This window comes from Rosa chinensis, chromosome 3 (genome assembly GCF_002994745.2).
Source record: "Rosa chinensis cultivar Old Blush chromosome 3, RchiOBHm-V2, whole genome shotgun sequence".
Lineage (NCBI taxonomy): Eukaryota > Viridiplantae > Streptophyta > Magnoliopsida > Rosales > Rosaceae > Rosa > Rosa chinensis.
The window spans coordinates 26,494,339-26,565,299 of record NC_037090.1 but is presented as its reverse complement, the minus strand read 5'-3'; the positions used below and the strand labels follow the sequence as shown (position 1 = coordinate 26,565,299).

The 70,961-nt window shown below is 36.7% G+C and overlaps 5 protein-coding genes and 1 long non-coding RNA gene across 14 annotated transcripts; 4 read left to right on the top strand and 2 right to left on the bottom strand.

Moving 5' to 3' along the window:
- Positions 1-6,566: 6,566 nt before the first annotated feature.
- On the bottom strand, positions 6,567-11,479 carry LOC112191734 (protein cornichon homolog 1). Of its 2 annotated transcripts, none has more exons than XM_024331134.2 (4): positions 11,248-11,478; positions 10,630-10,811; positions 9,171-9,293; positions 6,567-6,899 (listed from the first exon to the last, which is right to left on the bottom strand). In XM_024331134.2, the coding sequence occupies exons 1-4, from the start codon at positions 11,320-11,322 to the stop codon at positions 6,839-6,841; spliced, it is 441 nt and encodes a 146-aa protein (XP_024186902.1). In that variant the 5' UTR covers positions 11,323-11,478; the 3' UTR covers positions 6,567-6,838. The 2 variants fall into 2 exon arrangements, with proteins under 2 accessions (XP_024186902.1, XP_024186901.1); XM_024331133.2 differs by lacking the exon at positions 6,567-6,899 and adding an exon at positions 8,710-9,045 and having other exon boundaries at positions 11,248-11,479.
- A 14,586-nt stretch (positions 11,480-26,065) lies between these two features.
- LOC112193595 (UDP-N-acetylmuramoylalanine--D-glutamate ligase) lies at positions 26,066-32,005 on the top strand. 2 transcript variants are annotated; one of them, XM_040516866.1, is made up of 10 exons: positions 26,066-26,450; positions 26,541-26,696; positions 27,048-27,164; positions 27,271-27,381; positions 27,549-27,610; positions 27,695-27,821; positions 29,517-29,733; positions 29,930-30,058; positions 30,789-31,106; positions 31,457-32,005. In XM_040516866.1, exons 1-6 carry the CDS (start codon positions 26,343-26,345, stop codon positions 27,696-27,698), a joined length of 558 nt encoding a protein of 185 aa, XP_040372800.1. In that variant the 5' UTR covers positions 26,066-26,342; the 3' UTR covers positions 27,699-27,821; positions 29,517-29,733; positions 29,930-30,058; positions 30,789-31,106; positions 31,457-32,005. The 2 variants fall into 2 exon arrangements, with proteins under 2 accessions (XP_040372800.1, XP_040372798.1); XM_040516864.1 differs by having other exon boundaries at positions 29,464-29,733.
- A 714-nt stretch (positions 32,006-32,719) lies between these two features.
- LOC112194576 (OVARIAN TUMOR DOMAIN-containing deubiquitinating enzyme 4) lies at positions 32,720-36,853 on the top strand. Of its 3 annotated transcripts, none has more exons than XM_024334797.2 (7): positions 32,720-32,946; positions 33,887-33,944; positions 34,186-34,764; positions 34,918-35,039; positions 35,467-35,507; positions 36,170-36,268; positions 36,367-36,853. In XM_024334797.2, the coding sequence occupies exons 2-7, from the start codon at positions 33,920-33,922 to the stop codon at positions 36,536-36,538; spliced, it is 1,038 nt and encodes a 345-aa protein (XP_024190565.1). In that variant the 5' UTR covers positions 32,720-32,946; positions 33,887-33,919; the 3' UTR covers positions 36,539-36,853. The 3 variants fall into 3 exon arrangements, with proteins under 3 accessions (XP_024190565.1, XP_040373082.1, XP_024190566.1); XM_040517148.1 differs by having other exon boundaries at positions 32,721-32,946; positions 33,887-33,925; XM_024334798.2 differs by lacking the exon at positions 33,887-33,944 and having other exon boundaries at positions 32,721-32,946.
- Positions 36,854-37,829: 976 nt separating this feature from the next.
- LOC112193032 (WD repeat-containing protein 55) lies at positions 37,830-41,574 on the top strand. 3 transcript variants are annotated; one of them, XM_024333041.2, is made up of 15 exons: positions 37,830-37,967; positions 38,078-38,221; positions 38,317-38,381; positions 38,467-38,554; positions 38,651-38,723; positions 38,825-38,931; positions 39,037-39,079; positions 39,177-39,233; positions 39,343-39,419; positions 39,566-39,614; positions 39,700-39,746; positions 39,831-39,904; positions 40,217-40,272; positions 40,539-40,709; positions 41,187-41,574. In XM_024333041.2, the coding sequence occupies exons 2-15, from the start codon at positions 38,094-38,096 to the stop codon at positions 41,340-41,342; spliced, it is 1,191 nt and encodes a 396-aa protein (XP_024188809.1). In that variant the 5' UTR covers positions 37,830-37,967; positions 38,078-38,093; the 3' UTR covers positions 41,343-41,574. The 3 variants fall into 3 exon arrangements, with proteins under 3 accessions (XP_024188809.1, XP_024188810.1, XP_040371857.1); XM_024333042.2 differs by having other exon boundaries at positions 37,830-38,221; positions 40,589-40,709; XM_040515923.1 differs by having other exon boundaries at positions 37,830-38,221.
- Positions 41,575-46,617: 5,043 nt separating this feature from the next.
- LOC121052145 lies at positions 46,618-48,247 on the bottom strand. The gene is made up of 3 exons (XR_005808178.1): positions 47,770-48,247; positions 47,429-47,632; positions 46,618-46,702 (listed from the first exon to the last, which is right to left on the bottom strand). It is a non-coding gene; the product is annotated as an uncharacterized LOC121052145 (long non-coding RNA).
- A 15,339-nt stretch (positions 48,248-63,586) lies between these two features.
- On the top strand, positions 63,587-66,936 carry LOC112195071 (OVARIAN TUMOR DOMAIN-containing deubiquitinating enzyme 4). 3 transcript variants are annotated; one of them, XM_040516377.1, is made up of 6 exons: positions 63,587-64,258; positions 64,790-64,960; positions 65,096-65,217; positions 65,787-65,827; positions 66,489-66,587; positions 66,669-66,883. In XM_040516377.1, the coding sequence occupies exons 1-6, from the start codon at positions 63,817-63,819 to the stop codon at positions 66,736-66,738; spliced, it is 945 nt and encodes a 314-aa protein (XP_040372311.1). In that variant the 5' UTR covers positions 63,587-63,816; the 3' UTR covers positions 66,739-66,883. The 3 variants fall into 3 exon arrangements, with proteins under 3 accessions (XP_040372311.1, XP_040372310.1, XP_024191188.1); XM_040516376.1 differs by having other exon boundaries at positions 63,589-64,258; positions 66,692-66,936; XM_024335420.2 differs by having other exon boundaries at positions 63,592-64,258; positions 64,862-64,960; positions 66,692-66,936.
- The last annotated feature ends 4,025 nt before the right edge of the window (positions 66,937-70,961 follow it).

Sequence of the window (70,961 nt, the reverse complement as noted above, 5' to 3'; positions counted from 1 at the left end):
GGAAGCTCAATCAAGATTGTGAGTATCTTGCAAAAGAAGAAAATGGGTGTGGTCTAGAGAGATAAAGAAATAAAGAGCAATTTTTTTTTTTTTTTTGGCATCTCGACCGAAATATTCTTCACATAGTGGATATTTACGATTCTTTAACTGAAAAAAATTGACGGAATGACTAAAGTAAAAGACAGTATCAAAGTTGAGTGACTAAAATTATATATTTGACAAGTTAGTGATCGATTAAAATATCGAATGAGTCAAAGTTCAGTGACCATTTGTGTAATTCCGTCTTCTTCTTTTTTAACCATCCAACAACAAGTTAATTTACTTTGATACAACAAATTTGATACCTTAGTATATGAAGCACAATGGTCATCCATGGACCAGCCTAGATATCGTAAAGTAAGTCCATATAACCTAAACTTCATTAGGAATCAAGAGAATTTAGGCACAAACTTAAGTCTAGGAAATAACCCACAAGAGGAGACTTAACAAACCATGTATGGCTAAAAGCCGGCCAAAGTATGCCCACGTGACCCAACCAGCATACATTCCAAACCCTAACGAAGCCAAGCAATACCATTGTTCCACCCAATAACAACTTAAGTGATGGCAGTCATTAGTGATACAATCACCGATAGATTAGTGATATCGCCAATTAATTAGGCTGAAAATTAGCCGATTGGCGAGAATGTTTTTCAAGTGATTGTGTAGTAGTTGTAAGGTGAGGTGGGGTATGTCACTTGGTTGGTCGGTAAGATCATCGATAAATCAGTAAGGTTACTAGTCTGGTGGTGGTGGAGGAATTTGTCAAACCATTGTGAGATTACAAACCAGACAGGTTGTTGGTCAGTCATTGGTAGATCAACAATCGATCGACTTAGCGAGATTGTCGATTGATTGACAAGGCAGTTATAAGTTGGTGAAGTTACCAATTAGCTGGTTCTAGAGTCATTGGTGAGGTGTAGTGGGGATTGTCAGTTGATCAATTACATCCCTGATCAGTCATTGACATTGACGGTAAGTGGATGAGGCAAGGTTGTTGAACAGATACTTACAAACCGGTGAGGGTGGAGTTGTGGTATGAAAGGGGCTGTTATTTTACAAAACATAGAAGGAAAAAAAAAATTCTTTTATTTTCTAAATTTATTTTTTGAAAACATTAGAGCATCTCCAACAGTAGAAATTGTTTTTTAGTTAAATTTAGCTAAAATTGTGAAATATAGCTATTGATTTAGCAATGTTACTCCAGCAATAGTAGCTATTTGTAAATAATAACTATATTTTACCAAATCGTAAACTGACATGTGGACGAAAAAAGAGAGAGAAATATAACTTTTGCTTTAACTATGTAGGATACTCTAGCTAAATATAGCTAACCATTTTAGCTATAGTTAAATTTAACTTACCTATAGCTAGTCTGTTGGAGCTGAATTTTGCATTAGAAATAGTTATATATAGCTAAAAATTAAATTTAGCTACTCCGTGCGGATCTACATAGTAGGCTATCTGGGCTATAGTCCAACCCAAAATTATTATACTAATATATAAGAGATAAGTACACAACAATAATAATAGCAACTTTGGTTCAGTTGGCAAACTAGCTAACCCTAATCCCCTTAGAAGCAAACGTGTATCTTTTTATCCTTTTTCCCCATTTTCTTCTTCCTTTATTCTTTGGTACAAAACTACAAACCACACACTTCTCCTTCCTTTATTCTTTGGTTACATTACCTTCATTGTCTGTTTTTTTTTCCCCTTCCCATTTTCTTCACCTCCCTTCTTCGGTTAAAATATTTTCTTTCATCGTTTTGCCAATTTTCCACTTTTCTATTAGCATTTCTTTGAAGGAAATTTTAAAATATTTCCTTAAGTAGTTCTACACTTCCGTTCGTGTTTCTTTAAAAGAAATTTTCCTTTAAAAATAAAAGGAATTTTTTTTCTTATTTAATTATCAGTTTCTATTTTTAGAAGTATTGTCGACAAAAAAAATATGCCTACTAAAATTAGCCCACCCCAATTTTATATCCTAAATTCTGCCATTGATTCTACCAAATATATTTTACATCTATTTCTGTATCAAAAACAAAAAATTGTTTCACAAACATTCCCAAACACGCCCTACTTGTAAATATCTTAACAATTCAACACAAATCAGTAGGCTGTATAGTAGCTGCATGGGGTTTGACCATCGGAAACTGCTCCGGCTATCATCCTTGGCATTTCCCGCAAATAGATTGTGGGCATTGATTTGCAGATATGTCAGTAGTAGTAAAATTGACCAATTTCCAGAAGTTAGGTTTTGGACCACAACAAACATAAAATAGAATCCAGGATCATCCCAAAGGCAAGAGAACGTCGCCTCAGTGGGCGTTCATCTGCGTGCAGTCCACGTGAAGATGGCCCATAAGCCCGTTTAGAGTAATATTTGTTTTCGTATTTTGTGTCATTTTCTGATTTAGATCAGAGGAATACAATAGTGTCATACACACTTGGAGAAGACATAAGTATACTTCCAATTATGGTTGGTAAAGCTATTGAGCTATTGAGCTATTGCGCTAGATGGTGTTGGCTTTAATTTATGACATAAAACTCTTTTCCCAAAAAATACAAAAACAAAACACAAACAATACAGAATCTGCAACATAAATTAACACTATGACAACATAACATATAGTCTTTTGCTAAGACAAATTTTCTAAATTTGCAATTCAAACATAAAAGAACGATTTTTGCCACAAGAAAACACAACAGTGAAAGATAACATTTTAAGAGCAACTCCAATTGCTTTCCTGTAATTTTTGTATAATAGGATAACAAAAGTCAAAGCTTTAACATCTTTTTCTTCTCCAACTCCAACAGATTCTCTATTTTACAGCAATCTCTAAAATCTTCATATTCTTTCTTAAATTTTAGAGATTGCTGTAAATATAGAGAATTTGATTTTCTCTTTCCTCACTTTCTCTAAAATAAGGATAATTATAGGAAATCAGTTGGAGCAAAAGAGACTTATTTTTCCCTAAAATAGAGAAAAATCAAAATATGGGGAAGCTGTTGGAGTTGCTCTAACAACATAAGATATCAAATTATTCTAAATCCGCTATTCAAACATATAAAAAAAAAAAAAAGCAAAATAGTCATATTACCCCCTAACTTTTCTCATGACTGCCGATTTACGCCCTGACATTTCAATTTTGATTATTTATACCCTCACTTTTCTAAATGTTGCCAATTTACACCCTATAGTCAAATTTTAGACTTTCCATCAAATTTCTCCGTTAACTTAGTTAGCACGCGAGGGGTCTTTTCGTCTCTGCAATTGTCACCCAAAAAAAAACAAGAGTACTGTTATTTGTACCGAACAAATCTTAGTACAACCCGGCCAACTATAAATTTTTTGCCTCTAATGTTCCAATATTACCCTCATATATTAATAAATCAAGAAAAAAAAATACACAATCACCTTGTTAAAAAATAAAATAAAAAATACTATTATTCGTCTCCTACAACTGTTTTTTTTTTCCCCTCATCCTCTCCTCTTCTTCTCTGTCTATCTCTCAATTATCTTCTTCTCAGCATGACCTCTTTCTCTATGTTCCTTTTGTCAAGATCAATATAACACAATCCCAACTTGAATCAATCAAGATGACCTTCACATGCTTACTGTAATTTTAATTTTCATATTCCATACATATAAATATTTTAGTTTGTTCGATGACTCTTCAATCTTATACATGCATAATACAAACCCCTCTAACTGGAAACATGGAAGATCAAATTCTCATATGAATGTTTGAAATATTAATGTAGTATGGCCTTCAAAGAAAAAGAAAACCAGAAACCTAAATGATCAAAGATGGTTTCTCCTTCAGTGATATGATCATCCAATCATTTGATATAACTAGCAAATATTAATTAAGCGATCAGTTGCAAGCTAACAACCAACCTTGAAATAAAGAGAGTGAAGAAGAAGAAGAGATGAACAAGGAAGAAGCGACAAAGGGCAATTTTTTTTTTCCTTCTTTGTTAGTTTTGTATTTTTTCTTTTCTTTTCTTTAACGATGTATTGGTTTGTTTATTTATTTTTTGTCATAGTTGAAAAGACGAAAAAGCCCCTCACATGGTAACCAAGTTAACGGAAAATTGGATGGAAAGTCTAAAAAATAACGATAGGGTGTAAATTGGCAACAATTAGAAAAGTGAGAGTGTAGATAATCAAAATTGAAATATCATGGGATAAATCAGAAGCTATGGAAAAAGTCAGAGGGTAATTTGACTATTTTACCTAAAAAAAATAAAAAAACCATAAAGCACCGCTGGGCGCTGGCCACCACTCCCCAGCCAGAAAATCCAACAGTAGAAGTGTCTAATTCCAATGGGACCGCCTGATAGGTCATTTTACACCCCAAGTTGTTGAAAGAAATAACTCATAACCCAATCCAATTAGGCAATGGCATTTTCATTTGTAAAAATGTCCCCGTCAAAAGCAGACCACAGAATAAGGTGAATCATAAATTTGGTAGCAACTACACTATATGAGAATCGTACATTGCTGAAGTTGATACGAATTAATATGTCAAACATCTACAAAAATTTGCAGAATCCTTCGACACCGATAGCCCTTCCCAGCTTGATGCAGCAATGCAAGTGCAACATAATGATCTAAAGGCCTTACTGAAGGAGATAACAGTAACAACCACGATATCATTATTAAATTTGGATAATGTACCCTAGCTAGTGTGGATAGAATGATTTTGATCAATGGAATATTTTAGCCATAAAAACATAAATGCCAAATAAATATAAATGCTATAATAATAAATAATGTATACCATGAATATAAGACTTTTTCGATAACACTGGAAGCAAAGGTCTCTCCTAATCATAAACTATCTTCCCAACCTAGCTCACCACTCGAGCTATTCCCAAGGGCTTTTTAGTTACTTCAAGGTAATATTGCCAAAAAAGAAATAGTTACTTCAGGGTTAGGAATTGAAGGGATTGAACCCTTATTACTAATCATAACCTTTTTCTTTTCCTTTTTTCTTTTCTTTTCATCCATTAAGCAAATACAAATTCCAGTGGCACCTTGCAACAACGATCTAGCATGCACTAATAAACAGTATATGGAAACTCTGTAAAGAAAACTGAAACACCAAACACCTATGATTCCTTTACCTCAGAAAAACAATGAACCACCAATTTTTTAAGGGCAGCTTGTGAACATAAATTGAGTTCATCATATCTTAGAAGTCAGAGAAGAAGCCCATACCTTCTTAACATGGGAGTGGAGGATGTAGGCAAACCACAAACAGAACCTTGTCAAAATCATTTTCCCAAACAGCAAAAGGGCGGCAGAAGTAGGTTCCACAATACTTCTCTCTCAGTTAACCAAACAGTCCTTGGGGTAAATTATTCGTAATACATCGGACGGTCAGATCACTCAGATGTTGTCCAGCTTACAGGCCCACTTGATGGTGACCCATCTAGATTAAGATCCCCCTCGATAAGGCCTTCATCATAACGGGCCCAATCCAAAAACAGGCAGACAACTCTAGTCAAGTTCAGGGCCCAGAGTACGACCAGACATGCTAAAAGTCACGGACCAATGAGGGTAGTGGGTCATATACATCTGTGGTTAAAGATTTCCCATCAGCATAGGACCCACTTCGAAGTGGACACATTGGGCTGGATGTTTTCTGGTGGGCCTAGTCTAATATTATTAGAGCACCGTACAAAGAAACGCAAGCTGTTGTCAAGCTGCCTAACACAATGTCGGGTCTGGCAAGCGGCCGAGTGGAGGACACACTGGAGTGAGAAAGCACGGACCCCATTTTGATGCCTTGGTCACTCTCAGATCTTAGCTGCATATGAAGCCCTACACGGTTTTTAATACCCGGACACACAACCAATATAAAATATCTAGAAAACTCTCCACAGACTCTTAACATGTCCACTACAGCTACAATCACACGCATAAGGTTTGGGTATAGGCGTATGGCAACTAAAAGCCCAGATCATTAATTTTGGGGCTGGAATTGTTCCGGAGACTTTAGGGGAGGATCTACCACAGTTCATGGTACCCCTCTCATACATCATGCCTAGCTTACAGCTAGATATTATGTCTTGAACCTGATTTACAAGCATGAGTTTTCTCCACATCACAGGTCCAACAATGGAGTCTTTAAATGCGAATGAGGAAGATAGATGCATTACGATAGATCAAAGTCAAAATATTCAGCTGAACCCAAAACTAGCAGTTCAAAATTATAGGTAGCAAAAGATATATGTGGCCACACACTTGCAACCACAGAATATTTAATGAACTAAGAAAGTTTAAGGCCAGTTTCAGCTGCAGAAATGTGCTGGGCAGTATACTACCATATGTAGGGTTTTGGATGCATAGGACGACTATAAAAGATTCTTCATGCATTATTCATCAATAGTTATCATAGTATGGATCCACAATTTTAAGTCACCGAATAAGTAGATGGCAAATCCACGTAGATGGCAAATCCACATAAGTAGATGGCAAATCCACATGGCAAATCCACATAAGTACATGACCACAATTTAAGCAGCTTCAAGATAAGTTGACAACTATACAAAAAAATCCAATCCACAATCCACATTACCAGTTTCTATCAGTGAATGGGAAAATTTCAGATATCAAAACAACAAAGATATGGTTGCCCACTACTTAAGAGTTTGCTGAAATTCATTCTACCTTTTGAGCTGTAATTATCTATTCATTGTGCTAGAAATCATATTTTATAGAGTACAAATAGAACATATGGAACACAAACTTACATGCGTGGCTAGCAAACTGTCAAGCAGAGAGTAATCAAAAAAAATCCACAGCATGTTCTTCATCAGTCAAAGAATTGAAAGTAGATATTGTAAGCCTGCAAATTAGGATTTGTCATCAGCATTCAATAAGTGACTGAGGGATGCCAAAAATATAAAAGCAACTACTGACCATCAATGCTGCCTCGACATTGAACAAGAAAAGTTGGGCAATCAACAAATTGTCAGCTACAACAATTTATTTGATTAATGAGTAAAATTGGGGGCATGGTGTATAATTTAATTTTGCTGTTGACATTAGCTCAAGTGGTGAGGGGGGTTGGGAATTGGGTTACGACTAGGCTAGATCAGGTGTTCGTTTCCCCTCCAATATAAATATATAAAATTAAAAAATCCAGATAAATCATGAAAGATTTCAGAATCCAGAATACACCCCAATTGTTCAGTTCTTAGGGTTTTGGAAAAATGTAAACAGACAAAAATACAATAAAAAGTAATTACTTTGATTGAAACATCGCAAAAGATGATGCTACTAATAAACAGCAACTAGACTCCAAAAGCTTAATTCATTAAGGAGTAGACGAATAAAATACAACAAGCTAACACTCCTAATCCCATTTGGTACATGAAAAAGGAGGCAGATGCAAAAAAAAAAGAAATATATAAAAGGAACCTATATAGCTGCAATGGAGATTATATGTTTGATCAGGAAATCAGTATCTACCATTGTCTAATAATAATACTAGTCATGGAAAAGTAAGTATTTATTGATAGGAGATATAACTAGATAGGAAAATCACCTTATGTACAAGTAATTCATACTTGATTTTGATCTTTATAATAGACCCAGGCATTAGCTGCATTTGCAGCATGCACAGGTGAAGCCATCACTCTATGGCACACCCATGCACTATCTGCACTAGACTATAGCAATCTGATCTCTCCATAAAACTAAACTAAACAATCACACTTTTGCACACCTATGCATTATCGCACTAGAGATTAGCAATCTGCTCTGTTCATGAAATAATATTGAACAATCACACTGTTCCATACAATGACAATCACATTGTACACCTGCTTCCCAATCTCATTGATGCATATAATATGTCTGAATAGCGAAAATCAGAAAGTGACCCTCTTTTGCATCTTTTGGTATTTGTGGCTCGAACAAAGCAGTAAAGCTTTTTTAATGGGGCAGATCATTACTCAATGGGACATAACTTTGAGGTGGCCTTTTTGAGTGAGCAAAGAAAACGCCCTCTGGCTCTCTCTCTCTCTCTTTTAAGAGTAGAGCGGTTGGGTAATCTTCCATTTGTTTCAGATATTAAAAGTTCCTCCAAAGCTAACCAATAGCATGTAAAATTTTCACCAGGGGAACAAAATTGAAAAGAAAATAATGTTAATGAAAACTGGTGAGTTTCCTGTTGACATTAAGCTCCACATACTATTACAAAATAAACCCGTACTTTAATAAGTGGAAACTCTCCTTTATCTGACATATTAAGGTTTGTAATATATTGGATTCAAACTCCTAATAGAGAACATCTTTTAAGAAGTGACTGAATCTGCTGATTAATAATTGTATAGCTAAAAAGAATTTAAGCATGTTTAATTAGATTTCACTAATAGTAGTGCTTTTATGATAACCTAGAGAATCACATTTCAGAAACTTATTGGTTCAGAGTGAGATGATCAAGTGCTGGATCATCTCACTTTTAGAAGGGAGGAAAATGAGTCTTTAAGGAGGGACTGAATCTGCTCATTGATATTTGTATATATAATAAGAAATTAATCATGTTTAATTAGATTTCACTAATAGTATGTGTTTTTGTGATAAACTAGGAAGTCACATGTCAGAATCTTATTGGTCCAGAGTGAGATGACCAAGTGCTGGATATAAGTCAATACAATCAAGAAAAAGAGAATGACACTAGATACCATGACTGCAGGATCATCAAAAGATTTTGTTACGACCATCTATATAAAGCAATTTCTAAAAGTTACTAATATAAGGATAAAAGAAATATCAGAAACTCAATTACAAAATTTATGCAAGATGGTTTTCACAATACAAGAGTGAAATCAGTTATGTCATTAGATGTTAAACTATCTCGGAGCAGGGAAAGATATATATGTCCAAACTAGATTACAAAGTGTCAATTTTAGAATTCTAGAAAAGAGGCGCGAATGTCTAATTCTTCAGATCCGGACCACGGCACAAATATTGCAGAAATGAGAATTCTATAACCAAACAGCAAGACACAGGTAATTAGAATTAACAAACCAATTAATAAAGCAAAGGCTAATCTATATTTTACTACAAAAAGATAAAACAGTTCTGTCTATATATACAGTAAAGAACAAACCTGATAATGATTATAGCGAGGAGACAAAAGTAGACACCAAGCTTGACAAGCCGGCACTTCTTCTCAGTATTAAGAACCCTGAATACTTCAGTGACATCAATAAGATGCTTTTGTTTTACAAACCTGAATTATAGAAAACGGATGGTTAGGACTTGGATGGGGGGTAATGCTATTTCATCTTCCACCAATACACCAAGACATACATAGAGGCAGACATGTAAATAGACACTATAAGGCAAAATGAAAGCTTATTTTGTGAGGATTAATTAGTCAGTCCTTTGTGTTTCACAACCTGTTCTAACTGGAACAATAGACAAAAAGTCATAATCATCACAAGATGCACCAACCATAAACTGTCCCAACCCCATAGTTGTGTCACTGCAAATAGCATTTTAAAGAAGAGATGTTCCAAAACTAATGTGTGTGATGTGAGTATAAATATAAATAACTCCATGCTATTGGGGCAGGATGTGAGTAGTGAAAGACAAAGGTTGGTGCCTGTTTTCATCATTTTTTAAGGTAAATAGATTGGTCCAATCAAAGGTTTCAGATCTCAGATCAAAATTAGGGAGGAAAGAATAAAGGACCTACATATAATGGGTTGTTTAAAAAGGAATAGAGTGAAAATAGAGAAAGGCACTCCCATTCACCATCAACCATCTGTTTACTAATAACAAGGAGAATCAAAGTGCATGAAGAAATTAAACAGGCCAGTTAAAGTAACAGAAAGTCTTCTGGTCACCATCTGGTTCTCTTTCATTTTCCTCAAAACATGAAAAGCACTTTAAAATAATATTTACACCATTGATTGTAAATAAAGTCGAATAATGTTTATAAAGAAAAACTGCATACAGTTCAGATGTATTCTAAAAGAAAAACTGACGCAATGGCAAGTTAACTGCTTGAGATATCTGGCACAGAAGTTTTTACATCACAGTTAAATTATTGGATTAATCCATTTTTAGTCTACTTTTTACAGACTAGCAGCTTTGACAGGTTTTCATGTTGTAAGCAATACTAATGCAAGAACTTGAACTCTTTTCAAAAATGAAGCTGAATGAACCCTGATCACAGTTTCTCAGAAAAAAAAATATATATAAAAAATAAAGAAAAGAGGAATACCAACTTATTCCATCAAACATCACACAATTTCAACAACTTATTTCACTTTTTTTCTAGTAGCTCAGCTTCTGCTTCTTTTGATACCTACACCTTACAGATTAAATCTATAATCTTTGATAGGTATGGTAACATTATTTTTAGGAGCTACTTTAGATCTTGCTGAAAAAGATATCAAACAAAGCTTAGCTTGTTCTACAATATCTCAAGCACTCGATTGGATTACATGATGTTAGATTTAGGTCTGGTTTCTTATCCAGCTGTATTATTTCATTTGATTACACTCATGCTTCATTGTACTCTTTTATGCACACATATATCGATAGCAACTGATACTTACAGCATCACGATATAGTAAGTAAGGGGGACTGTGAAGAGGAACATGAACCAACGCTGTGCCAGGAGGAACAGAGCACAGAACACTCCATGCACAATGAACTCAGGGACGACCAATTGATTGATGCGAGTCGATAATTCAAACGGATTGATATAGTCTGCCTCCAAATCCGTTAGCATCACATACTACAAAACAACAGCGGGGCAATAGTTAGCGGCGTTTCACTCGAGGTTCAGAAACATGACTTACAATAATGCTGCTTAATACAATGCCACGAAAATCTAAGCTGCGAAAAATGCGAGCAACACGAGAACAACACATAGGAAGCTAGTTCTTTGGACAGTATCGCCCTTAACATTTGAAAATCAAAAAAAATTGCACTGATTTTCAGCTAATTGTATTTACATGAATAACTAGTGATTCGAGGGCAGTCCATTTGTGTCAAGTAGGTCTGAATTCTAGTTGGTGTACTAAAATTTGGTAACAGTTGGGCTAAATCCTACTATGCTTTACTCTATGGAGGTCAATTGAAAACAAAAATTGCGGAATCCTGGCATGAATATTCTGAGAGAAGAGAAAGCTCTTTCACCCGTCGAGTTTCGAGTGTTGCGATAAGTATACCTGATAAAGGCTTGAAGCGAAGAGGGCAATGTCGATGCAGAAGCAGAGTAGCCAATAGATCAAATCCCAAGCCATGTTCGGAATCAGAAGAAGAAGATGGAGTCTGGTGAGTAGAGTCGAGTAGAGGAGAATCTAATCCGTTTCTACTGCTGCTAGTCTGGTACTGTTGGTAAGGGCTCGACTCTGGAGCCGAAGGGACTTTCACTTTAGCCAACATACATCAATAACACTTTTTTCTTTTTTGAAAGGACATCAAGACACTTTTTTAAGTTTAAAATAAAGTGACTTTTCTTCAAAAAAAAATCATTAACTTTACACCTCATGGTAGTATTGTCACATTATACCCCTCTTTTCACCGATTTTATATCTAATATAATCCTTTGCTGATCAACCAATTTTTTTCAAGTATTTAAGGCGTCTCCAACAGTTTTTTGACTTTTTTCTTCTTCTAAATATATGACTCAATAGTTAAAAGAATTTTCTTTTTTTAACGTATATTGTATTAAATAATGTATTGTCTAAAAAATTGTATTATTGCTTGGCTCTAAATCCAAGTTTAATGACCTAGCGCTCTCTACTAGGGTTTGGAGAGTAGTAGCTCTCATGGTTCCGCTGTGCTCTGTACCTGCTCCATTCTTGGAGATTTCATCAGGCTTCGACCTCTATTTGTTTATCCTTGTTGTTGTCAAAGGCAAGTGGATAGTTTTGGGTGGGAACTGTGAATGGTGGCTGCAATTACTTGCTGATTGCTGATGGCTGCTGTGCTGGCATGGATAGTCCGTTGGCGGTCGCAGATGGCAATGGCTATTACAATAACAGGACCCATACCAGATTTCACTCTAAAACCTAAACCAGGCTTGCCGGGCCCACCCTTAGGTAAGGTTTTACTAAAAATTCAGTAGAACTTCCCTTAAAAGTGGATAGCCCAAAATAACAAAAACCTGGACATAAAACTTAAATCAACATACCACCAACTAGTTCTACATTCCAAATATATACATTCCAAGTACCACACTTCTAAACATACTTAAACAATTTGGTGATCAAAGCAACTACAAGTATGTCAGGTGTAGGCTAAACAATAACCTACATAGAAAATGAAGGTGACGGGCACTATGCCTCGACTCCTATGCAAACTTGACCTCAACTACTCTACATACTGGGCACGAGAAACTGAAAAACCCAGAGAAAAACATTTGAAAATAGTTAGAGTGAATGGACGAAAAAAATAAATAAATTTAAAGGAATTAAAAGAAGATTTAATGGTTTCCCACTTTATTATCTTCAACCATTCAGTAAGGTCTTGTGAAATACTCTTAATCCCCCTCTTTATTGAAATCTCAAACTGAAATCAAACCCTCTGTAAATCATCTCAAAATCCTTTCAAAATCTCTCAAAACTCTTGAAATCTCAATAAATACTCACAGGAAAATAGGCGATGACTAGAGGGAAACTGTCGACTAGTCATCTCATGCCACCTGGAGGGGACTGCCGACCAGGGACACATTGGAGGGTGTTGCTGACCAGTATATTCTTGAGGGACTGCCGACTAAGTAATGCATGCATGCGCTATCATATTTACCTCCTCAATTCATAAACTGAAATCAACTCAGGAAATCTCGATAATTCATTTATATTCAAATACTAGAAAATCATACTCATATTATTTAAATATCCATTTTATTCTCAATAACTCGGTACTTAGAATCTCAATAGAAATCATCATAAAATCTCAATAATTCAAATATCAGCAAAACTCTAAAAATCCTCCATAACTCAAAATAAACTCATTGCCGATAAATCATAGATAACTCGCAGGAAACATGAATCATGAAATCTCGAGAAATTGATATTATAAATAACTGTTTCTTAATAATCGAAATTAAATTGACGATAATAAAATCAAAACCCTAAAACCGATAATTCATCGGAAGCTCGAAATCAAACGAGCTCAAACTTCATATGCTATGTTAACTCAATAATTATAACAACCTATCTAAAGCTAGGGTCGATCCGATGATTGGATCTTCCCGAATTGAACACCGAATTTCTGAAACTTCATAAATTCCTATCAATCCCATGGTTCGTCATATAGCTACCGAACTACACCCACATGCTCGTAACGATAAGCTCAACCTAACAAACCAAAATAGGACGTTGGAAACTGTTGGGGGGGACCCCACGCGCTACCACAGAAGGCTGCAAGTGGGCCCATACGCCGCCTAGGTCACCAAATTTCCTCAACATGTTCATCTCTTCATTCTTAAAAACTTTCTCAACTATGACAAAGCTCAATTTCAAGTCTATTTATCAGAATTTACCTTGAAAGTCCTAGATTCCTTCTCGCCATCAATCCACCTTATTCCTGCAAAATTGAAGCTACCCACTGGTTGGGTTCGAACCCCGAAGAAGAGAGCTTCAAGATGTGGGTGGTGTGCGACCTGAGGTGGCTCGAAAACTGAGATTGTCCGGAAAACCGAAAAACGCGTTGGCCAGAGTTCTTGCTTACTGCGCCTTCCACCGCCACACTCGTCATACCCCGCTGCCACATGGAGGGAGAGGAAAATGAGGTGGTCCAGATGGGATCGGTTTCACGGCCAGAGGTGATCGGAATCGGTGCCAGCATCCGGCGGCGATTTTTCTCTCTATGGGCTCTCTCTCTCTTTGATTTTTCAAACTAGAAATCACCCTAAAAATAGTAATTTCTATTTCCGGAAGCACCTAAAAACACTTCAAAGAGTTTCCTAACATTACAAATCTGCCATTGACTTTTACCGTTTATAACTTATTCGTTACAACTCCGATTCTAACGCGCTGCATGTCCATGAACTCGGTTTAATGTGTTCTACAACTTTCTAGAATAAAGTTGTCTAAAAAAGTCTACAAAACAAAAAGTCAACCTTTTGACCCACTAAAAGTTTGAAATGATGGTAAAAAGTAAGTACAATTATCGTTTACCATCCAAATGACTGGTAAACGACTAAATTTGGATACGGGACATAACATGCGGTGTAATAACCCGAAAATTAGTGTCAACTATAGAACACTATATTATTAACTATATTCGAAAAATCTTTGTTATTGAGCTCAAGACTCTCATCTATGTTATTTTTGTGATGCATGACATTTTAGTACTAATTATTGTAATTTTTTTTACCTTAAGAAAGCACTAAAGTTCTTTACTTATTAATTAGGTAAATGTGCATATGGATGTGTGAGTGTACATACATACATATATATATATATATATATATATACAGGCGGGTTCTGAAGCGGACGTCCGCACTTCGCTAAAGTGCGGACGCAGGCGCTGCAGCCCAGCTCAGGCGTCGACGGCGGCGCGAATCGGGCCGGAAGGAGGCCGGAAGCATCCCAGACGGCTTCTGGGCACCGTTCGAGGTCGGGGTTGCCGGTTTCTGGGCAGCCACCTCACCTGCAACTGCAGGTTCTGTGCAGCACCAGAAAACCCGTCGCCGGCCACTCCACTCGACCGCAAACCCCTCCGCACGACCCCTGGCCTCCCTCCGGCAAGTCGCGCCGCGCCGTCGTGGCCTGAGCTGGGCTGCAGCGCCGTCGTCCGCACTTTAGCGAAAGTGCGGACGTCCTCTTTGGAACGCGTCCGTATATATATATATATATATATATATATATATATATATTTAGCAAGTGGATTTATGCTTTCTTTCTTTTATTACTTTTTCTTAATTTTATCTTATCATTTTAATCATTTAACCTAAATAGTAATTAGTCACTCACCTTATAATAATTAGCCACTTACTTATTTTATGCTTAATTCTAGCCTATATAAACACATGATCTCTATCATATTTCCTACAAGCTTAAAAATCAAGTGCAAAACTGATTTGAAGCCTCCTTAGTTGTAGAGAAAACTCAAGATTCTCACACAAATCATTCATCCTTTTTTCTCTTTAGAAGCTCCCTTTGTTTTTCTTAAAGAAGTCCAAGCTTGAATTCAAGACCAAAATCTTCACCTCACCTCTGAGTTTCTTAAGTAAGTACATGAATACATTTTTATGTTCTTTTGTCTTTAAGATTTATCAAACTACATAATCAATGATAAGATGGAAAAGGATCTGCTTTGCTGCAAACCAGTATTTTCGTATATAAAAAAATCTGTTTTGTCAAAACTATTTACAGTATTAAATTCCTCATCAAAAGTTCTTCAATTTAGGCTTTTGAATCACTAAAAAAGGTTAAGAAATGAAGAAGTTATGGCTAATCAAAGTTTTCAACTTTTAAACTTGCTGAAAATCTCATTAGCCATCACAACTTCAAAAATTCATATCTCCCTCATTTCTTATCCATTTTCTACAAACTTTATATCAATTTGAAGCTTAGGACCTCTACTTGTGATCTGGAAAGTTTGAGAAGTAATGGTAAAATACACAGTACGTAATTACTTAGACATCAAAGGACAGTATCAAAAATATCGGTTTCTGCACTGTTATGGTTCTTCACCATTTCTGGACTATATCACTCTGATTTGGACTACATGACTTATTCTATTAGATTCCTTGTGAAAAACCCTTTGAAATGGTGTACTCAATTGACTAATTCGGACTTGTGATGGACAACATAACACATCTTGAAGTTTGATGACTCTAATCGGAGAAACATGAACATGGTTGATGAACTTCAATGGATTTGGACATAAGGACTGAAATACTAACTATAATATAATTTTGTTAAATTGTTTATAGTTACTTATTTAATGCTTGTGCTTTATTATTACCTATTTTACTTGATTTCAATTATGTATAAGCTTCTTTTTAATGTTTATACTAACTATAATTTAATTTTGTTAAATTGTTTGTAGTTATTTAATGCTTGTGCTTTATTATTACCTATTTTACTTGATTTCAATTATGTATAAGCTTCTTTTTAATGTTTATACTAACTATAATTTAATTTTGTTAAATTGTTTATAGTTATTTAATGCTTGTGCTTTATTATTACCTATTTTACTTGATTTCAATTATGTACAAGCTTCTTTTTAATTATGTTGTTTGTTAGTGAATTTATTTATTTGTGATATACAATTATGTTATACATGTTTTCATATGAGATTATTCCTAAGTATATGTATCTATATGTGTGTGTACATATACATATATACGATCTATAATTTATAAAGATTGTATGTTGTGAATTTGATTATGTCTGAGAAGTACAATTGTGAAGCCGGGTGTTATCTACTACCCCGTGCTTAAGTGAATTATTGGTAAATGTGTTTTGGTGTTATGTGGATTCCCGTGCTTTGGTATTATGGACCCTAGTACGTGGATTTATGAATTGATACCAGTCAACCTGGTTTTCCCGTGTTTTGGGTATAGTATGTCGGACCCTAACACGTGGATTTGTGATTTGTTACCAGTTAATCTGAAAATTCACTAAGAAGAGAAGTATACAAATATTTATTTTGATCAAATATCTATCTATGATATATTTTTAATATGTGATGGTGTGAGTAAAAAGAGAATCAAGCATGTATTGCTTTAATGTTATTTCACATATTAATACTACAATATTTGTTGGTTCAATAAGGAGATGTGATTAAGTGATTTATTACCAGTCTCATAAACCATTCACATGAATGAATAAATTTGTATATGTGTGTGTGTGTGTGTGTGTGTGTATTGTGTGTATATATACATATTTAAGAATTTTGTATGAACATATAAATGGTTCTTGGTACATTTTAATTGGTTGTTCAGTTTTGATTTCTTATAAGACACATTAATATAAGAATGTAAGTTGTGTACTTACTGGGCTTGTGTTGCTCATGATGCTACACCTTCTTGTTTTCAGGTATTGAGTAGATGCTTGGGAAAACGGGATGAACCTACTAGATAAAATAATATTTTTCTACTACTATTTCTAGTGAATACCTGTACTGATTCGAATTTTGCTTAACTTTAGTTATGTAAATATTTTACTGATATTTGTTTTCTAATAAAAGTACTATTCAAACATGTATATAATTTCTTTTACTTCCTGTTGATTTATTCAAGAAGAAAATTTTATTTGTTTTGACTCACGTCACAAATTCACGAGCCATATTTCAGTACAATATTGGCCTTGGATTTGGGGGCGTGACATGCGGAATGTGGGATCCGTGTGATACTGCTTTCTATCCTCGTGATTGTCACGCCCCCAAATCCAAGGCCAATATTATACTGAAATATGGCTCGTGAATTTGTGACGTGAGTCAAAACAAATAAAATTTTCTTCTTGAATAAATCAACAGGAAGTAAAAGAAATTATATACATGTTTGAATAGTACTTTTATTAGAAAACAAATATCGGTAAAATATTTACATAACCAAAGTTAAGCAAAATTCAAATCAGTATAGGTATTTACTAGAAATAATAGTAGAAAAATATTATTTTATCTAGTAGGTTCATCCCGTTTCCCTAAGCATCTACTCGTTACCTGAAAACAAGAAGGTGTAGCATCATGAGCAACACGAGTCCAGTAAGTACACAACTTACATTCTTATATTAATGTGTCTTATAAGAAATCAAAACTGAACAATCAATTAAAATGTACCAAGAACCATTTATATGTTCATACAAATTCTTAAAATATGTATATATACACACAATACATACACACACATATATACAAATATATTCATTCGTGTGAATGGTTTGGTAATAAATCACATAGTCACATTTTCTTATCAAACCAACAAATATTGTAGTGTTAATATGTGAAATAACATTAAAGCAATACATGCTTGATTCTCTTTTTACTCACACCATCACATATTAAAAATATATCATAGATAGATATTTGATCAAAATAACATAAGTACACTTCTCTTTTTAGTGAATTTTCAGATTAACTGGTAACAAATCACAGATCCACGTGTTAGGGTCCGACGTACTATACCCAAAACAAGGGAAAACCAGGTTGACTGGTATCAAATCATAAATCCACGTACTAGGGACCGACATACTATTCCCAAAGTACGGGTAAGCCGCAGCATACCAAGGACACAACCAAAGTATGTATACTCAAAGTAAGCACACTTCCTAAGAGTATAATAGTGCACTATCTGAAGGGACTAGGGCCCACAGCTTAACAACCACGAAGCACCACGAAACACCAAAACACATTTACCAGTAATTCACTTAAGCACGGGGTTGTTGTAATCACCCGGCTTCACAATTATACTTTTCAGACATAATCAAATTCACAACATACAATCTTTATGAATTATAGATCGTAATATATGTATATGTACACACACATATAGATACATATACTTAGGAATAATCTCATATGAAAACATGTGTAACATAATTGTATATCACAAATAAGTAAATTTACTAGCAAACAACATAATTAAAAAGAAGCTTATACATAATTGAAATCAAGTAAAATAGGTAATAATAAAGCACAAGCATTAAATAAGTAATTATAAACAATTTAACAAAATTAAATTATAGTTAGTATAAACATTAAAAAGAAGCTTATACATAATTGAAATCAAGTAAAATAGGTAATAATAAAGCACAAGCATTAAATAAGTAACTATAAACAATTTAACAAAATTAAATTATAGTTAGTATAAACATTAAAAAGAAGCTTATACATAATTGAAATCAAGTAAAATAGGTAATAATAAAGCACAAGCATTAAATAAGTAACTATAAACAATTTAACAAAATTATATTATAGTTAGTATTTCAGTCCTTATGTCCAAATCCATTGAAGTTCATCAACCATGTTCATGTTTCTCCGATTAGAGTCATCAAACTTCAAGATGTGTTATGTTGTCCATCACAAGTCCGAATTAGTTAAATGAGTACACCATTTCAAAGGGTTTTTCACAAGGAATCCAATGGAATAAGTCATGTAGTCCAGATCAGAGTGATATAGTCCAGAAATGGTGAAGAACCATAACAGTGCAGAAACCGATATTTTTGATACTGTCCTTTGATGTCTAAGTAATTACGTACTGTGTATTTTACCATTACTTCTCAAACTCTCCATATCAGAAGTAGAGGTCCTAAGCTTCAAATTGATATAAAGTTTGTAGAAAATGGATAAGAAATGAGGGAGATATGAATTTTTGAAGTTGTGATGGCTGTATGAGATTTCCAGCAAGTTTAAAAGTTGAAAACTTTGATTAGCCATAACTTCTTCATTTCTTAACCTTTTTTAGTGATTCAAAAGCCTAAATTGAAGAACTTTTGATGATGAATTTAATACTATAATTAGTTTTAACAAAACAGATTTTTTTATATACGAAAATACTGGTTTGCAGCAAAGCAGATCCTTTTCCATCTTATCATTGATTATGTAGTTTGATAAATCTTAAAGACAAAAAAACATAAAAATGTATTCATGTACTTACTTAAGAAACTCAGGGGTGAGGTGAAGATTTTGGTCTTGAATTCAAGCTTGGACTTCTTTAAGAAAAACAAAGGGAGCTTCTAAAGAGAAGAAAGGATGAAGGATTTGTGTGGGAACTTGAGTTTTCTCTACAACTAAGGAGGCTTCAAATCAGTTTTGCACTTGATTTTTAAGCTTGTAGGAAATATGATAGAGATCATGTGTTTATATAGGCTAGAATTAAGCATAAAATAAGTAAGTGACTAATTACTATTTAGGTTAAATGATTAAAAGGTAAGATAAAATTAAGAAAAAGTAATAAAAGAAAGAAAGCATAAATCCACTTGCTATATATATATATATATATATATATATATATATATATATGTATGTGCACACACACATCCATATGCACATTTACCCAATTAATAAGTAAAGAACTTTAGTGCTTTCTTAAGGTAAAAAAAATGGCAGTAATTAGTACTAAAATGACATGCATAAAAAAAATAACATAGATGAGAGTCTTGAGCTCAATAACAAAGATTTTTCGAATATAGTTAATAATATAGTGTTCTATAGTTGGCACTAATTTTCGGGTTATTACAGTGATCTAGGCGGCTGGGGCTCTGGTGATAGTAACGGGGCTTCGAGCAGGTGGCGGGCAATCAGGTTCGATCATTGCTTGGCTGTATCGCTCGTTTCTGGGGTTGTTTCGGCAGGGCTGGAGGTCGGATTTCACTGGTAGACTAGATGCAAGGGTTCACACCGATAGTGGAATTGGAACACACATCAGGTTTGGAACAAGAGCAGTATGATTCGGATTTGGGATCCGGGCGGGCTATGGCCTTAGATTCCAACCCACTCTCGACTTTGGGCTTGGATTTTGGCCCACCTTCGTTGTTAGGCTTACGTTCCAGCCCACTCTGTTTGTTGGGTTGTTTTTCAATTTTTGGATTGTCTTGGGGCCTCTATTTGTTACTGGAATTGGATTTGGGACCCCATGTTATGGTATCGGTTCGTGAAAGATCGTCTGCGAATATGACCATGTTCTGACACCCTTGGCCGGCTTCGATCTTTAGGTGGGAGAGTGCCCTCATTCCAACGCCAAATTGATTTTGATCAATGTGTGCGTTGGAGTTGCACGAGAAGTCAAACCACCGACTACTCAAATCACGGCTGCAATCTGTAGTGTAAAATCATCACTGCTTTTCGACGTTGTTGCTCTGGCTTTATTAATTCTTTGTATTTCAGATGCAATTTTTGCATCTTTTTCTTTCACACTGTTTATTTCTTTATTGATGTTTTTTGGCATATAATCTTTCAATTTCAATAAAGGGCTAACCTCATTTTACTCAAAAATGTATTGTCTAAAAAGACACATTGAAAAAAGCTGTTGATTATCATTCTACAAAAGATAACGTGATGGCAGATAGTAAGCGCATTCAAGTGCATCGTTTGTAATTATTGGTGGAGTTGGGGACTTCGAACGATAGACTCTCGGTCTTGATTACTAGTTGGTTTCTGGGAAAGACCGATGCTAATTGATCGAATGAATGTAGCGCCACACCAACATCCTTCACTAGTGAAATTAAGGGAGGATGCCAATAATGGTGTCATGATGGGCTTTAGAGTTTAGAGTTATAGATCATAGGATTTTAGTAATGAGAATTAGATTATGTGTTTTTGATAATCAAGTACTAGAGAGGATTATTCGCAATCAACGCAAGAAAAACTAGACTAAGTTGAATACTAATAGGATTAATTTCAGTTTACCCTCCTGAGGTTTGGGGGTGTCATCATTTTACCCCCCAAACTCTCAATTTCACTTTTTTACCCCTTGAACTTTCCAATTTTTGTCTTCCGTGTCCAATTTCTATGATTCCGTCCAAATTGGACGTTAAGTCTGACTATTGACCAACTTTGAGGCTGAAATGGTCATTTTAAGGCAAAAAAAAAAACTCAAAACAAAAACTAAAAAAACCTTTTTCCTTCACTCTCTCTCTCTCTCAGAGATCTGCATCATCTATCTCTCTCTCTTGACACCTCCCTCACGTGCCTCGCTGCCGCCAACTCCTCCAACCCCTCCCCTTCCTTCGAGTCCACCTCCGCCTTCCTCTCCTGCTTCCCCATCTCCAAGTCCTCCGTCAACTCCCAAGTGGACTCACCGATCCCACTCACCTCAAACCCTTCCTCGACCAAATCTCCGCCTCCATCTCCGACCTCGAGAAGCTAGTAGCCAAGAACTCCTACTCCCCTCGTACAAAGTCCGATCGTCGCTGAAAACGGACGACCCAAAGAAGCTGAAGAAGATAGCGGCGACGGCTTACGACTACCAGAACGACCTGAGATGGGCCGACTACTGGGCTAACATCTTCATCCCTCATCACATGGCCTCTAGCCCCGACGCCGACGAGTTGGAGTGCCAAGTCACCGAAATGGCGGTGAAGATTCAAGAGTACCGAGCCACTATACCGGAGCAGCTCAAGAACACGCTGCCTTCCATTATCGAAGCTCAGAGACCCGTTTCGGCTGATGGGTCGGAGCCTGGGAAGTCCGGGGATCCTAATTCGGGTAAAGGTCTTTGCTTTTTGGGTTGTTGAGTTATGAGCACTGTGGGTTCTTAGATCTTTGTTGTTTCGTACATTTCTGTGAGTGAGTTTGGATTTGGAATTGGAAATTTGGGTTTTGTTCTTGATATGTGTATTTGGGGGTTTAGAAATTTCAGAATTTTTGTTTGTGTGTATTGTGTTATGAAAGTGAAGGACATTTATTTTGGTTAGTTATTAAGTGAGGAAAATTGTGGGCGGATGAGGTTCTTGGCCGCGGAAGAGGAAGAAGGAGGAGAGAGAGAGAGAGAGAGAGAGAGAGAGAGAGAGAGAGAGAGAGAGAGAGAGAGAGAGAGAGAGAGAGAGAGAGAGAGAGAGAGAGAGAGAGAGAGAGAAACCCCCGAACGTGAAAGAGAGAGGGTTTTTTGTTTTGGCTTGAAATGAACATTTTAGCCCTCAAAGTGGGCCCCATTATCTGACTTAACGTCCAATTTGGACGGAAAATGAGACATTGGCACAGAAGACAAAAATTAGAAAGTTCAGGGGGTAAAAAAGTGAAATTGAGAGTTTGGAGAGTGAAATTATGACACCCCCCAACCTCAGGGGGGTAAACTGAAATTAATCATTACTAATATTTATTCGTATGAATGTAATTGATTAAGGGAACTTTGGCTCACCCCTTAGGCACATATGGAAAAAAGAAAAAAGAAAAAAGAAAAAAGAAAAAAAAACGACTTTCTGGAAGAAGCTTGCATGTGTCAAAAGAAATTCGCCTTGAGAATTTTACATTAGGAACACCTTGAACTGGATTTGTAATTAATTAGTAGTTTTACATCACAAATCAAAGTTCATGGAGGTTGAACAAAAATGGAAGATCAGGCACAAAAATGAAGAATGAATAATGGAGTTAAGGTGAGTAAATTCACCTCTAAGTATTTATATATTACAAAGATTGTATACTTTGTATGTAAATTATATTTTTTTGGAAATTACTTACATCCAACCAGTTTGGACCTGTGGTGTCCAAAGTCCAAACTCTCTCTTATTGGCATACATTCGGCAATCTAAGTTAATGATTTAATTATTCAGAAGTTAAATCAATCATTAAAGATCATCTTTGCAAGAAAATCATTGTAAACAAAATTATTTAGTCATTCAATTGCATCAAAGAAGTGGATGGTTTCACCGTAACTATTCATTTGTTTGATGTAATTGAATGAGTAAACGATTTTTGTTGACATTAATTTTTTGAAAAAATAATCTTTAAATGTTTATTTAACTTTTAAACAGTTATGTCATAAATTTAAATTGTCGAATGTATGTAATAAGAGAGTGTTTGAACATACAAAATTACAGATCCAAGCTGATTTAGATGTAAAAAGAAGAATGTCCATTTACCCCATTTCTAGAAAGTTTTTTTCCACTTACCCTGTTAACACGTTTACTTACTTGGAATTGGAGAGAATGATTACGGGATAAAAATATTCATGCGTTTACTAACACATAAAGGAATCGGAATGGTTCCGGGTAAAAGAATTTCTACGTTTACTAACACATGAAGAAATCGGAATGGATGTAGGTCCCACCTCCTTATCAGGAATCGATTCCTGAATACTCAGGAATTTGATTACGAATGGGGGAGATGAGTTTAGGAATCAATCCTCCGGAATCAATACTGATTCCTTTCTTCTCCCTTTCCACTTGTCTCCGATTCATAATTATTTTTCATTCCAAGTAAGTAAACGTGCCATAAGTTTTTATAATTCTCTCTTACCCTAAACACTCTAAGGAGGTTTTCCCTAATACCCCATTAAGATTTTTTTTTTTTTTTTTTTTTTTTTTAATACAATTTTACCCTCACCCCTTTGTTACTTAGAGAGAGAGAGAGAAAATGGAAGAGAGAGAAACCATAGGAGACTTCATCGGAGCCTGGTCATCGGCCGCCGGATTCCGGTCACCGATGGTGGCCGGATTCCTGCCAACTTTCGTCAGAATTCTGTCACCAGTCACCGGTCGCCGCCCAACGGACTTTTCTGAAAACCTCACAGGAAATGTTTATTACCCCCAATAGACATGTATTGACCCCTAATAGATGTCTATTGCTCTCCAATAGAGGTCTATTGTCTTCCAATAGAACTTCGGTTGCCAGAATATGAACTAATCTCCCTAAATTTAAACAAATAAAACTTTGTTTAAAGAAAAAAACGAAGAGATTATATCAATTTAAAAACGTCTATTACCCCCCAATATGTGCCTAATTGCCCCATAATATACTTTTAACACACTTCTATTGCCCCAATAGAACTTTTTTTTTTTCCTTTTTTCTTCCATTCTGGGCCTTCTGCAGTTTTGCCCCCATTTTACCCAAACAAAAAAAAAATTTACCAAAAATTGATTTGGGCACCTAGAGAAAATCTCTAGGCACCCAATCATCTTTCTCCTCTGCCACAAGAATTGAATGAGGTTGAGAGATTCACGGCGTTGTCTTCATCCAGGTTAGCGACCCTTGCTCCGACCACAACTGCTGGGAGAGGCCAGAAGACATGGACACATGGCGCACGGTGTACAAAATCGACCAGAACAACTCGGGATCCAACGTGGCAGGCGAAACAGCCGCTGTGCTTGCCGCTGCCTCCATCGTGTTAAGGTCACGTGACCATCGATCCACCAACATCGGTGACGATCGATGGCGCCGGATCTGCGCCTTCACCGAGAATCACCTCCATCGACGTCATCGTCGTCCTCGCCATCTAGACCAGAGAACGGAGCTGAAGGCCGTGCACTAGTTCAGAGAGAGATAAAGAGAAGAGAAGGGCATGTGGTTGTAATTCATTAATTAAACTAAGGGTAAAATTATTATTTCAATTCAAATTTGATTAGTGGAAATAAAAGTCTATTAAAGAGGTAAGTGAGATAATATTTGCTCATTTTGAGGCTTTTGGCCAAAGACCCTTTAAATTATATGATTTGTTATGTTAATGGACAAATTTAGAGAAGTTTTAAATACACACCCTTCATTACTTAATACACACTCCTTACTCAATACACCTACCATTTAATTTCTCATTATAATATTTTACTAAATGCACAACCTAAATTACCTAAAATATCCTTAACCTAAAAAACCATGAAATACACTATTATTTAACTACATTAAGGTTACTATTTAATTTGATTAGTATATATTAACACATTAGTGTTTTATAATTGATCATATTAATTAATTGTGTTAGAAACAGGTTTTGTATTATTAGAGTTCTCATCCACCAAACACCATATTGATCAAGTATAAAATTTTGAATCGAACATTCAACCAAAACTGCATCAGTAGTTTATCTACAATAGAGGAACTAAGAAATTGTCATTGGATGGTCAAACAAATTAACAATTACAAAGTTTTATACCTCTGATGTTTTAACAAATTAACAATTACAAAGTTTTATACCTCTGATGTTTTATATTAGATAATAAATTGACTAATCACAACTTTTAGAAGGAAAAAAAAAGGACTAAAAGTGGAAGTAAAGCGATTTGTTTTAAAAACATTTAATGCCATTGATTTTGAAATTCTAAATTATATGGTTTCTCACCCTATTTAGTTACATTTATTTAAGGAAAATTTAAATTAGATGGTTTCTAGCTTTATTGTTGTTTTAAATGAGGATGCATGTATAGAAATGTATTGTGTTTATAATTATAGAATCATATAAGGAAGATATGATTAATATTATTTTTCTTCTTATACATAGATGTCTATTTTGGTCATTTAATCTACCTATAAAATCTGATTTGAAATATAAAATAATAGGGATGTGTATTAAGTATTTTGGGGTGTGTATTTAAAATTCCTCCCAAATTTATTGTTAAAAAGAAAGACCTTTTCTCTCTCTCATTTGGAAAACAAAAACCTTGACTTTACCGCGCTATCAAGCAAAACCCAGCAAGCAATATGTAAACACTTCAACACCATGAAGTTGCAGTCTTTGAATTCGGGATACGAAATGCGAACTCTCATTGCCAAACCCAATGGCTTCTCAATGCGCAAAACCCCAACAACTATCCAATCCTGCTCTCTCCAACTCACGACCTTCGAGGTCAATCCGTCGCCTTAAGCTCTTTCAATCCCTTCCCTCATCTCAGCATCTAAATCATTTCAATCCTCCAACCAAGTTTGAGTTTTTCAGATGATCGGATTGGGAAAATCTGGTAGAGCTGCGGCGAGGCTTGCTCTTGCCAGAGGTGCCGCTTCAGTTTTAGCATTTGACCACAACCCCACTTTGGGCCTCTTAGAGGTAATAATAATACCCACAAACCCATTTCTCTTACATTTGTTGTGTTTAGGATCTTAGTAGCTCACTGGTTTCTGTGCTAATTCGTTGCAGAAAGATCCCGTGTTTGAGGTGCATGGTGGTGATAATGGTGCATCGAGAACAATTTTGGGCCAATTTGATGGAGAGTTACTTAACAATGTGGACAGGGTGGTGGTGTCCCCTGGGGTTCCGCTACGAAAATATGGTCTTTCGTCTTTGTTGCAATCGGTGAGTTAATGTTTATGAGGTATTGGGAGGAAAAGATCCTATATATGTTAGTTGTTAATGAATTAGTATCTGGGATATACATAATCTCACTTTGTTTCGTATATTGGAACATTTTTTTTGTGTGCATTTTTCGTATCTTGAATCTCGACGCTGTGGTTTATTCTTCATGAATTAATGCACTTATGCATGTAAAGGCATTTGAAAAGTGGACTTGCTTAGGGAAATAAGCAGCCTCATTTAGTTTGTATGTGGACTGTTGTTCTTTAACTGCTACTCTTGAGATTTTGTCATCAATGTTGTTTGTTGTCTTCTTGAACAATTTAGTGCTTTTGTTTTGCTGTCAAAATGCAGGGAAAACAGGTGATGTCTGAGTTGGATTTTGCAGCTGAAATTCTCCCAAAATGTATCAAGATCTTAGCAGTGACAGGGACTAATGGAAAATCAACTGTTGTCACTTTTGCTGGACAGGTACTAATTTTATCTTTCTTATGCTTATTGCTTATTCATGGTAACTTCAGTATGAAGTTTCTTCTATTGTTACTGATGGAAATCTGTTTAACTCATCTGAAGCCAGATGCTTAATCATTTGGGTATCAACACATTTTTGGGGGGTAATCTTGGAAATCCACTCTCAGAGGCTGCTTTCCATTGCTTACAGAACCCCCTTCTAAAACCAAAGTTTAAGGTAAGTCTGCTATTTTGGTTGCATTCTCTTCCAAGGCAAGATTTATGATAATCAATTTCATAGTTGAAATGAATCTATTAACTTTGAACTTGATGGGTCAGATTGAGAGTCTTTGAAGCCGAAAGCAGACACTTTTGACATATGTAGATATCACTACATTTTTCCAGGTTGCTGTGGTGGAGGTTAGCAGTTACCAAATGGAAATTCCAACAAGTAATTCTGCCCTTCTGTAAGTGGGTTGTGAAGGTTTCCTTCCCTATGGCCTTGGCAGCTTCATTAATGTTTTCACACTTTTTTATGGGCTACTTTGTAGGTAGCTGTAGTGTTAAACCTTACACCTGATCATTTAGAAAGGCACAGGACAATGAGAGATTATGCAGTGACTAAATGCCAGTTATTTCGTCACATGAGTGATGCCAAGCTTGGGCTTCTTTGTTTTGGTACGTACTTGACATTTCCTTGGTAAATGCACTTCGGTGTCTAAAGCATTGTTCTAAGACTTAGTTTCCTTTGAACAGTAGGAAATAATTGAGAGCATGCAAGAAATAGAGAATAGTGTGGGTGGGTTGGACATCTCATTGAATGCATGATAAGCAAACCTCAATTTCCGATTGCAATATTGAACTTGGAATGGATAACCACAGATGAAGTTGAATTATTGTAGTATGTATATGTATATATGCTGACACCTACATTGAACCTTGATCAAGACAAATCTATCTCTTTGACTTTTTGGCTGGGGTGGGGGCTTGAAAAAATGTTGGTCAAGGTCGATCCAGTTCACTGGTTGATTGATGATGTTTCAAATCCACAGAGGACGGTTGTACTTGTTGCATGTTAATTAAAATTCAATTTCTGATTGCAATATTTAACTTGGAATGGACAACCACAGATAAAAGTAGAATTATTGTATTTTTCAATTTTATTTTATGAAAAAAAAGTTAGATTCTTTATAACTAGTAACTACCATTTAGAAAAGATATCATCACCTCAATATATATATATATATATATATATATATATAGATATGTATGTATGGATGCTGATACCTAGATTGAACCTTGATCAATACAAATCCTCTTTTTCTTTGGGCTTGAAAAATGTAGTTCTTGAAAATGACATGCAGATGACTCTGAAACCAGTGAGCCATAACTTGGTGATACTTAAGAGGTTTCCAAATCTATTAGACTATTAGGCCTGAGGTAAGAGATTCAGAATATAAGTCGGTCAAGGTAGATCTGGTTCACTGGTAGATTAATGATGCTTCATATCCACAGAGAACTGTCATAATTGTTGCAAGTGGCAAATAACAAATGACGGAGCAATTTAATTCTATATCATTTTTACATCCCTGATTGGAATGTATATCCTTCTATGTTGTCCATGCATATATTTCAACAAGTATGAAACATGAACCTTAACAAATACTTCAGAGAATTCGCTGAGGCCGATTTTTTTTTAAAACAAGTGAAAAGTTCTTGGAAAAGAGTGATAGCAAGCCCCGTTTGAGTTGGTCTCACTTTATCATCATTCAATCTGTTGTTTGCATGTATAAATTTGATTTAGATGGTGCTCATAGTTTTGATTATATGAGATTAGGTATGCTCATAGTTTTGATTATATGAGATTAGCTATGTGTTTTGATAGCTTCTTTTGCAATGAAATTTAGGGAACCAGTACTTAAATGAAGCAGTTATGGGAAGCTTGAATGAAATTAATCTTGCTTGGATAGGAGCCACTCCAGGCGTAAGAGTAAGAATTGCTTCCCTTAAGATAAACCATGCAGTTTAAGTACTTAAAACCATTTAGGTGCCACATATCAACCAAGTGTTTTGGGAATACAGATAGGAGTCCTGGAAAAAAAGGGTCATGCCTGCGATCAAAATTTTGGAACATTTTCCTATTGTGGGTGGTCTAATGCTGCCATTTTATTTTAGATATACACAATAAATTTGGAAATCCTATAGATGAATATGGCATCATTGGTGATTAATATTTTGAATGGAAAATCAACTGTAATTCCTGCACTAAATGCTTAATTTTATACCTCATTCATGTTTCCTCCTTTTTGGCTTTCTTCAGATTAAATATCACATATGGTGTTAATGCTTGTCATTGTTAATTCACATAAGAAGATTGATATGGAAGCAAAAATTGCAAGCTTTGAAGTGCCTGCCTTGGGAATCAATTCTCAACTACAATTGGGCGCAATGACCATGATTGGAACACAGAACTGTCACAATGCTGCAGTTGCTGCTTTATCTGTTGTTGGACTGGATGTAGGACTTGATGTTGAAGCCATTGGTCCATGTATAGAAAAGTTAAGGCCACCACCTCATCGTATACAAATTGGTAAGCTGAAACAGATACATCTCTAGATGTTGTGAACTACTTTTTTTCTATATGAATTTATGTTCAGCTTAGTGATTTTTTTTCTTTGTTCCTACTCTCTGGACTGAAATCATAACATCAATGATTGTTAGCAAACCTTTAATTTTTCCTGTGGCTCAAATTTATATATTTTCACTGGTTTAGTGTTGTTATGCAGTATGCAAGGATATGCACGGGGTAACTTGGGTTGATGACAGCAAGGCAACAAGTGTAGAAGCTACGTACACAGGACTAATGGGTCTTAAAGAAGCAAAAGTCTGTGATTCTACTTGGTGGCCTTGTGAAGGTGATAAGTTGCTAAATGCTGCTTTATAAGTTGTTCAGTTGCCTTTGTTTCTTTTACTTCGCATGGAAAACTTAGAGAATAAGCTATTGCATTTACCACAATGACCAGTGAGAAATAAAATATAGGAAAATTGATTGGTGTCAAATTGATGGATTTCTACAATAAAAATAAAATGTGTGGGTGATGATTTGCAACTTATGCATTGCAACTTGTACTTATAATTTCATGAAAATGTGAAGTTTTTCTTTTGTTTCTTACAATATGTGACAAATCCCTATTTGTGCTGCTTTGTCAAATCCTCCTCTAAGAAAGCATTGTATAACTAGTGTATGGGTTATTGGTGCTCCACTCCACTATTAGTATGAATTGAAATTCTTGATTGTCATTTCAAATTGAACCTTAATACATTGCATTTTAGAAAGTTCTGTGCTCTCAAAGGTTCCCTCCTTTTCTCTTTTTATACTCTGACAGTTTGAACTTATATACTATTGAAAGTATTAAGACGATTACATTAGATTCCAAGCATAGTCTACCTTTGTTATGAGTTGAGGTACCCATTTTCTCTTAATCTGACTTTATTCTCAACATTTTCTCTTTCTACTATATTCTTTTGGTTTGAGTTTAAAAATATTAAATTTGAGTGCATGGGTGTTACCCATCACAAGGAAAGTAAAGTTTCCAGGGCTATAATTTTTTTACCTGGTGCTATAATTTTTTTCTTCTCTTGCAGGTTGTGGACGGACATGTGTCTAACGGTTTTGAACAATTGATAGAACAGTACCACAGATGTGTAATCACTGTATATAATCTTTTCTTCACCAAGTTACATACATCAGTGCTTTTGGATTCTATGTTACAGGCCACATGCATCTATCTTTGTGCAACCAATTTTAAGTTAACTGGCATACTAATGCTATATGTCTAAAGTTTAGATCTTCAGAACTGCTGATTCAAAGGACATTATCCGATAGTGGTCTTAGTATACCCTCCATCAGAGCAGAAAATCTGAAGGATGCTGTCAGCTTGGCCAGGAAGATGGCAGAACATGGTAATTGACTAATTTTGCTACATAACTGCTACAGAATCTTTTGCTCTTTTATTTGTGGCCAGCATTACCTTTAATATCGGTAATATAACAATTGCGTATTAGTACGTTCTAATGTGAGCATTATTGCAAGAGTTGATTCGTCTTCTTGTTTCCTTTTTAGATTCTTTGAGGAGTCTTGTTGAGCCTCAAAATTTAGCCTCTTCTTTTAGAAACTTCCTTTAAAGTGTTGCTCTATAGTGGTTCAGGTTTATAAAGTTGAAAAATTTTCTAGTATCTGTTGTTAACTTGTTCCAAGTTTCAGTCTTTCAGATCTGTGACGTATCAAACTGAAGCTTATTTCATTATTTCAGGGGGGACGTTATTTTACCAAGTCCAGGTTGTGCAAGCTTTGATGAATTTAGAAATTTTGAGCACAGGGGGATGGTTTTCCAGGAGCTGGCTTTTGCATCTTCTTAAGTTCGGGTTCACTGGACTATAAGTTTCGATAATGAGTTTTTGCAGGATGAAATGAGTTACCATTTACCTAAGATCAGATATACCTCTTAGAAGCATTTGCCAAAACCTAACTGTAACTTTTTCCCATGGAAATTAATTTGTCATTTTGTAAGATTATAGGTGAGGATAGTACATATGCATGACAAATTGCAAGTAGTTATGTACAACAATACAAATCAAGGTAATTAGTAGTTACACCTAAATTAATTGTGGCTTACATTATATACAATACTATTCTAGCGGATAATTATGAAACCTAAACTCAAATCGGAGAATATAAGTCGCCTGTATCCCTACTTGACCAGTGGAGTCATAAAATGTCTTACTAGACATATCTTTACTAAATAACATCTACCAGTTGTTCTTCCTTCACTAAAGAGGCAAAAAAATGTATTGATAGTGTTATCCACCTTCAAATACATATAAATGGTCATCGAATTCATTTTAACATGACATGTTTATTAAATGAGTTAAATGAATCATCACTAGTCACTGATTTAATAAACAGATTGAGTTTGAGTTTGTATTGATTTTGAATTTGTATTTTCTAAACGAGTATTCTATTAAGTAGGTTTGAGTTTGTTTACTATGAGACATTTAATATTGTAACACGACACAAGCTCAACCATTGACGGCCCTAGTACAACCTCTAACATCCAAGAGTCTATGTTTACAAAACTCATGCATGTTTTCTTTGAGTATCCTTCACACACATCTATGAGCAATTAACCATCTACCTATACTTGTGTTCGTTGCATCTCTATTTGGTATGCTTAAAAAAGTGCATCGCCGCATTGTGTTTTAGAGCTACAGATCAAGCAATTCTCACCTACAAAGAATGCGTTAACAATGCTCTGCTGGAAATTCTCAATTAGAGTTGCCATGGGTTTTGTTACCAAATATGCAATGGTGCAATGTGCATCCTTTAATTCGTTTACCGTTGGTGTTACAAATGTTGGTACTGACACTGTTCCTCAACCTCAAGGGAAGCCCTTGCCCTGAAGGAAGCTGTGATGAAAGCTCAGAAGAAGGGTTTTGAGTACGTTTCGGTAAAAGCAGTATTTTCTTAGCGTTTAACTTTGGGCCGGGTCATGCCGTCAGAAACGGACTGACCGAATAAAAAAAACGAAACGAGTACTACATTTGGCGAATGAAACAGAACCACTTGACCGACACAAATCCGAGAAGTGAGTAGTAGAATAGAAGAAGAAGAAGAAGAAGCAAAACCCATTTGGAACAATACCTCAGCTCATCATCTATCCATTGCTTCTGAATCGGGTAGTCTCTCCTTTCTTTGTTTGGTGGGTTTTTCCTTATTCCACACCCAAACGTGATTTTGATGCAGGTATTCTTTACTTCCAGACCCTTCCTTCTTCATCTACAATTCTGATCCATTTTTTCTTCTTTTTCGTATAAATATGTTCAGCTTTTCTATAGAGTATTTTTTTTTTCTCTTGTTGGGTTGAATTCCACAGGTATTGCATTCCATTTTGCACCTTGCTCTTAGAATTCTCCAATGCCAATTGCAATTTGAAGCTAGTTTCAATAATTTTATTTTGGTCTTCTTTTATTGACTGCCATGACTCTGTTTTTGTTGGGTAATGTTGAGTCAAGACATATGCTTGTTGTCTGTAAAATCACTAAAATGCAAATGTTCATTTGCTTGATGCTTCCTTGTAGTGGTTACATTGTCAGATTTCAGAACGATTTGCATGGTGATTTTTCTTAGAGATTATAGCTGAGAATAATTGCTATTGGTTCTTCTAGAACAGATTACTTATTATTGGGGGAACAAAGGTCTGCTTGGCTTCTTTTTTCTCTCTCCTCTTTTAGGATAAAAGATTAAAAGCTGTAAGCTATGGGGATTTCAAGTTCCTTCTCTTGTGTTTGCTCTACATGCTGCATCCGCGTATGAAAATTATAATAATCAGTGAATTTGCGTTATTCGGTATGTGTTTGTATTGCTACTTGTCCCAGCTACAATAAAGGCAAGGCCTTGTTTTGGGGGGCAATTTTCTTTGCTACTTGAAAAGTCACCTTGGAAATTAAGAGGTTCAAAACTTGGTGAATAAGAATATCTAGCCCGGAGTGGGAGAATGATAGACAAGAGTAATGTTAGTATTTAAATGGTAAAAGTGCTTTTCATAGGGGAATAAGCATTAAGGATGTGTGGCTTGTGTACAAGGCTGGTATAAATATTGTCTCACATATTGATCAGTAGCTTTGTTTCATCGTATTTTCATGTTCTTTGCTGATTCTTTTTATAACTCATATTTAACTGGTAGGGAGGCCAAAGACCTCTGTTGATGTGAAATGGAATGAAGGTAAATCTTGATTATCAAGGTAATATGACGTATTAGATTGCTTTAGCTTGTCACCTCCTTTTGATTATTACTTCTTTTTTGTTTTTTGTTTTTTTGTTGCTGGGGTTGACATTAAAACATAAACATGTGATTTGAGTTCAAACTGTAAAGTAGAATTTTTGTACATTGTTAAGTTTTCATGTCAACATATAATGATCCTAACGTGCGATAGGCATATATTGGTGTGTTGCATTAACTAGTTCCATTCTTCTTTGCCTCAGGCTATGTGAATACGATTGTTTGTACTCACATCGACCAGGGTGCAAAGGATGTTGTCTGCATGAGTGGCAGTATTGAAATTCAGATGGGCAGTAAGATCTGCAGTGTAGTGTCTCGAGGAGCATCCAGTTCATGTTGTTACCGACTGCAGCCAGGGAAATCGGGAAATAAATTTGGTGGCTTATCCCTCACCAAGAGTCGTCCATCTGAAATTGGTCAAACACCCCATGGAAGCTGTTTCAGGTCTTGCTTCTCCACGGATATGGGCAACTCACGGTCATTAACAGTTAATGCTAGAAAACCTCAGAAACGATGTCTAGAAATTTCATTGGCATGTCAGGGTATGAAAACGAGATTTTTGGTCCCAAGACAAGGAATGCTTCCCAAAATCAAGTGTAATGTGGGCCCAGTGTTGTGGCCACAAGGATGTGCGTCTGCTGGTTTGATTTTTGGGTTGCTGATTTGTAATTCTTCTGAGCCAACACATGCTGAAGCAGCTTGTAAGACTGATGATAAGGAATATGACGGTGATTTGTCATATTCACATGGAAAAAAAGTTTATACTGATTATTCTATTATTGGTGAGCAGCATATCCTTAAATAATTGGATAATAACTTCTTCTTCTTTTTTTTTTTTTTTTTTTTTTTTGCGATTTGCAGCTGGTATTTTAGTATCTATGTATTTGAAACTACAAATTGACTTGGTTTATAGCTGACTTCTTCATTCTGCACAGGAATACCTGGAGATGGAAGGTGCATGTTCCGCTCTGTTGCTCATGGCGCTTGTTTACGAGCTGGAAAATCAGCTCCTAGTCCAAGCCTTCAGAGAGAATTAGCAGATGACTTGAGAGCTAGAGTATGTTTCTATTTTCAGTCATTATTGCAATAATGAGTTAGCAGATGACTTGAGAGGGAGTGTACTTTCCTTCATTAAGACAATAAATAGTTCAAACATCCTTTTCATGTTTAAAAGAGAGAAAAGCTTAATTGCAGTATCTTCTTAAAACTCAACCATTTGGTTAAATTAGCTTTAATTTCGATATCCTTAATTTGAACACCTTGCTTGAATTGGTGATATTTGAACTTTTTACCTTTGTGTATGCACCTCAATAGCTAATGCATAGGGGCCTATAAGATAAAATGAAATTTTTATGATAAATTATTTTCGTAGAGCATTTACCCACGAGATTAGCATGGTCGATGAGGATATTTAATGTCATTCATTATTTTTGCTATAGTTTGGATTAATTGATCACTTGTATGTTGTTCTGTCAAATTTCTAGGTTGCAGATGAGTTTATCAAAAGGAGAGAAGAGACAGAATGGTAAGTTTACTGATTGTGAGTGTCAAAAACATTATGACAGCCTTTTATGCTTAGTTACATTTCCATTTTGGATGGCAATGTCTTTCATTTATTATATCATAAGAATATATGTCCCAATTTCAAATAAGAATATAGACAGGAAAATATGTGTGATGGGCAAAAGCTTAGTCTTAGGACTTTGATCGAGGAAATTGATGTGATCAGGGATTTTGTTTTTAATTGAGCTTGGATTCACTAAAAACTGGCTGAGATGAAACTTCTTTGGATGATGAAATAGGAATTCCTTGGTTCCCCTCTTGTTTTTCGTCCTATCCCTTGCTTTCTAATCTTGGCATTGGCATCTGAGGTGAATCATGAAAGCACGATTCAAACAAATGATTAGACTTATGCAGTGGAGACCCAAAGATAATGACATGTTGACCTGGGGTTATTGAAAGTCTTAATTCACAAAAACAGCCATGTTAGTTCTGCCTTTGTACGGGTGGTTGATTTAGGAATTGTAGATCTGATAGCTGGTATCACCAACATTCAACAATCAGTCGAAGCCATGTGCGGACCCAACTTTTCATTTTTACGGATAAACATGTATTACAGTTACAACATAAGATATAGATGTATATCTGTCAACTGATGTACGTTTATCTCATTGATTTCCAAGATAGGTTTGTTGAAGGTGATTTTGACACATATGTCTCCCAAATAAGAAAGCCACATGTATGGGGAGGCGAGCCCGAATTGTTAATGGCTTCACATGTTCTTGAGTAAGTCCTCATCTATTCTGTGCTTTCTAATATAATGTAGAGCTTTCTTATTTTGACGGATTTATATTGTTGAAGTATGAATTCCATGATGACTGCAGAATGCCGATCACAGTATACATGTATGATGAAAAGGCTGGCGGCTTGATAACCATTGCTGAGTATGGGCAAGAGTATGGGAAGGAAAATCCAATCAGAGTTCTCTATTATGGTTTTGGCCATTATGATGCATTGCATATTCCGGGAAAGGGTGGTGGTAAATCTAGGCTTTAACATATGTATTTAACAAAGTTGGAAGAATACCCCATTAATAATATCCAACAACCAACATATTTGCCTTGCAAGCTTTGTGTACTCTTTTTCGGCCAGATATATGCCCATTATGTTGTAACTGTTCATGTTTTCCTTGTTTGCCGAGAGTTTGTGTAAGGGAAGTGATCTCCAGTCGTCGTGTACGCATGGCCTTCCTTCTTTTTCAATCTTCTCGTCTTTTCAGACAGTTGCATCATTTGTGTTGCTGTGAACCAAGAAGAAAATTGTGGTCACTTTGTCATAGATTACTAGCGGATCCTGCATGTATTTTCTATATTTCTATCTCTATCGTGTTTTCCCATGGGTTTTTTTTTCCCGTTCCTCTCTTGTCCTTCATCCCCTACTCTTCTGATCCATTACCATCTATAACTGCCCCATATTCCAAGCAATTAACCATATGCTAAGAGTTCAGCTTTCCCTAATTGAATTGAATTGAATTTGTAATGGTTCATACCAAAATTGGTTCCAAAGAACATGAAGAAATAAAAAACCCAAATCCCGTGCGTTGTGAACGAAATGTCGTAAACCAAACAATATATATATATATATATATATATATATATATCTCTCTCTCTCTCTCTCTCTCTGGACACGACACGGCGATGAGTTACTACATCTCTGTACACTCGGCTAAACCTATGGCTGTCACTCGGTCGGTTCGAATCTGTTTTAGGTATTACCAACTTCAAAACCAAAGTTTTCGGTTTCAAAATTGAGCTACCAATTACAAACCAAAATTTTCAGTTTTTAATCATATCTACTAAATTCGGTATTACTAACTTTAGGACAACTAATTCTTTGAAATAAAAATTAGAATGAACAAAATTAGGTTTTTCAATTTTATAGTCATAAACTTTGTATCCATCTACTAATTATAGCTTTCTTTTGTATAAATGACATCAAGTTTTAGCTATTTTCAATAAAACTAGGTTTCTTTAACAATCTGTGACTAGGTTACTTAAAATACATGTACTATTAATGTAGTACATATAGTAAAGTTCATACTATTATGAAAATTTTTATGTTTATTTCTTAATATACACATATGTGTATTGAAAACCATAGTATATAAAGCTAATATAAGATAATCGGTAGATTTGGTATTTACCAAAACCAAACAAACTTTTTCAGTAATTTTCGATTTCGGTTTTATCGGTCTTGGTTATCAAAAAGTCGGTTTACCAAACTTAAAACATCGGTTGGTATTCGGTTGGTTTAGTAATTACGAAACCAAGTGACAGCCCTAGTTAAACCCTTAAACCCCAAAACGCCGCCGTCTGGTATCGCCTATTAACAAACCCTGCGCCATATATACACTTGAGTTTCCGAAACTTATAGCAGCAGAACTACAGCGAACTCCATCGACCAAAGATCTCTACTCTACACTGCAGTAAAGCCACCGTCGCTTTTCTCCTTTCTTAGTCTCCCAGTCATTACTGCTTGATCTTTGTTGGGTAAATTACCTTTCTTTAGATATCAAATTCTTTGGCTTTCTGTTAGTTTTGTCCAGACGCTGATGGAAATAAACTTGGGGAAATTGGCGTTTGACCTCGACTTTCATCCATCGGAGCAATTAGTGACTACAGGTCTCATCGATGGCGACCTTCACTTGTACCGATATTCATCTGGTTCAGTACCTGAAAGGTCCAAATTTTTTTTTTAAACATTCGGCTCCCTTTTCACATTTATTTATTTTAGATTCTTTTAATGTAAAATGATTATGACTTTATTGGTTATAGGGTTTTGGAAGTTCATGCACATAGCGAATCTTGCAGAGCTGCTCGGTTCGTCAACGGTGGCAGTGGTAAGTTCTTGCACTTTCACATTGTTGTTCACATATTGTGGCATAACTATTTGAGCTAATAAGCAGCTATTGATGGATAGTGTAGCCATTTTGACGGGGTCTCCAGACCACACAATTCTTGCGACGGATGTGGAAACTGGCTCTGCTATCGCTCGCCTCGAAAATGCTCATGAGTCTCTCTCTCTCTCTCTCTCTGCTCTGTTCTTAATTGTATTCAAGAGTGCTCGTTTTGGTCATATTCTGAACAATCATATCTTCATCTGATGCAGGGATGCAATCAATAGACTTATAAACTTGACCGCATCTACCATTGCCTCTGGAGATGATGCAGGCTGTATTAAGGTTATTCTCTATGACTTGTGGTTCCTTTGCCTTTGTTGTGTTTAGTAGTTTTTTCCCCTAATTATAATTCCTTTGCGGCTTTGCCTTTGTTCATTCTTCAGGTCTGGGATACCAGACAGCGATCTTGCTGCAATTCCTTTCAAGCTCATGAGGACTACATCTCCGATATGACCTTTTCAGCTGATTCCATGAAACTCTTGGGAACTAGGTAATCCTCCATGTTGTTGTTTTCTTTAATTATTCCTCCTTTTCAATTTAAATGTTTACTCCTGAACCTATTTATTTATTCTATCTATTCTTATGCACTGTTAAGTGGGGATGGAACTCTGTCTGTTTGCAATCTTCGAAGAAATAAGGTAAGGCCTTGTCTTATATTACTGGAGCTACAAAATCAACGCATATAGTAGAGTACTGAGTTTTCAGTTTAATTAGTTGGTTCTGTGGTTATGATAGGTCCAAGATAAATCTGAGTTTTCCGAAGACGAGCTACTGTCTGTTGTTATCATGAAGGTAATTTCGTTCTGCTATGTCTTATGTGATCCTTCTAGTAATATGATTATCCAGTACTCACGAATTTCCTCCCTCTTGGCATTTTCCTCCTCTCTGTAATCCCTATCAGAATGGTCAGAAAGTTATTTGCAGCTCACAAACTGGGAATATATTGTTGTATTCATGGGGTTGTTTCAAGGATTGCAGGTTTGTTAATTTGACCATGTATAGCAATTCAAAATGGATGATTAAAAGTCAATAGATACGGTCTTTAGCCATGATAGCAAACTTTCAATTTCGTATACCTCTCTTTCCCCCAGCTGATTTTCCCTTGTTTATTATTTGAAATCCAGTGATCGTTTTATTGATCTCTCTCCAAATTCTGTTGATGCTTTGTTGAAGGTGAGTTGGTCATATATCTTTTATATCATCCAATGGCATTCAAGTCAGAGTTTGTTTATTAAAGCATTTTAAAATTTTTGGCTAGCTTGATGAAGATAGACTTATCGCTGGATCTGAGACCGGACTTATCAGGTGAGACCTCATGCAGAATGAATTCATCATAATTTCATATTTTGGTTTTCTGGATGTGAAAATTAATTTTATGAATTTCTTTAGCCTAGTAGGCATATTACCAAACAGAATCATCCAACCAATTGCAGAGCACTCAGAGTATCCGGTAGAGCGTCTTGGTATGTATTCCTTTTTCATAGACTTGAGGAATCAATGTAGGCATTCATATGTCTTATGATTTTTAGGTCAAGATTTTCTCCGACATTTGATTGTTTATAAATAGCATTTAGTCGGACCCATTGATAACAAGCTTGTGATTTGTTCTTCTTAACATGTATGTTCTATTGATGATGTGAGGTGAATATGCGCTCATTGGTGTCACACCTTAAACGTGGCCTCTCTTTAATATAGATTCAATTGTTTAATTTGGTGTTCTGGCCTTCTCCTTAACTGGATTACGGTTTTAACATATTGATTTGTTTCTTCTGCAGCTTTTTCTCATGATAAGAAGTTCCTGGGCAGTATAGCACATGATCAGATGTTGAAGGTCTTTATCTCCTTCTCTCATTTATAATGGATCAAAAAAGTTTTGGACTTTTGACAGGAATAAGGAGTTCTTGGTATAATGCCTATTAGCTTTGTTTTTATTCTGAGATCTGATTAGTAGAAAAAGTAAAGTAAATTTTGGTTCTTGTTCCATATATTGTTGTCTTCTGTGGAAAATGTGTTCGTCAATGAGTCACCTTTATGGTTTTGTGATACAACCTCTTTTGTCTCTTACTTTCTAATATTGACTAACTATCATATCTTTAGGAGGTATCTAGCAGTTTTATGCATTCTCTCCTGATTACTGTTTCTTGTAGCTGTGGGATATGGATGATATATTGCAAGGCTCTGGAAATACTTCAAGGACTCAAGCAACTGTGGTGGACAGTGATAGTGATGAGATGGATACAGATATTAATACTCCAAAGTCTAGAAAAGGTATGCAGCACTTTATATAAATAAATAATCGTGTTGTGTATTTTATAGACACCCTTGATCTGCACCACAATAATAAGTTTTAGGCCCTTTCATTTAAGGTCTTCACTGTTAACTATATTTTAAAGCTAATTTAGTTACTGATGATTGATATCTTCTGCATTATTTGGGCCTCACTTTGGTGGTTGGAATATTGTAACTAGGTTTATAAATGGATCCTCCAAAATTTGAGGAACAGCTTTCTTTCGTTGCTCATACTCGGACTTTTTTGTATCTGCTCCATTTTCATCCTTCATTTCCATCTCTGATTTGCAACAGATTAAATGCGCTAGTTAAAATAATTTAGAACTTCATTGCCCTGTGGAAATGCCAGCAGTCGGAGGATATTGTTGCTTATGCCTTCTGCATCATATCATGTTGTTGGAGGCATTTCTTCTGTGTTGTATAATTGTAGTTTGATTGGTGTGACAATCTTTGCAGGAACAAAGAGAAAAAATGCAAGCAAAGATCATGTTATGGGTTCACACAACTTTTTTGCCGATTTATAGATGGATGGTTGATTACAAGTTCCCTCTAACTTTGACAGACGATGTCCCTGAAGACCATAAGCTACCCTTGTCAATCACATACTGCTAGAAAGAAGTTTGGTTCCTGGGGAATTTTGGTTTCTTCCTTTGTGTTGGGGAATTGTAAAATATTCATTTTTGATATTTTTACTTTTTTGTCCTATTTATGTATGTTAATGAAGGGTCTCTTTAATTTGGTTTTTTTGCTGCTCCAGAGTCCAGACAGGGAATTCTATGTTTACTAGAAATATCACAAGATTTGAAATATTATCTTACAGGCCTCACAAGACTTGCAATAATAATATATGGACGTCAAATGTATGTAGATCTCTCTATGCTTAACCTTGTGTCGGTTCATTACTTCGTCCCAGAACAGTCACTTTTAGGACCATTCTCAAGGCCCAGTTTTTGACTTCGCCACATTACAATTTACCTGCCTTCTCCCATTTTGTAATTTCGTCATTTATCAACAATCCAGGTTTAAAGACATGAAAGATGAAACAAATTCAACCCAAGTTCCAAAGTCATCAACCATGGTACCGTACCAAAGTTATTACACAAGGCCCAGAGGCCAGAGAAAAAAAAACAAAAAGCAGGCCTCACTGGTGACGCAGCCCAACAAGAAGAAAAGAAAAAGAGAAAGGAAGAAAAAAAAAAACTCCGGCCCACTGCTGAAAAAAAAAAACATCGCTACGCACGTCTGCATCAATACGCAAGTACGCTAGGATTGTTTTATTTTCTCGAAATTAAGTATGTTATTTTTTATTTATTTAATTTCATACTATGGTATATTTAATTATTTATTTGAGAATGCTTTATATTTTATTGTTTTTGTTTTTATCATGAAAAAAAGAAAGAAGAAAAAAAAAAAAGTTAGATAATATTGACCTTTTTAAGCATGTCTTGTTATTTATATTTTATATAATTATCTTTAAGCATGATTATATATTTTACTGTTTATATTTTTGTAAAATTTCAAGCATGTTCTGCTAATTTTATTTACGTTTATTTATTTACGCATGATATATTATTGCTATTATTATGTATAACATATATTTTATTGTATATTTGTGAAATTTGAGCATGCCATACACTTTATTTTTATATATGCTATGTTCTATTTATTATTACATATGCTATGGTTATTTTTAGAATGCAACATATAAACTCCATTTTGCCATGATAAAGAAAATTCATATGCATTATACATACACACTTACCGTGATAAAGCATTTTCAAATAGCATCGAAAAATGTGACCATTATGAATCTTGGTCTAGAAATCTAATTCACATTTTTGGAAAATAATTTACGTGGATATCTTTATGACTGCGTAATTTATATCTTTCCTCTTGTTTATGTAGATGGCTGATCCAACTCGACCTGAATTTGACATCTTGGACTCAGAAGGACTTGAGTACCATCGTTGGGTTTCCGATGTGGAAACTACATTTGTGGAAAAAGACTACACTGCCACCATTACCAACCCCAAAGACGATGTACCGTCTAATAAGGTGAAAGCAAATGCCTTAATGTTTCTGAGGCGACATATTGATCCTAACCTACGCTGGGAGTACCTTCAGTTGAAGACATCCAAATAACTGTGGGATGCCCTTAAGGGACGTTTGGGGAACATTCACAATACTTTGCTCCCAGAACTGACCGTTTAGTGGAATGAAATCCGCTTGCTTGACTACAAAAGGGTCAATGACTTCAACAAGGACATGTTGCGCCTAAAGGCACGTCTAAATTTCTGTAGAAGGGAAATCACAGAAGATGATATGATTTACAAGACTCTTTCCACCTTTCCTACTTCAGTGCTTATACTAGCGAACCAGTATATGCTGCAGTATGACAACAAAAGAATCACAACCTTCAATAAGCTGATCAACCTACTGCAAGTGGCTAAGAGGCATAATGAGGATCTCTTGAACAACATTGCCAGGCCCACTAGGACAAAGAAAATTCCCGAGACTAATTATGGAAAAATGAAAGGTGGAAAGAACCCCAAAGCAAAGGGAGTTGGACGTGTTGATCCCTACCCACGTGGCAACAATGCACCACGTGGCAAGGGACGTGGGGTCGTGGTATAGGTCGTGGAGGCCCTCCTAATGTATGGCGCAGAGATGGTGGTGCTGGCCCTAGTGGTCATGGAAATAAGGTGCAAAGGGCACAGTAGAACCCTTCAGTCAAACAGGAAAGAGTTGATAAATTAGATTTCTGAACAAAACCTTGATTTGATTATCGTTGGCTTGTTAATAAATTTCGGATCTTATTCTGAAGCAATGAATTCGTTCGACTTTTATTTACTACACATATTTACATGGTTCGAAATAGCACTATAAAGATGTAAAGCAATACATCTAGAGAAAAAATTATTAGAATGAAAAGAATACCATTCTACGCAAATAGAAATACTCTAAAGAATATGAATTATCTTTTCTAAATTAATTAATAATACCTCCCATTTATTTGTAGGAATGAATCGAGGAGAACTTGAGTGCTTAGTTGATAGTGGGACTACCCACACCATATTAAGGAAGAGACAATTATTCATTGAATTAATAGCCTATAATTCCTCTGTGACTACGATGATTGGATCATTAGAGGTAATAAAAGGGCGAGGAACTGCCGAATTTTTGCTGCCTAATGGCACAACATTTCAAGTCACAGGCGCTCTATATGCACCAAGAGCTAATCGAACCTTGTTAAGTTTCAAAGATATTCGTGCCAACAGTTATCATGTAGAAACACTCTGTGAGAATGGAACTGAATACCTTTATATTACCTCTAATGAATGTGGAAGGAAACACATTTTAGAGTAACTTATGAGTCAATCTAATTGACTGTACCTCACTACGATTCGGATCATTGAATCCTATGCTGTCACCAACAATGAAATGTGGGACACTGACTCATACAGACTTTGACATGACCGCCTAGGGCACCCCAGTCGTGACATGATGATCCGTATTTTAAAGAACTCACACAGACATCCATTCTTTCGAGTGAAAAAAAAAATCGGAGAAAAATCAGCCACACTGCAAGATGTCAGTCCTAGTACTGCTCAAATGCAGCCATTGCCTTCTGAAGTACCAGAAGCACTACCTCCCTCCCATTATACCTCATTGACTATTTCAAAGGTACATCACTCGTTTTGCAAAGCCTGCTCTTTAGCAAAAACAGGATCGAGATCTTCCTATACTAAAGATACAAAACAAAACATTCCATTCTTACAAAGGATACAACGAGATATATGTGGACCTATCCATCCAGAATGCAGACCATTCAAGTACTTTATGGTTCTGGTGGATGCTTCGACACGCTGGTCACATGTCGTTTTATTGTCCACAAGAAATGCTGCATTTACAAAACTCCTAGCACAAATTATACGTTTAAGGGCTCACCACCCTGATCACCCTATCAAGTCTATTAGGCTTGATAACGCTGGAGAGTTTACATCAAAAGCATTTGATGAATATTGCATGTCTATTGGGATCGATGTAGAGCATCCCGTACCCCACTTGCATACACAAAATGGTCTCGTAGAAACTACCATCCAAAGGCTACAGATGGTGGCTAGGGCATTGGTTATGCCCACCAACCTGCCTATATTTGCATGGGGTTATGCAATACTGCACGTAGTTTTACTTATTCGTTTAAGACCCATAGCTAGCCAACAATTTTCTGCGTACCAGTTGGTAACTGGGTATGAGCCTGACATTTCACACTTACGCATATTTGGTTGCGCAGTATATGTGCCTATTGCGCCCCCACAGCGCATCAAAGTGGGTCCTCAAAGACGATTAAGTATTTATGTTGGATACGAATCTCCAATAATTATCAGCTACTTAGAACCCTTGACAGGCGATCTCTTTACCACTAGATTTGCGGATTGTCACTTTGATGAGACAGTCTTCCAGTCGTTAGGGGGAGATAGAAAAAATGATTTTCCAAGGGAACGACAGGAATTGTCATGGTTTGTCCCCACTTTGTCTCATTTTGATCCCCGCACTTCACAATGTGAAAGTGAAGTGAAAAGAATAATCGATCTTCAGAACGTAGCAGATTCAATGCCTGATACGTTTATTGATATCGCAAAAGTGACGAGATCACATATACCAGCTGCAAACGTGCCTGCAAGGTTAGAAGTCCCCAACAAGGGGCACGGTGTCATAGATAGAGGCACTGCAACCACACTTAGTGGAGGTATGGTTGAGGCGTGGCTCCCCAAAGGAAGAGGGGGAGGCCACTTGGTTCGATTGACACTCACTCAAGGAAGAAGAGGGTGAGTAAGGCACAAACCGATCCATTAATCATCAATGTAGAGAATCCCTCTCATGAGATTGTCTCTGATTATAGTTATGTCCATGAATCAATACTGGAGGACGCTCCGATGTTTGAAATGATTCCAGAGAACAAAGAAATCTCAATGAATTATGAGAGTGCGTATGAGTTGATAGAAAGATCTTCCATACACATTGATGATGTATTTGCATACATTATTGCTCAAGAAATCATAGAGCACGATGATATCGAACCACGCTCTATAGCAGAATGTCAACAAAGAGCAGATTGGCCTAAATGGAAAGAAGCAATCCAGGCAGAATTAGATTCTCTGACAAAGAGACAGGTATTTGGTCCGGTAGTGCTAACCCCACCAAGTGTAAAGCCTGTAGGACATAAATGGGTCTTTGTCAGAAAGCGTAATGAGAAGAATGAAGTCCTGAGGTACAAGGCTCGCCTCGAGCCTTATAGCGCAAGGTTTCTCACAATGCCCTGGAATTGACTAAGAGGACATACTCTCCCGTAATGGGCGTTATAACGTTCCGCTACTTAGTTAGCTTAGTAGTTTCCGAAGGACTGGAAATGCAGCTCATGGATGTGGTTACTGCATATCTCTATGGGGATCTAGATTTATATATATATATATATATATGAAAGTGCCTGATGGCCTTACATTATCCAAGTCAAGTAACTCTAAACCACGGAGTGCGTTTGCAATTAGGTTGAAACGCTCACTTTACGGATTGAATCAATCCGGGTGGATGTGGTATACCCATCTAAGTGACTACTTGATTGGGAAGGGATATAAGAACGATGAATTATGCCCCTGTGTATTTTTAAAGAAAACAAGTTCTGGATTTGCAATTGTAGCAGTATATGTCAATGATATGAATATAATCCGAATTTGAGATGAAGTATCTTGGGAAAACTCGATTTTGTCTAGGCCTTGAACTAGAACATTCAGTTTGTGGAATACAAATCCACCAGTCTGCGTATGTCTAAAAGTCAGGCAATTTAACGTGGACAAAGCGCATCCTGCTAGCACTCCCATGATCGGTCAAAATTTATATGCAAAGAAATATCCATTTCGTCCAAAGGAAGATGATGAAGAGTGATGCGGCTGAAATAGCCTCACAATTTAACCCTGCAAAATGTAGTTGTTAGTATAGGATAAGCAGGGATCGTTCAGTCTGGGGATTGTAGGGTACACCTAAACAAAAAGGTCAATTTAAATTAGTAATTAATAAAACAAGTATTAACAAGTAGTTATCTACAAATTTACAATCATAAAAAGGGGGGATTCAACTTTTGGTTTTTAAGTTCCTACGAAATAAAACAAAAAGATAAATATATACATGTGATCGACTTCTTCACACTCAAATCAGAATTTCAAACCATATCAACATGCAATGAATTATTTCAATCTAAACAACCTAAAATCGTGCCAACACTAAATATCAGAAATGAATTCGAAGTACAAGTCTGAAGAGATCGAGTACCACTTTAATTCTTCTTTAATCTCCTAAGTTAGGAAAAGTCCATAACTTAAAATATTTCATATAAAACATCACGTTAATACTGAAGAGCATCCGTCAACATTAAATATGAATCATTAAGTGCAGTTAGAATTCTGAATCCAAACATGTATGCATCCATAAGAAGTTACAAATGCACAAACATGTAGCATATAATCTCGACCATTGTACATAGCCTTTACCACTTCAATTTATGCCCCAAAACGATTAGGTGAATCAGAACGCAAATTTGGCTTTATCAACCTCCTGATTAATATAGTTATTCAACCAAAATCATATGCTTAAAGATATAAAGGATGGCACAAAATCAGATTGTAAAGATCAGGACCGCTCACCTGCGGGACATGAATTAAGAGACAAAACGAGACAAAAAGCTGACAGCCGTTCGATTTTTAATGAATTGATCCTACGGATACAACGTCAAATCATGTAAAATCCAATCTCGTCTCTTTGGCCACAGAGCCTCTTTATCTTTATCTTCCTCCCTCGTCTCAAACCATCATATAAATGCAGTTATTGATCGGAATTGGAGAGAATTTCTGCAAATGAAGAAGGCAAAACCCGTTTCTTGAGAATCTTCCACGAGTAAAACCTTACTGAAAAACTCATGAACAAAACCTAACAACACAAACAACATGAGATTGGATTTTTCTTTTGATCTAAGAGAGTTGAATACCTTTGAATAAAATTTTGGTTAGCATCATTAAATCCTTCCCTCACTGAAAGACAATAAAAAGAATTAATTGACATCTTCTTCTCCACATGTACTCATCTTATTTCCACCAAACAAGAGATTCATTGGATTGTGATCCTATGGACATCGCCCATATGATTGAGAAGAGATTCAAATCACCAGATCTGCTATATTTTGATATGATATTTTCTTATGCGGTTCAAATACTGGGTTTAGATAAGAAGCTTTAAATCTTCATGAGGCTCTAATGAGTTTTAGAGCAAGTGAGCTGTGAGCAGAGAGGGGATGAAGATAAAGATGAGGGAGGAAGAAGATAAAAAGATAAAGAGTGGCCAAAGAGACGAGATTGAGGGTAATGAGTAAAAGAAAATTGGGTTTTAAATGATTTGATGTTGTATCCGTAGGATCAATTCATTTAAAATCAAACGGCTGCCAGCATTTTGTCCCGTTTTGTCCCTTAATTCGTATCCCGCAGGTGAGCCGTCCTGTTGTAAAGATATCATAAACAAATCAAGAACATAAAGAAACAAATCTGAAAATTACTAACATAAACTCGTTCTCAACAAAAATCCAATTCCAATAATAAAGCTCATAAACGAAATCTGAAATTCAATACTAAAGAGTACGAAAACAGAAATAAGGGCCATGAATTACACTTTTTGATCTTCAAGGAAGCTTGGAGAACGTCAAGAGAACACAAGGCTTGGCCTTCAAGAACACGAACAGCCTTGGAGAAGTCCTAAAGCTCTTCACGATCAGAGGCTTTTTCTGAATATTTGGAGAGGGTTTTGGAGAGAAGAGAGCTAAGCTAATGAACTGAATTTTGTATGAAGAAGTGATGATTTTGGAGTAGAGAATGGCTGCTATTTATAGTGGAATTCTCATCTCTTGTGATGCAATCTTGGCCAATCATCTTGAGGTGATTTCTCCTCCAAATTTGCTTGATTTTCTCATGACAAAGTCTTGATTTTTCTGATCTCTTTTCCCCTTAATGACTCATTGTATATTCCTTGAATAGTGACCAGATACATCCCTTATTCCTCTCCTTTGATTTGCACTAATTTCTTCTTCCAATTGTGCACATAATGAACTCCTACAATCAAGAAAAATCAGAATTTAATTAGTGTTATAATCAATAAGAAATAAGATAATTAGGAATAAATATTGATTAAAAACAATCCATTTTATCTCCTCGAATTCTTCCTGATTAATCCTTCAATTTTTCTTGATTTAATCACTCAAGAGTTTCTAATGGGATGGACTCTCATTAAAATAGGAAAATCAGAAATAGAAAAGTTCAAATGAAGAAAGTTTCCTAAAACAAAATAGGAAATATTTCCTAAAATGAAAGAGGAAAGTTTCTAAAATGACTTGTCCATAATTTATGCTCATTTCTGCTCTTTTTTACCTATTTTCACCATTTTTGACCTTGAAGTAACTAAAAACATAAACTTTATTATAATTATTAATTTTAAGAGAATAACTTAGCCAAATGAGGGAAAATACATATTAAAAATGTCACACTTTGTGCTCCTATCAAAGAGGTGTTGGGAGCTGAAATTCCCAATCTAAGTGCAATATGCACATTATTGTACTTAGCCCAATGTACTTGACCAGACATTGCATTCTCAGTGAACTTGTTAGCTAGATTTAACTCAGCACCAACGTAGTGTCACTGAAATGGTATCAAGAACATTTTCCGATACCTAAAATGAACCATTGACTTGGGACTGTTCTTTCCCTACAAAGATACAAGAGGGATCGCAGATGGAACATCAATCCCTAAAGGAAATGTTGATGGCGGAAGCGCCACTCACTACATCGAAGCGCCAAATGACGTTTTGGTTGGTTTTGCTGATGTTGGGTACCTCTTTGACCCACATAAAGGTTGTTCCCAAACTGGTTATGTATTTACCATTAGGAACACGGCGATATCTTGGAGATCGACCAAGCAAACCCTTGTGGCTACCTCTTCGAACCACTCAGAGATCATTACTCTACATGAGGTGGTTCGTGAGTGTATATGGTTAAGAGCTATCATTACACATATTCGACGGACTAGTGGTTTGAGTTCTACCACTGAAGAGCCTACTTGCATTTATGAAGATAATGCAGCTTGCATCGAACAGATGAAGCTAAAATATATCAAGGGTGATAATACAAAACACATATCGCCAAAGTTTTCCTACAATCAGCAACAACAGACCCTCCTCAAGATTCAAGTGAATCAAGTAGGGTCTGAGGAGAATGTGACAAATTTGTTCACCAAATCACTGCCTAAGGCCACATTTGAGAAACATGTGAAAAGCATAGGAATGCGAAGACTTTCCAAGCTCCCTTGATTAATGTAAACATCAGGGGGAGGTGTAGACGTCATGGGGAGTCTAACACACACATGTCAATCTTAAATGTAAAAAGTGCGTTGTGCTCTTTTCCTTCGACCAAGGTGTATTTTTGTCCCACAGGGTTTTTACTGTTATTTGGCAAGGTTTTTAGTGAGGCAACAACTCATGCACCATTTCGTCTATGACTTGGCACAAGGGGGAGTGTTAAAGGAAAAACATATTATGTGCTTTCATCAAAGCGACTGACGGAGAGGGAATCAAGGAATCAGCGATTACCATCAATCAGCACGATTACGGATCAATCAGCATCAGGGCCGGTCCTGAGGTTCTTGATGCCCAGGGCAAAAAAAAATTTGGTGCCTAGGGCCGTCCTAAGATTTTTTGTTGTTGATGATTCTGAGATTCATTCGACTTCAAAAAATTATAAATTAATGACAAGTTTTTAGAATAATCAACGAAACCACAAAAAGCAAGCAAAAAAATTTCTAATATCCAAAATTTCAAAAATAAAGAACACCAAATATCTATTTTGATCTATACCTCAGCTTGCATCATGGAATGTCAAAAAATATGTCTGCTCACCGTAGAAGAACAGAAAAATAGGGAGGAGAAAGATTATTGGGAGATGAAAAGAAGATGGGGGAAATATTGAAAATGACAAATGATGCAAGTGAATTGAGGGATTTACTACCATAAAAACCCCAAATTTAAAGAGAAATTTGTTTGATTTTAAAGTTTTGAAGAGAGTGAAAGACTCTGCTATAATGTTGCATGACTTTTTATAGTTTTCGATGACTCGAAGAGTTGAAGAAGAAGAAAACACATAGCTAGTATCGTCTAGGCTTCTGAAATAAAAGATGTTTTTTTTCACGTTCCCTAGCATATATTGCTATTTATATATAAATATATATATAACCTTGTATTCAAAAAAATTGTGCCCTACCTTCCCTTGGGCCCTGGGCTGTCGCCAAGGCTGCCCTTGGGCAGGGCCGGGTCTGATCAGCATTTAATGTCATCATTGTAATTGATATTTCCGTTATAATTCTCTCCCTATATAAAGGGACTATGAAATGAAATGAGTAGATCAATTCCAATTCCATTTTACTTTTACAAATTTAGAGAAATATAGCTTATTTACTATACTCAATCCCATCATGAAAAAAAATAGATAAAGCTAGAAATATTTTGATGTTAAAATTAGTAAAAAAATAATAGACTCATAAAAGAAAAATAAAATGAAAATTAGTAAAAGAAGAAAGAAACAAAAGAAAAAAGACAAAAAAAAAACCTATTCTATTGGTGATTGAAGCAAAGACCTAAATCTGTGTTTAATCAAAGCTTTAACCAACTCGTATGTGAGAATCTCATGCAAGTATTATACATTTCATGGTATATAAACAATTTTGGGAGAAAATTGGGTTGGGCTGCAGCCCAAGTAGCCTTGTATGACTACGTCCCTGATTATGAATTAAATGGGTGGTTCTAGTTGGACCTCTAAATTTGTTATTTGGACTTCTCATACTTAGTACACCTCTAATTTAGTTTTTAGAAGACTTAAAAAGCTAAGTAGACCTTCTTATTTTTACCAAAACATCCTTGAATATGAGATACAACAATTTATTACTCTACTCTTTATCTCTATCTTCAACCATCTTCTTAAAATCAACAAAAATCCTTCTGAATGAGGACCTCCAGTCTTCCATATCTGGTTTTGGATTGGCACATCTTATCTTGGGGTCCTCAAAGTCTACTTCTTCAGCTTCCAGGAAACAGAACTCGAGCCAATCCAATGCAACATCTTGTTTTACTGTTTCAACTCACTCAACCATTTACTTGGCACCTGAGGCTCGAATTTCTGGCTGCAAGTTTACTCAGAAATGTGATGTGTACTCTTTTGGGATAGTGCTCATGGAGATTTTAACCGGTAAGCTACCAGATGAGGGGCCCGAAAATGGTGGGAAGGGACTAGAGAGTCTGGTGAGGAAGACATTTCGAGAAGAACGCCCCTTATCTGAGATTATAGACCCTGCACTTCTGCAAGAGGTTTATGCAAAGAAGCAAGTTGTTGAAGCCTTTCACATTGCTCTTAATTGCACTGAACTCGACCCAGAACTGCGTCCTAGGATGAAAACAGTTTTAGATAGTCTTGATCGCATCAAATTGCAGCTTTAAGAAAAAGAAATGAAAAATTTATCAAGCTGACTGCTCCATCTAGAATTGGTTATGGTGATGGTCTTGGATGGGTGCTTCACTGTATCTTTACATTGACTGAACTGTGGTAGTAAGGAAGTTATCCGAACTCCCATAATTGTAGAAATCAGGGGGAGACCTTGACATCAGGGGGAGGTATGATGTCTACATGTTCGATCTCAAAGAGTGAAGGACGTGTTGTACTTTTTTTGCTCTTCGACTAGGGTTATTTTTGTCCCATATGATTTTTGTTACCTGGCAAGGTTTTTAGTGAGGCAATGATCAAAACGTCATCACCGAGTTTGAGAGGCACAAGGGGGAGTGTGGAAGGATGTCGACTACTCCACATTCACGCGCGTTGTGCACTTTTTCTCCTTCGACCAAGGTTGTTTTTTCCCACAGGGTTTTTATTACTTGGCAAGGTTTTTGACGAGGCAACACTATTGACATGGAATATCCAAGGGGGAGTGTTGTAAATGATAATGAAAATTCATGCAGTAGGTATTGCTTAATGTATGCGATTGACAGACTCGTAATGTATGCTATTGACAGACTCGTAATGTATGCGATTGACATACTTGTAATGTGCGATTGATTAGTATAGCTATTATGTATTGCCTTTTGTATACATGATGTAACCCTATATAAACTTCATGGTGAGATGAATACAATACAATTATCCAATTCTCTACAACAGTTGGAGGTCTATTAAGTGAGGAGGTCAAAATGTCAATTTTAGAGGTATGAATAGAAGCACCCCTAAAAAAAAAAAAAATGCCATAGTTATCACTTTTCAATCTTCCTAAGGCCTACGGCTAGTTGTTTTTATCAAATATATATATAACAGTACTAAGTTCTAGCAAAACTTAGCTTGTCAATACCAAAAAGTTCAATAGACCATATTTCGACTCAGCTTACCTAAGTAGAGTGATAATGTGATATATTGGTATGGTGAATCTATGTTTTTTCGGGGACTATTGCAGACTTGCGGTAAATCAAATCTAAAAAGCTTGGTCTTAATCGAATTGTATACTTTAAGAACGAGTATTCCGTTTGGGATTCCTTCACTTTTAAAAAAACCAGTTTTTGTTTAAAATTTTAGATTTTATTCTGTTTGGTAAATAAATAAAAAGTAACTTTAATTGAAAGTTATAGGTCACTGACAGCAGATTTTAGAAGCAGCCCAGAAGTTGTTTTTAGTTTTAGAAGCTGCTGTGAATCAAAACACGCTCTAAAGTTGTTTTATGTACTGACAACACTTTTAAAAATATTATTTACCAAACACGAAACTGTTTTAATTCACAGCTGATTATTCTCACAACATAACAACAATTATTTTTTTTTAAAAGTCACAGCAATTCTAAATTAGCCCTAAGTTGCAAGGTGCCAATATAGCTACTTGCAATTGATCTTTGAATAAAAATTCTTTAATTATCTTCACTCTTCTTCTACATGTGGTTCAAAACGGATTTCATCTAAGCTATTATTCAAATATTGGTGGTTGCTAGAGCTAGTAGAATAATAGGGTATTCGACAGCCGCTGCCATTTTTTTGGAATAAAAAGTGTTGGTCACAAAATTGCTCTCTCCAGATTTCACATATTCCATTATCATATTTTACCCAAATCGATACCAGAATCCAGAAGGGCAACATGGGAAGGTCATTAGGAAGTGAGATGATATGCGTTTGATAATCCTATTTCTTTTTCTTTCAATTGAAGTAGGGCTCCATCTTAATCGTTAAGAACCTTGACATTGATAAGGCTACGGTAGATTTTTTAAATTAAAAATGTATGTTTGATAGAAGATAATGAATACTCTTCAACACCGACGATGCAATCAATTGAGAAAAAGATGATATCTATTGAGCTCGATTCAATAACTTAATAACTTAAGAGTCTTACAGTACACATCCTTTGGGTTGTTTGTCAAACAAGTATAGGAAAATGTTTATTTTTTCTTCATTTGTGTCTATATTAGACATTTTATATAAATTGATCAAGCTAAATATCACTTAGAAAAGGAGAGAGGTCCGAAAATTGATGAGAACTAAAAACACGGTCAACTGGATCCCTAAGTATTGTCACTACTGAAGTTCTCTCCCTTGGAAGTTTCGACATCATGCTGTAATCATCATGGCCCTCGTTTTTTTTTTTTCCTTCAGTTACGGTTGTGTCACTAATGCACGGATTAAGGATGCTGATAGTCGGCGTAGAAGAAAGAGAGAGATAAGAGAGACATCGGTGGAGAGTGGTTGGGACAAAAGTTTTGCTGCAAAGATAGAGAGAGATTGGTACAAAACTTTCGCATAATTGGTGGTTTGTGGTAATGGTTGAGTTTTATTAGTTTGGATTTTGAGTGATAAAATGATGAATCAGTTGTTTGTCTTCAACGATATCCGAGTTGTCCATTTTATGGGTTTGGTTTTGATTTTGTTTTCTGTTTCCCTTGGTTTTGAACTGATTGGGGTTTTTATTTTTATTATTTTTTATTTTTATTTTTTTGGAGTGTGAGGTCTTCGTAATTGATTGGACTGGTTTGAGGTGATAGTTGCTTGCTAATTTCAGTTTTATTTTCTTGTTATACATGATTCTCTATGTTGGAATTTCTTCTTCTTCTTTGTATCGAGATGCTGTTACCATTTAATTTGTTCGGGTAGTAAACTCAGATTAGATTAAATTGATCTTCCTATATGAGCATCGTTATTATTGCATTGTAGTATGGCTCCTAGATTTATGGTAATAAGTGGAAGAAGGATAAATATGCAAGTGGAAGAAGAAAAACTGAGGTCAGGACCTTAGGATGTGGCCAAGGTCATGCTTCATATAGGGGAGTGATCTAATTTTTATCTATTATAATCGAATAAATTTTTATAAGTCGCCTTTTGAGCTAGAGCTGTTTGCTTGATAACTGTTATTTCATTTTCCTTAAACCCTTTTTCAGTAGTTAAATAGTTTTGAAGTATGCACAACCCAAGTGAATTATGATGATGTTATAATCTGGCATTATCATGTAAGGAAAAGGCCAACCACTTAATGAGCATATACATTTGACTATTAAGAAAATATACGCTCTGTTCTAGTAAAACCCTAATTTGTGTTTGGCCCAAACTCTAGGTTACTTGACCTAGTGGTAATAGAGTTTAATTTAGAAGAATCTAGAGGTTATCTTTCCTTGTATGATTCAAACTCTATGCATTGTAATCCTCTATATAAAGAGGCCTCTATTATCAATGAGAATACACAGCGATTTTCTCTCAATTCTCGTTTTTCTAAAACACGTTATCAGCATGAGCCCTAACCTTAGCTTTAAAAGCTGAAAAAAATACTTCACTGGATTAGCCTTGCCGGTACTAACACTGCCCCCGCAGCCCCGACATTGCAACTCAACGCTAACCCTACCAGGTTAGCCTCGCTGCCCCTGCAGTGCCCACAAGCCTTCCTTGCCTTCTGCCCCCGCGAACACTCAGCTTTCCCCGCGCACTCTCGGGCATCTCCGCAGCATCCTCGCGGCCCTGCGGCATCTCTGCAGCATCCTCGCGGCCCTGTGGCATCTACGTAGCATCCTCGAGACCTTGCGAATCTGTAACCCCGCGACCTCGACTCCGCAAACCCGAGCCCTAGCGACTCCGCGAACCTGTGACCCCGTGACTTCGCTACCACGCTGCAATCCTACAAGTCATCTCGCTTGCACTAGGACTGAAGCTCGTCTCCAAATCCTATGACAAGGACCAAATACATTTATGCAATCCTAAGAGGTAAACTTTTCTAAAAGTTCCCTTTTTTGGAAGTTTTTATTCTTTTCTCTTCTTCTTCTCGGGGACTTGCAACCTCCCTTCTTCTACCCCCCTTTCTTCTTCATAGGGGAGACCAAATAATTGAAACAGTGGGGGTTCGTGCTCACTCCAAGCTTAGAGCTTGTAGAGTCCTCAAACTTAGAGTTTGTTAAGAAGAAAAACGATCGACCACATATGTCATTGTTTCGATCTAATCCAAAACCCCTCTTGGAATCAGATTTTCTTAGAAGCGACTATGTGCAGAAAATCCCTAATTTCTTGGAAGCGACTACGCTCAGAAATTTAATAGTTTTTCGTGGTAGCTTTTTTTCGCTCCAAAACTAACCCTATTTTCTTGTTGTTTTTCAGGATGAGTAACCTGAACAAGTTGAGCTTCGCTCCACTAGAGACAACAGGCGCAGGATACCACAAGTAGGTCCGTGATGTGTGCCAGCATCATAAGGCTGATGGGATCCTAAGTACGATCCAAAAGCCAAGTCAGGATGTGCTTACTCCTCAACAAGCTGCTGCTTTTGAAGCAAATAGAGCTACGAGAGAGGCTAATGAAGCAAAAGCCATCATTCTCATGACAAGGCACATGAATGACGCGCTCCAAAATGAGTACCTCAATGAGGAAGACCCAAGAAAACTATGGTAGAACTCGAGCAAGGTTTTGGCAACGTCCTTGATTCCCTGCTTCCAGACTTAGAAGTGAGATGGCATAGCCTCCACTTCTGTGATTTCAAGTCTGTACTTGACTACAATTTAGAAGCACTTCGTATCAAGTCTTTGATGGAATTCTGTGGACAGAAAATCATTGATACGATGTTGATCGAGAAAACTCTCTCCACCTTCCCCTTCTCTGCATTGATGGTAGCCAAAAACGATCGAATTGATGTCAATGCTAGACGCATCACAAGATTTCATGAGCTAATTGGTGCCATGAATGTAGCTGAAAAACACGACAATATACTTGTGAAGAACTATAACTCTAGACCAGTGGGAGCCAAGTCAATTCCGGAGTCTAATTATAGTCGTGCTTCCAAGGGAGGACGCAAGGAGAGAAACCCTAAACATAGGGATAATTCTGGATGTTCTGGTCCATATTCTCACCCCAAAGAGGAAGGAAACCTCCAAGATAGGCGTACACGGAATCGTGGAGGAAAACGTGTGAAGGGAGAGAGAGGCCAGGCCTTCGGTTATGGTGGTGACGCCACCAAAGGCAATAACAGTCCTCAAAGCACTCCCAAAGCGCCTCGATCAAGGGAACCTGACCATAATGATGCTTGTCTCAGATGTGGATCAACTGGACATTGGGCCAAAGCATATAAAGCATCCCAGAATGTTGCAAACACATACAGGAGGTATCATGAAGCAAGGGAGGCAAACTACATGGAACAAGAAGATCAAGATGGCGATCTCGATCTAAGGGTGGAAGACTTCAAGAATTAAGAGATGTAGGCAATTGCCATATTATTTTTGTAGTAGATGCCAATGGTATTAGTCTTTCTTTAAAGTAGGCGTACTCAATGTAAGTGTGATGTCTAGGAAGGTTTTGAGATAAGTGGTACTTAAATGAGCCTTGCTCCACCGACATCTCTCTACTCACCTAGTCACATTTGCATTGGAATTACCGAAAGGAGTTAGACGACTACCATTGTTTTGCATTAGCTCGTTTATTGGATCAGATTTTTTTTGGTCAAAAGAAACAATAATGTAATTCTGTTTGGCTTATTAATAAAAGTCGAGTTCTTTTCTTTATGACTCCTTTTAATTACGAGATTTTCTTTTAGAAATGGATGAACTACAATGTCTCACGGATGGTGCGACTACGCACACCATTCTACGATATAGGTAATTATTCTTGGAGATGTTGCCTACATATTCCTCTGTGACTACGATGGCTGGGCCATCAGGTTTAGTTCAAGGACATGGAATGGCCCAATTCTTATTGCCAAATGGCACCTTGATTAAAGTCGCAGAAGCTCTCTATGCTCCTAAGGCAAATCGAACCTTATTAAGCTTTAAAGATATAAGAGCCAACAGATTCCATGCGGAAACACATAATGAAAACGGAAAAAAGTTCCTTTGCATTACCTCTAATGATTGCGGACGAAAGCGCATCTTAGAGAAGCTTATGTGTCAATCTAGTGGACTTTATGTCACTAGAATTCGACCAATTGAATCCAATAATGTAATAATAGAAGATCTCTTGGATTCTGACACATACTGGCTTTGGCATGATCGACTAGGACATCCTGGTCGTGATATGATGCTCTGTATACTAAAGACTTCACACGGACATCCATTCTTCAGAGTGAGAAGAAGCAAGAATCAAAAATTGATTCCAGGACTTAGTAAGATAGCAGCCACCGCAGCATCTAGAGCTGCAGCTGTCTTGGGACACCATAGGGCCGCCCAAGTCCTTTGTGATGACGCCAACTATGAGCATGACGCCATGGTTGTTCCTCCCAATGGCCATGATGCCATACATCCTAATTCCCATGGCTCCAACGCCATGATAGGAGATGTAGTCGCACACTTTGCTTCTAATAGCGCTACAGACGCTCAGGCCCAACCAAAATCCTCATTGGTTACCTTTAAGGCTTCTCGCTCATTTTGCAAAGCCTATTCCTTAGGGAAATTAGGACCGAGACCGTCCTATGCAAAGGATCCTAAAATACTCATTCCATTCCTACAGAGAATCCAAGGGGATATTTGTGGACCGATTCAACCATCATGCGGACCTTTTAAATACTTTATGGTATTGGTTGATGCGTCGACACGCTGGTCACATGTCTCGCTGTTGTCCACTCGAAATGCTGCTTATGCTAAACTCCTCGCCCAGATTATCCATCTACGAGCTCACTACCCTGACCATCCTATTAAGTCAATTCGACTTGATAATGCTAGGGAGTTTACATCAAAAACTTTCGATGACTATTGCATGTCACTGGGGATTGATGTAGAGCATCCAGTTCCCCATGTTCATACCCAAAATGGTCTCGCAGAAGCTGTTATCAAACGACTACATATGATACCAAGGACATTGGTTATGCGCACCAATCTCCCTGTTTTTGCTTGGTGCATGCAGCGACGCTAATTTGTCTACGACCCACTGCAACCCAATCTTACTCTGCGTTACAGATAGTGACTGGGTACGAGCCTGATATCTCGCACTTACACATTTTTGGGTGTGTTATTTATGTGCCTATTACGCCGCCACAACGTACCAAGATGGGTCTACAACGACGAATGGGCATCTATGTTGGCTATGAATCTCCAACTATCGTCCGCAACCTTGAACCCTTGACAGGCAATCTCTTTACCGCTACATTTGTGGATTGTCACTTTGATGAGACAGTCTTCCCGACGTTAGAGGGAGATAAGAACACAGGTGTTCAACAGGAACGACAGGAATTGTCATGGTCTGTCCCCACGATGTCTCATCTCGATCCCCGTACCGCACAGTTCGAACTTGAAGTGCGACGAATAATCGAGCTCCAGAACGTAGCAGATACTCTGCCTGATGCATTTTCTGATGTTGCCAAAGTGACGAGATCACACATACCTGCTGCAAACGTGCCTGCAAGGATCGATGTCTCGAATACTGGACATCGCGCTACTCTTGTGACACAGGAGATGGCGCTATTTCCCAGTATGATAATGATGTGGCGTCTATGGCCACAGGTCCCGCAAGGAAGAGCGGTAGACCGATTGGTTCGAAGGATACTCACCCTAGAAAGAGAGCGAATGAGGCACAAACAAATGCTTTAATCATCGATACTCAAAATCCGTCCTATGAGAATGTTCTGGATTATGGTTATGTCCAAGAGACATCATTGGGGGATGCCTCAATGTCAGAACATATCCCTGAGAACGTAGAGATCTCTGTGAATTACACTAGTGTACATGGGACATGGGAAAGAAGCTCCATCGTCATTGATGATGTATTCGCGTATTCAGTGGTGCGTGAGATTATTGAGACCGATGATATCGAACCACGCTCCTTTGATGAATGCCAACGTAGAGCTGATTGACCAAAATGGATAGATGTGATCCAAGAAGAACTTGATTCTCTAGCGAAAAGAAAGGTATTTGGACCAGTTGTGCCAATACCGCCCAACACCAAACTAGTTGGTCACAAATGGGTATTCGTTAGAAAATGTAATGAGAGAAACGAGATTGTAAGGTGCAAAGCTCGCCTTGTGGCGCAAGGCTTCTCACAACGCTCTGGAATCGACTACGAGGAGACCTATTCTCCCGTAATGGATGTAATAACGTTCCGCTACCTTGTCAGTTTGGTAGTTTCTGAAAAACTGAACATGCAGCTTATGGATATGGTTACTGCGTATCTATATGGGGATTTAGATACAGAAATATACATGAAGGTCCCAGATGGACTTCAGTTACCCAAATCAAGAGGCTCTAAACCACGGAGCGCATTTGCAGTTAGATTGAAACGCTCACTATATGGATTGAAACAATCCTGACGGATGTGGTATAACCGTCTAAGTGACTACTTGATTGGTAAGGGATATGTCAACAATGAACTATGCCCATATGTGTTCATAAAAAAGACAAGTTCCGGATTTGCAATAGTAGCGGTTTATGTCGATGACATAAATATAATTGGCACCCTTAAAGAGCTAAGGGAAACCGCTGAACACTTGAAATCTGAGTTTGAGATGAAAGATCTTGGGAAAACACTGTTTTGCCTCTGTTTGGAACTTGAGCACCGTATAGATGGTATCCTGATTCATCAATCAGCTTATACCCAAAAGATGCGTAGGTGTTTCAACACTGACAAGATTAAGCCTTCAAGCACCCCAATGATCGTCCGTAGTCTTGATCCAAAGAAGGATCCATTCCGTCCAAAAGATGACGATGAAGAAGTGCTAGAGGCAGAAGTGTCATACCTAAGTGCAATAGGCGCATTATTGTACTTAGCGCAATGCACAAGACCGGACATCTCATTCGCTGTGAACTTGCTAGCTAGATATAGCTCTGTGCCAACACGACGCCATTGGACTGGTGTTAAAGATATCTTTCGATACCTAAGTGGTACGATTGATATGGGCTTGTTCTATCCCTACAGAGAGAAGATGGATTCGGACCCATCAAGTGCCAAGGACGCCATAAATGGTGGACTACGTCCCCTCTGCCCATCTCAAAACGATATAAGTGCTTTGGAAGGTTTTGCTGATGCTGGGTACCTCTCTGATCCACACAAAGGTTGCTCCTAAACTGGTTATATTTTCAACATGGGAAAGACCGCGATATCTTGGAGGTTTACAAAGCAGACCTTAGTCGCTACCTCTTTGAATCATGCAGAGATTATTGCTCTTCACGAAGCAGTTCGTGAATGTATATGGCTTTGATCCATAGTTATACATGTTCAAAGCAATTGTGGTATGAAGTCTTCCACAGATGAGCCAACAAGCATCTATGAGGATAATGCTGCTTGCATTGAGCAAATGAAGCAAGGCTACATGAAAGGTGACAATACCAAGCATATATTGCCCAAATTCTTCTACAATCAGCAATAGCAGAAGCTCCTCAAGATCAAATTGAACCAGGTTCGATCTAAGGACAATGTGGCAGACTTGTTTACTAAGTCATTGCCCAAATCCACGTTCGAGAAACATGTGGCAAGAATTGGCTTGCGGAAATTATCTGAACTCCCATGATCGTAGTCATCAAGGGGAGATGTCTACATGTTCACCTCGAAACGTGAAGGGTGTGTTGTGCTCTTTTTCCCCTTCGACCGAGGTTATTTTTGTCCCATTGAGTTTTTGTTACTTGGCAAGGTTTTTAACGAGGCAACGAGAGAAGCATCTCATTGGGGCAACACAAGGGGGAGTGTTCTAGTAAAACTCTAATTTGTGTTTGGCTCAAACTCTAGGTTACTTGACCTAGTGGTAATAAGGTTTAATTTAGAAGAATCTAGAGGTTATCTTTCCTTGTATGATTCAGACTCTATGCCTTGTAATCCTCTATATAAAGAGGCCCCTATTATCAATGAGAATACACATCGATTTTCTCTCAATTCCAATTTCTCTAAAACACGCTCCTGATTTTGGACCTTTTCTTTATGGGAAAGGATCCTCTCCTAAGCTCCTTATTTACTTGAGCTTCCTAAGCTTTGAAGCAGATGAAAACATGTGGATCTCTCAAATCTAATGGTCCACAATTCCTCAATTTTATTTCCCTTCTTTTTTCCTTCACAACCACTTTATTTCATCACTTTCTCTCTCTTCTGTTCTTCTTTTCCTTTCTCTTCTCTCTTTTATTTTTGTCTTTTCCTCCTGGTCTGCACTCTCATAACCCAAAATTGCATAGAGAAAATCTTTATCTGTGTCATTGAGTTATCTGGATTTTGGTTTAATCTGGAAATGGCAGGGTGGGTCTCTCTTTCATGTGATGTGTTAGTTTGTGAAAAAAAATTCATGATAAGGAAGAAAAACTATCTTCGATTCTAACGAGGAAAGGAAGAGAGTTGGGGTAGAGAGAAGAAAACTAAGAAATGAAAGATTAAGACAAAAATCTTGTAATAGATCAAACAAAACCCAGATATGAAAAACAACACCATTTAGAGAAAAGAAAAAAAAAACAAGAAGACAGATAGATTTCAATCTAAAATGAGAGCTAAAATCATTGTTTTCTGTTCAAAGATTTCATGGAATGAACTTTCTTATGCTTCAATTTCATCATCCTCTGTTTTTCGAGATGGGTAGGACAACCCACTATTAGACAACAATTATAAACATCAATTAAGAAGAACAAAGAAAAATAATGTCAATACTAAGATAAATAAGGAAGGGAACAAATAAAAATAAGCTCTGGTATGAGTCTATGACCGTGATTTTAGAGGAAAATGATGAGGTATTGAAAAATTTGGGTTTGAACTTGAAGAAGACGGAGGAGTAGTACTTGGGGAAGGATTGACAAAATAAAATAATAAAAGTAGTGGGGAAAAATTGATATCATCTGTTGGATGCATTCTATACACGTGTCACTTTCTTGTAAAAAGGTTAGGAAGCTTAGGAGAAAGCTCTTACCAACTCGACCACCTGTGGTGGTTTTCCTATTTCCTAATATAAATATATATATATATATATCTTTTTCCAAAATGAATCGGGCAGGAGAGATTATTCAGAGCACCGTCATGCATTTGCACCAACATAAATGAATTGTTAGATTGCATTAAATACACTTTTTGTTTATTAAAAATAAAGTTGATAATAAATATCAAGGGCTGAGATTATTTTATAAGAGTTTGATCACTTACACCGTCGGTGCATAGAATAATTTCCAATCGGGCAGATCTGCAATCACATTCGAAATTAATGTCTAGAGTTACCGACATGTAACTAATCAATTAAAGAATAACACGTTTCAGGGTACGGAAAGGACGAGCTGTAATGAATAGTCTAAAAAGCAAAATCGAGCATTAAAAGGGTATCGTCTTGAACTTTGCGGCCGCCCTCCTCACCATTCTCTGTTTCTCTCTCTAATCTTTCATCACCATGACGTGCAGATTAGAAATACGTGTCGTTGACGACTCACTTCCTTCAGTGAATTGTTAATTCTGTCGGATTTCTTCGACTTACATTTAACCCCGTCAAAGAATGGCATTGGGTTCTTTACTCGTCACCTCTATTAAAACCCAAGCCAATACCATTACTTCTCTTCACCGAAGTTTCAGAGCAAGAGAGAAATGGGTTCCTATGGTTTGATGGCAGAGACCAAGTCACATGCTGTATGCATCCCTTACCCAGCTCAGGGTCACATAAACCGTATGCTCCAGTTAGCCAAGCTCCTCCACCACAAGGGCTTCCACATCACCTTCGTCAACACCGAATACAACCACAGGCGCCTCCTCAACTCCCCAGGCCCCAACGCCCTCGACGGCCTCCCTTCTTTTCAGTTCAAGACCATCCCCGATGGGGTCCCTCCTACCGACACAAATTCCACGCAGGACATACCGGCACTGTGCCAGTCCACCAGGAAGTACTGCCTCCCGCACTTCAGGGAGCTTCTTGGGAAGCTGAACTCTGAGGCGGACTCGCCGCCGGTGAGCTGCGTGGTTTCTGATGGAGTCATGAGCTTCACTCTTGATGCGGCCGAGGAACTTGGGGTGCCGGGTTACACTCTTGAAGGTATTATTTTTCAATCAAAACTCGTCCCAACTACTTATGGTACTTCAAACTCAGTTTTCGGATTTTCTATATTTGATCCGGTGTATGTGAAACATATACCTAACGATGATAAACACTTTTTTTTTTTTTTATAAGAACGCTTTTGGGTTTTGATAATTAATTAAACTATATATATCTTCTGTGTGGAATCACTAACTAATCAGTTAAATATAACTTCTTATCTATATGGGAAGATGATCTTTGTAGATCCAAATCTTCTACTGGAATTCTATGTCCACATCTCTTTCTGAATTTTGATTTTTACAAAATGTATTAGAACCAAATAGTGGTGGATTATTTATTATAGCCATATCTATTAGGTGTCGCATCTTAAATGATTGATTTGTTGAAAGTTTTATTTATGACTTATCAATAACTTGAACCAACTCATTTCCCTTGATTTCCGAAGTAGCATTCTGGACAGTCAATAGTTCTGTACACAGTTCAGGGTCCAAAATAACTAGAACGAACTCATTTACTCTTCCATTAAAGTGTCGTGGCCACAAGGATGTGCGTCTGCTGGTTTGATGTTTGGGTTGCTGATTTGTAATTCTTTGGACCCAGCACACGCTGAAGCAGCTCATAAGACTGATGATAAGGAAGATGATGGTGATTTGTCATATTCACATGGAAAAAAAGTTTATACTGATTATTCCATTATTGGTGAGCAGCATATCCTTCCATCATTGGATAATTTTTTATTTTTTATTTTTTTGGTAGTTTGTAGCTCGTATTTTAGTCCATAATTTGAAACTACTAATTGACTTGGTGTATAGCTCACTTCTCCATTCTGCACAGGAATACCTGGAGATGGAAGGTGCATGTTCCGTTCTGTTGCTCATGGCGCTTGTTTACGAGCTGGAAAATCAGTTCCTAGTCCAAGCCTTCAGAGAGAATTAGCAGATGACTTGAGAGCTAGAGTATGTTTCTATTTTCAATCATTATTCCAATGATGAGTTAGCAGATGACTTGGGAGGGAGTGTGTTTCTGTTTTCCATCATTAATACAATAATGAGATCAAACTTCCTAAACTTCCTTTCCATGTTTTAAAGGGAGAAAAGCTTAATTGCAGTTTCTTCTTAAAACTCAGCCATCTGGTTAAATTTGCTTTAATTTCTATATGGTTAATTTGAACACCTAGCTTGAATTGGTGATATTTGATTTTTTTTTTTTTCCCTTTGTCAACCCACTGCACGTCTGCACCTATGCACCTCGTTAGCTAAGGTACAGGGGACTATAAGATAAAATGAAATTTTGATAATAAATTACTTTCGTAAAGCATTTACCCACAGGATTAGCATTGTCGATAATGATATTTAATGTCATTCATTATTTTTGCTAGAGTTTGGAAATTTTGATAATAAATTACTTTCGTAAAGCATTTACCCACGAGATTAGCATGGTCGATAATGATATTTAATGTCATTCATTATTTTTGCTATCGTTTGGATTAATTGAGCACTTGTATGTTGTTCTGTCAAATTTCTAGGTTGCAGATGAGTTTATCAAAAGGAGAGAAGAGACAGAAGGGTAAGTTTATTGTGTATGTCAAAAACATTATGACAGCCTTTTATGCTTAGTTACATTTCCATTTTGGATGGCATTGTCTTTCAGTTATTATATCAAAAGAATATATGTCCCAATTTCAAATAAGAATATAGACAGGAAAATATGTGTGATGGGCAAAAGCTTAGTCTTAGGACTTTGATCGAGGAAATTGATGTGATCGGGGATTTTGATTTTGATTTGAGCTTGGATTCACTAAAAAACTGGCCGAGATGTAACTTCCTTGGATGATGAAATAGGAATTCCTTGGTGCCCCTCTTGCTTTTCTTCCTTCCCCTTGCTTTCTAATCTTGGCATTGGCATCTGAGGTGAATCATGAAAAGCACGATTCAAAAAAATGATTAGACTTATGCAGTGGAGACCCAAACATAATGACATGTTGATCTGGGGTTATTCAAAGTCTTAATTCACAGAAACAGCCATGTTAGTTCTGCCTTTGTACGGGTGGTTGATTTAGTAATTGTAGATCTGATAGCTGGTATCACCAACATTCGACAATCAGTCGAAGCCATGTGGGGACCTAACTTTTCATTTTTACGGATAAACATGTATTACAGTTACAACATAACATATAGATGTATATCTGTCAACTGATGTACGTTTATCTCATTGTTTTCCAAGATAGGTTTGTTGAAGGTGATTTTGACACATATGTCTCCCACATAAGAAAGCCACATGTATGGGGAGGCGAGCCCGAATTGTCAATGGCTTCACATGTTCTTGAGTAAGTCCTCATCTATTCTGTGCTTTCTAATATGATGTTGCTCCATTCAGCTTTCTTATTGACGGATTTATATCGTTGAAGTATGGATTCCATGATGACTGCAGAATGCCGATCACAGTATACATGTATGATGAAAAGGCTGGCGGCCTGATAACCATTGCTGGGTATGGGCGGCAAGAATATGGGAAGGAAAATCCAATCAGAGTTCTCTATCATGGTTTTGGCCATTATGATGCATTGCAAATTCCGGGGAAGAGTGGTGGTAAATCTAAGCTTTAACACATGTATTTAACAAAGTTGGAAGAATACCCATTAATAATATCCAACAACCAACATAGTTGCCTTGCAAGCTTGTGTACTCTTTTTTTGGCCAGATTTATCTCAAAAATTTTGATTAATATATGGCCAGCGCCTGCCCCGGCTGAAGATTTTTAGAACACTGGAAACTTAATAAAAAAAAGTCCTTATTTAAGCTAAAAAACAATGAGTTGAAACTATGCTGGGTGGTATCGAAAATTTGGTTCAAATAAATATGTCGGCTCAACCTATTGAAATTTGAGCCGACTGATTGGTCTACTTTGAAAACGGTTTGAGCTTAGAACTGACGCATACAAACTTGCGCTCAATCCTAATATCAATGCTCTTACAATTCACACTGCCAATAACAATTCACCTCAATGTTCTTGTGGATTTGGGCCTACTACTTTGGGCTTTCTAACGGATGAAGACTTTCCGTTCAAGGCCATGATGTTCGGTTCAATCTCTCAATACCAAAATTTATGTACACTACCTATATATTGAACGACTTCTAAATTACTTGCAATCAAATAAATCATTGCCTCACTTTTATAATTGGTTCAACATATCGAATATAACTTTTTGTATGTCACATCTGATGTTTATAATATTAGTTACTAGGGAATAGACATATCAGCCAAGTGTGACACACAATTATAGACATACAACTGATGCTTTTACTAAACATGCAACTGGTGGAGCCAACTACAAATGATCTCCAATGGGACAAATGTAATGTAGCCTGCACATTCCTATGAGGAGATATAGGTAAAATAGGGTGACATAAAGGCCAAATGGTACAAACATAGCCACTGCTAGTGTGTGTTCATATATATTTCCTAAAATTGAATACGTCCTACGATAGTTCATTTGTCTACTCAAATATTACACGCCTACATGTACAGCAACACTAGATTCCCAATCTAGCCATAATTAATCAACACACATATATTTCAACAATTCAGATAACATTTCATTTTCATATCAGTTCAAAACACGCAACATATCTCAACTACTAATATACGGTTAATTCACCGACTTTGATGCATGTTGAGGGATAACAATAGCTTCCTCACGGTTAAATTCAATATGGACTGTCAACAAGCCAGCTACAGTTATAGGGTTTTATTCCCTCTTATCGGAGGATGATTACCGACAACCTGAAGGCTTCCTATATTAACTGCAAACAACATTCCCTGTGGTTTCCAGATAAGGAATAACCACATAACATATTAACTTTTTCATTCTAATCATGTGAAGACATTCTTAATATGATTGCTTATAACATAATGACACTTCCACTTCACAGCAAGGTTGACAGATGAAGGTGAATGTGTAAATCGCCCCACTATTTTCTCTTACAGTAAGTCTACTTTGTCTTCCAAGCGATCCCCTGAAAAATTCCAGAAATGCTTAGTACATAGACAAAAATAAACCAAACTATAATGTTAAACGTAAAGATAGTTTCACTCATCTTGCTATACACAATAACGAAATGCAATCTAGGTAGCTACCTATATTTTCATAAACTCAGGAGTACGTGTCTATATTACTTGCTGCATCATTATATGAAAGTAACCATAAATTCGGCCTCATCATTTAATTTCGCTATTCACCTTCTCAACAAACTTTCTATTATCCATTTTCATATCCATGATACCCATTGTCATCATTTTGGTAAATGTCCCCACACCCTAATTTAGCAACACGTTAACTATACTTGTAAGTGTAATTACTCCAAGTAATATGGATTTAGATTACTTTACCCCCACAGTTTCACTGTACACATGTATGAGTGGATTATCATTTTCCCGCCGTAATTACAATTACAACACTCAGCTGTTGTATATGAAACTAACATCCGAACCGATTATACGCAATATGAAATTTTCTAAACCTGGCCGAATGAATCTAAAATGTTTGTTTCACTTGAGGATGCTTTCAAATGACTATTTGCTTTCTTGGGGGTGTAGGTTGGAACCAACTATCTACAGGGTAGTGATAACATGGAAATTTAATCACCAAAGCAACAATATTGTGTTCTCCAAGCAGGAACAAATACCGGTTACAAATTCAATAATTAACTTTAATAACCAAACAATTAACTAGTCATGCTTGGTGCCCACCACAGGAAACCACCCAAACCAACAATTCCTACAATAAATAAATGGTAAGAACCGGATGTCAGACAACCACTAATTTCATTACTGTCAGAATAGCACAAGGGGAGTATATTCAACACAAAAATAAAACCCAAATGGAAAGATAGAGACTACTAGATGGTTGAGTTCAGATCAGATTGCAGGAACGATTGTTCGCAGGAGTGCTTCAAACTTGTGAACTTGTTTAATATTTTCTACAACAAGGCCCAGTATTAGTAAGGCTAGGAGATACAATCCCCTTGACGAAGCGGACTTCTCTAATTCGGGGGTTCACATCAATATATTAACTCTATCAACTCCTGGATTACATGGGCATAAACACAAAAGGTTAGATCGGCTTGCCTCTATTGCTACAAAGATTTCAGTTTACTTGCTCAGAAATCATATTCTTGTTCGCAATCCCAATATTCCAACATTTGAAATCAACACTACCAAATCAAACTACATATTTGATTGATGAACCTATAAAAACATCCAAAAAGTAAAGGATTTTAAAGAATATGGGGACGAACCCGTACCATCGAAGTTGCTCTGTCGTAGTGAGGTGAGGCTTTCGAGTTCCAACTAACCATTGTCGTCATTACCTTACCGATACAGCTGCCAAACCATATCTCTTCTCTTCTCCAACCAAAATCAAATTGAATAACAAAAATCATTATCCATCTACATAACAACGATGAGCCACCCAGATTAGGCAGTATTTAGCCTTATTGATGATTGACTGATGAAGGGATAGCTTTGCTCTCTCTGCTTTTAATCAGCTCTGCTTTTACTCAGCTCTAAGGGGAAGAGATATCGATAAGGGCAGATCTTTGTGAGGAAGATCACCTCAATGGAGCTGTGTATGGAGATATTTTCACAGCGAAAATACCATTAGCCCCCGCTTGTTTCACCATGACGGCAAAACATTTACAGTTAACGGTCAGTTCACGGTCAACACAAAGTAACCAATTCGTGAGGAGGTAATCTGTCCATGTCACTGGGGTCCCCTTGGTCTACATTTTAGTTGGTTCATTGTAGCCCACTCCTTTGAAAACGGTTGAGCTTAGAATACAAACTTGCGCTCAATCCTACTATCACATGCTCTTACAATTCACACTGCCAATAACAATTCACCTCAATGTTCATGTGGATTTGGGCCTACTACTTTGGGCTTTCTAATCGATGAAGACTTTCCGCACAAGGCCCTGATGTTCGGTTCAATCGATCTCAACACCAAAACCAAGACGAAATAATTCACTGCAAAATCAAAGCACACAGTATAGATTGCTACACAAGCCCAACTTAAAAAAGGGACTCATTGAAATTCTCCCAGCAACGAAGGTGGAGAAGACCCAGTTCACCACGTGTGCTTGGGAGCTCGAGCAAAATCAAGCTCTCAGCTTTAGCTCTAAATCTCAGTCACCAGAGGCGGAGCCACATAGGGTCACAGTGGGTCCTGTGACCCATTGACTTTTTAACATACAAATAAAATTTAGTTACCTTTGATCACTAAGTGCTAGCTTGGTGTAGCGGTTGAGATTTGTTTTTGCTAGTAAGGAGGTCTAGGGTTCAATTCTCTTTAGCAGCATTACTATTTTTTTTTCTGGTATGTTGTGTGTTGTGTTGTTGAAATTATGAATGGATCACTTCACATTCTTGAAGTAACTTTTTCCTTTTTGAATTTTTGTTGTTGTTTGTTTCTAGTTCTTACTGTTTTATGCTTAGTTAATTATAAAAGTTTTTTTATGAAATAATTATAGATGTTTTTCTTTACTTAATATATTCATTTAAAAGAAAATTAAATATTATTGCATTCTGTTAAATGATTGCTAGATTTTATATACTGAGAAAATATTTTACTAATATAGATAAGGATACTGTTTTGAAACGATTTTAAACTATGAAATCACATCGATGACAATAATCAAGTTAA

Coding starts and splice junctions, on each gene's coding strand:
- LOC112191734 (XM_024331133.2), bottom strand. CDS start 11,322: ATGGCTTGGGATTTGATCTATTGGCTACTCTGCTTCTGCATCGACATT. Junction 10,812..11,247: donor TCGCTTCAAGCCTTTATCAG/GTATACTTATCG, acceptor GTTGTTTTGTAG/TATGTGATGCTAACGGATTT. Junction 9,294..10,629: donor ACTTACTATATCGTGATGCT/GTAAGTATCAGT, acceptor TCTATAATTCAG/GTTTGTAAAACAAAAGCATC.
- LOC112193595 (XM_040516866.1), top strand. CDS start 26,343: ATGATCGGATTGGGAAAATCTGGTAGAGCTGCGGCGAGGCTTGCTCTT. Junction 26,697..27,047: donor TTTCGTCTTTGTTGCAATCG/GTGAGTTAATGT, acceptor GTCAAAATGCAG/GGAAAACAGGTGATGTCTGA. Junction 27,382..27,548: donor TTCTAAAACCAAAGTTTAAG/GTAAGTCTGCTA, acceptor ACATTTTTCCAG/GTTGCTGTGGTGGAGGTTAG.
- LOC112194576 (XM_024334797.2), top strand. CDS start 33,920: ATGAAGGTAAATCTTGATTATCAAG. Junction 34,765..34,917: donor TACTGATTATTCTATTATTG/GTGAGCAGCATA, acceptor CATTCTGCACAG/GAATACCTGGAGATGGAAGG. Junction 35,040..35,466: donor CAGATGACTTGAGAGCTAGA/GTATGTTTCTAT, acceptor TCAAATTTCTAG/GTTGCAGATGAGTTTATCAA.
- LOC112193032 (XM_024333041.2), top strand. CDS start 38,094: ATGGAAATAAACTTGGGGAAATTGGCGTTTGACCTCGACTTTCATCCA. Junction 38,932..39,036: donor ATGAAACTCTTGGGAACTAG/GTAATCCTCCAT, acceptor TGCACTGTTAAG/TGGGGATGGAACTCTGTCTG. Junction 39,747..39,830: donor TCTGAGACCGGACTTATCAG/GTGAGACCTCAT, acceptor GAATTTCTTTAG/CCTAGTAGGCATATTACCAA.
- LOC112195071 (XM_040516376.1), top strand. CDS start 63,817: ATGGGTTCCTATGGTTTGATGGCAGAGACCAAGTCACATGCTGTATGC. Junction 65,218..65,786: donor CAGATGACTTGAGAGCTAGA/GTATGTTTCTAT, acceptor TCAAATTTCTAG/GTTGCAGATGAGTTTATCAA. Junction 65,828..66,488: donor AGGAGAGAAGAGACAGAAGG/GTAAGTTTATTG, acceptor TTTCCAAGATAG/GTTTGTTGAAGGTGATTTTG.